The 72,089-nt window shown below is 42.6% G+C and overlaps 1 protein-coding gene across 1 annotated transcript; it reads right to left on the reverse strand.

Moving 5' to 3' along the window:
* Positions 1-19,333: 19,333 nt before the first annotated feature.
* Positions 19,334-52,548, reverse strand: LOC129506016 (pre-mRNA-splicing factor CWC22 homolog). The gene is made up of 2 exons (XM_055319431.1): positions 52,259-52,548; positions 19,334-20,222 (listed from the first exon to the last, which is right to left on the reverse strand). Exons 1-2 carry the CDS (start codon positions 52,536-52,538, stop codon positions 19,972-19,974), a joined length of 531 nt encoding a protein of 176 aa, XP_055175406.1. The 5' UTR covers positions 52,539-52,548; the 3' UTR covers positions 19,334-19,971.
* Positions 52,549-72,089: the final 19,541 nt, after the last annotated feature.

Below are 72,089 nucleotides of genomic sequence, written 5' to 3' on the forward strand. Positions count from 1 at the left end.
GTGAAGAGAAAGAATGATTTTTATTTTATTGCTATTTCAATTATTATATTCATGTTGTCTCATTCAGGAAAAGTTGGGTGGGGCAAATGTCATCAGGAGACCAAGGCTCAGATGTAGGACACGTGGGTAGCTCAGGTGGTTAAGCGTCTGCCTTTGGCTTGTGTCCTGGTCTCGGGTCCTAGGATGGAGCCTCATGTCAGACTCCCTGCTCTGTGGGGAGTCTGCTTCTCCTCCCTCTGCCTCTCACCCCACTCCCTACTTGTGTCCTCTGCTCTTTCTCTTGCTCTCTCTCTCTCAAATGAATAAATAAAATATTTTTTAAAGAAAAAAAAAAGCTCAGAGGTGAGTAGCCTGCTTCTGCTTACAGCGTGGGAGTGGGCCACTAAGGAATTTGATGCCAAGCCTGTCTGTCCGTGACAAAGCCCACACTCTCTTTTGCGCTGCACTTTCTTTAAAGGGCTAGTTTTCACCGAGTTTGAAATATTGAAGATCAGAACTCCATATGTAGGAACATTTAAGAAAATGCAAACATTGCTCGGGTGTGGGAAGAGAAGGCAGGAAGAAAGGATCCCTAACAGAATGAGAGAGATGGATAATCTATGGCTGCATAAGAAAGTCCCTGTTAACTTCTAGAGATCATTTTGGGTTTCTTACCTCTCTTGACTTCTGAATTTGAAAGCTCAATAGTGCATATGCCTACCTTTTTCCTAATCTGGCAAAAGGTGAAATGGGAGACCCAGCCAGCCCTTTCTGGATGTTATAATGATAATGGAGGGTTTGGCATTAGTTTTGATTTTTGAGAGAAATGAGGACTGATTCAAAGTAAAGACAGCAGAGCTCAAAATTGAATTAAAAACTTAGGGATGAGGCCTCACCTTAATATCAGCTATCTTCCCATTGGTCTAAGTAAAATGAGTAAATTGTTCTGTAATAGAAAGAGCGCCAGCACTGGAATCATAGATTGAGATTTTCCTGTCACTAGATGCTTTCAGGTTGTGTCACCTTGAACTCCTCTCTTAACTTCTATGAGCCTCAGTTTCCTAATGCATAAAATGGGAATAGTAATGCCTAATTTGCAAGATTGTTGAAGGACTGAATTACATTAACAAAGATGATATATGTTGGAGTGCTTGTCACATCTTGATTCAATCTGAAGTGGTTGATAATTCAAAAGGCAAAAGAGAATTTATTTTTCAAGCCAGTGGTTGCCTGTGTGTCAGAACAAAGATGGGCAAGTTCAGCACTCTCAGATACCACATAAAGTTACTGGTAAGGAAAGGAAGTGTTTAATAATAATACAATATTAAACCTTTCCATGCTTTGAGGTGAAAAGGTAACCTGAAGAATACCACACCAAATGGAGATTCAATGAACAAAACTAGGTGGTATCCTGCCATCATATTCACTTTAGGCTGGCTATTTTAAAAATCACCCCATCTAAAATCTTTGGGAAAATTAATGGATATTTATAAGAGATACTTTATAGCACAAATATTTTATTTATTAGCATTCCACATGCACAGTAAAAGGGATAGTTCACATGACTTGAGCCAATGAGTAGCTGGGCAGATTCAGAACACATCTGTTAAAAGTGAGATTAATAATTAAAATATAAAGCCACCACTTCTTTTTAAGATACAATCATTGGCTTCAGGGGAATGAAAATTCTCCAAGCAACTGGCTTTTTACAGTCTCTCATCAATTGCTTTTCAGTAAATGAGGGTGGTTTAAAAAAACTAGTTTTGAACTACTGGTCAGAGCTAGTCAGTCAGTGTCACTTGGCTGAAATGAGCCAGAGAATGGAAAAGTTGGTGCATTTTTTTTTCTGTTATAACATTCTATATCTGTATTCCTAATTTGTACATGAGCATTATGATAGGCAGAACCACAGAGTCCATCCAATGTGACAGCAATCTTCCACATCACTAATTACCCATTTTCCTGGGAATCATGGCTGGGGAGGAAAATCATAACACACTTGTAGAGAAATGGGAAAATGGTACTAGTTCCATAAATGCATAGCTGTTTGCATGCTTATAATCACGGAAATCATTAGCTGCTTACTGGCAATATGTCTTGCTTTATTGCCCTCTTGGAAGACAGCAATGTTACAGGGTATTGTCAAGTGTGGGGCAAAGCCAGCTTGCCAGCGTTTTTAAGAAAGAAGAAGGGTACTGTGTCCTGCTTATTCATATGACAATTCACATCAGATCTCTGGGTTAGAAAGCCCATTAACATTCCTAAAAGACAAAAGAGCAGAAGAATTTATTTTTTTCTCCTTTGTCAATGAACACTTAGCATTGGTGCCAATTATAGGGAATAAATACAGTGGTAGCAAATGTGCTTCTTTGAGGATTATGGTGAAATCATGATTTATTTGTTTATTGATAACAGCATTTGAGATCAACTGGAAATCTGGTAACATATCACTGGCTATTTTTAATGAAAATATCTTAGTCATTTTCAGTTTTGACATTTATACTTCCCAGGAGTTGCAGGGAGGGAAGTAAGCAAGCCAAAAATCAAAATTACGGACATTTTTTTCCCTGATGTCTAATTTTAATATGTCAAAATGTTCCTGTTAAAATCAGGTCCCTCTCTTTTCCCTCATTTTCTGCCTGCTTCATGCCCAGAGATGGGTGATTGCGGTTCAGGACCTGAGCTGAATATGACATCTTAATTTGATCACTGGAGTCATTTGGAATCTGCTGACTGCCAGTGATGATTTGGCATGTGTTAAAAAGCCGTTAAATAAGGAAATAATTTTATCTTAGTTTTTATCCTCCTTTTTTTTTTTTTTTCCTTATCCTTTGTTGCTAAACTGGCTACTTCACTGCTGGTTTGGTCATCTGTTCCATTTTAAGACCCATGAGCCACACCTTGACCCCACCTCTCTGGGATCTCATTCCTTTCTCTGGTTCATTTTACATCTAAATAGACTTCAATGAATCCTCTTCTACACCTCTGAAAGAATGTGTTTTTAACAAGATGCCAAATGATGAAACCTGATGTCACTAGCTTTTTTTTTCTACTGTTAACTGCTCATTCCTTATTGTAGTTTGATATTGTTATTCAACTATTGTAAATAAATGCTAATTAACAAAATGTCAATTGACTTTCAAAGCAGCTGCAGATGGCTTTTACTTTTCAAGAAACAGTTTCATCTTTATCAGCAACAGATGAAGAACCACCATATCTGACAACACAGTGATCCATTATGGCTCCAACATATGCATTTTAAATTAGACTCAATACAATGTCTACTGAATGATATATTTTAATTGATTTAACAATGCCTAATGGGATTGTAATAAATGGCCCTCATTGGATAGATTCTAAATATAGTTAAAAGATATTTTAAAGAAAGATCTTTAAAAGAAAGGGAGAGATAGCAATGGGCATGTGAACAGATTTACATATTTCTCATATTTTCTCCATTTTGAAAAAAGTATAGGGTCAAAAAGGAAAGGACCAAGAAATTATTGGAGCCAAATAAATATTTACAGAAAAAATAAGAAAATTCCATTTCTGAACAGCAGGAAGAACCTCACTAAATTAGAGAAATTTAGAAATGACCAGAGATTAACCTAAAACTTGAAAGCATAGATTAAGGAAATGTGTTTTCCCAGACATTGGATTGGAAGCCCACACCGCAGGTAACATGTGACAGCTACTTTCTCTTACTTGAAGGTCTGGGCATATTCCGAAGTATGATCTGGGTAAGCTTAGCCCTAAAGTAATGAAGCTATAAGACACATAAGTAATATTGGAAGAAGAGTCTCATATCTGAGATGGGATCAAGAGCCAAATTTTTCTTGTACCTGACAAAAGAAGAAAGACAAAAGCAGAGATATAAAAGATTTTGTGTTTCTATTAAGGAAACTTACCCTACTTCTCATTAGGATACACCAAGTCTTCTGTTGAAAAAATGTAGAAATCCATATAAAACACAAAAGACACATTTTGGTAAGACATCAAAAGGCGGCCCAAATAGTCTAGGACTTTGAAGGGTCAAGATCCAAGAAAGAGAGAAACTCATTAAGGTGAGTCCAAAATATTCCTTGTGCCACATTCAGGAAATTTGATAATTTTTGATATGGAAGGAAAGGCTAAGGATTGGGCAGAAGGTGAATGCTAAGGGGCAGAGATTCAGCAGAGCTTTCAGTGGCCTCACATAGCTAGAGGGACACAAATTGGAGTTCAGAGCTGATGAGGCAGACAGGGCCTGAGGAGCCAAGGTCTCTGAGAGGAGAGGTGGAGGGGCTTTTACCAGGAAGCATTTATTAAATTCTTAAGGTACACACGCAAGAGGCTAAAAAGTCAAGCAGAAAGTATGTGAAAAGCAAAAAAGAGTTTGAGGCAGTGTCAGGAGGGTGAGGAGATAAAAACTGGAGCCTAGGATTTACCAAGGAGGAGGAACTCTAGTAAATACCCCAGGCTTTTGGTTGCTCTGCCAGGGGTATACAAAACCTTACAAAGATTACAAATTGCTTGAATCATCCCACTTTCTGGGGTTTTTCTATAGCTGTCTGTCAGAGGAAAAGATAAATCCCCTCTGGAGAAACATGACACCATCCTGAACATTTACAGTTTTCCATAAACGGTGTTGTATATTCATAAAATAATACTAGACATACCAAGAAACACAATTAAAAACAAAACTGACAATAGAAGCAGATCCATAGTTAACCTAGGTATTAGGATTAGGAGATACGGAATTATAAAAAGCTGATTAATATGTTAAAAAAAAATAGATGTCAAGAGGGAGAATTCTACCAGAAAACTGAAGTCTGTAAAATCATCAAATGGAACTTCTACAGCTAAAGAATGTAATAACTGAAATGAGGATCTCAATAAAGAATTTATTTTTTTTAATTTTTTTTAATTTTTATTTATTTATGATAGTCACAGAGAGAGAGAGAGAAGCAGAGACAGAGGCAGAGGGAGAAGCAGACTCCATGCACTGGGAGCCCGATGTGGGATTCGATCCCGGGTCTCCAGGATTGCACCCTGCGCCAAAGGCAGGCACCAAACCGCTGTGCCACCCAGGGATCCCTCAATAAAGAATTTAACTGCATATTGGACATAACAAAAAGGAGGGTGTGTTTACTGGATTATAGGTCCGTTAAAATATTCAGATTGAAGTACAGAGAGAAAAAGGATGAAGAATGCAGAAAGTCATATAAACAATATATGGAACACGGAGGAAAGATCCAACATGCATATAATGGGAGTCAGAAATCATGGAAAGAGATAATAGTGCAGAAGCAATATTTCAAAAAGTGATAGGGGCACCCAGGTGGCTCAGTTGGTTTAGCATCTGTCTTCTGCTCAGATCCTGATCCTGGGGTCCTGGGATTAAGCCCTGCATCCAGCTCCCTGATCAGAGGGGCGTCTGCTTCTCTCTCTCTCTCTGTCCCTCTCCCTGCTCATGTTCTCTCTCTTGGTATCTCTCTGTCTCAAATGAATAATAAAATCTTAAAAAAAAAAAAAGAAAGAAAAAGAAAAAGAAGAAAATGATAGCTGAGATCTCTTCCAAAATTAATGAAATATATCAAAGAAATGTTACAAACTCCAAGCAAAATAAATATGAAGGAAACCACAATTATGAGCATAATTGTAAAATTTCTGCAACCCAAAGCCTTAAAAGCATCTAGAGAAACTAGACACATTCATTTTAAGGGACCATGAATCAGACTGGTAGCTCTTTTCTCAAAAGAAAAATAAAAGCCAGAAGACAATGCAGTGACATCTTCAAAGCGCTGAAAGAAAAAAAATAAAAAACAAAAATGTCATACCGGATTTGTTTATCCAGTGAAAATCCCCTTTGCATGTATAAGTGAAATAAACATTTTTCTAGACAAACTCAAGCAGAGAATTCATCGCCAGGAGACCTGCACTGAGAGAAACACTAAAGGGAATTCTTCAGATGGGAGGAAAGGTACTCCAGAAATCTGAGGAAGAATAAACAACAGAAAGGATAGATGGCAAATCTGATGTGTGTTGAGAATCTTGCAGGGCTTAAAATATATGGAAAATTGAAATTCATGAAAACCATCACAGAAAATGAGGACAGAGGTTTCAATTGGACTATAGTTTACCATAGGAAGCAAAAAAAAAAAAAAATCCTATTGAATTGGTTAAGTCCTCAGAGTCCATATGAAGGCATTTGGGCAGAGTTCAATCTCTGTGAATCTAGTTATGAAAGGGTTTGAGGGACTTTGAGAACTACAAAGAATATCAGGCTAAGGGCAGCATAGTGGGCCGTTTGAGGAACGTGATTGCACAGCTCTCTGAGCAGTGGGACTACCATTGGAACTAATATTCTTATGTAGAGACATTCTATTTATCTATTTATTTATATGATTGATTGATTGATTTTAGAGAGAGTGCCCCTCCCCCTAGCAGGGCAGGGGTAGGGCTGAGGGATAGGGAGAGAGAGAATCCCAAGCAGACTCCCTGCTGAGCACAGAACCAGAAGCAGGATTCAATCCCACAACCTGGAGATCATGACTTGAGCCGAAATCAGGAGTCAGATGCTCAACTGACTGAGCCACCCAGGTGCCTCATCATGTACAGACTCTTAAATAGTTTTATATAAACTAATAGATTTATTAGCACTTTTTTTATTGTCCCTCCCCCAACTTTGTTCATGTTTGGTTATTAAACACAAGGGCCCTTTGATCAGTAGCAGAGTGTTCCTCCTTCATTTCATTATCCAAAGCAAACTGAAACTCGTGGTAAGATCTTGAATGCCTCTGTGACAGATCAAGTGAATTTGGTCACAGGATCAAAATTCCTGGGTAGGACAAAGACATCAGTGTCCTGGTGGCCTGGTAAGGAATTTGTAGTTAGGCAGAATGTGGCACGAAAACTGGATTGAAAATTGTCACCTTGGTGTGGGGAAGAGAATACAAGCACCTGTGACCACAAAGTTGGACATCGATTGAAAAGTTTGTGGAACTTTGGGTTCTAAAGTGATACACAAAAGCTTATCATCTTTGTATACTTACCAATAGGGGGACACCAGGAGCCTCTTTTCCAAAAACGGGGTTGCTAATATCTAATTATCTCCTTCAGTATGTCTAGTCTGCTGTTAAAAACTTCTATTGAATTTTAAATTTTTGGTGATTTCATTTTCCCTTCTTAAAAGTTCACTGGTTTAAAGAAAAATTCACGTTGTCATTTTTCAAATGGTTTTCTGCTCTCCAGTCCATTCTTTTTTCTCCCTCCTTTAAGAGTGAACACCCTTGCTCTACAACTTGTATCTGATAATTCTACTAGCTAAATATTTGCAAATCTTTTTTTGTTGAATTGTGTTCCAAATTTTCTTGACTATAAGCTAGGTACTTGTGCTTGGAAAAATCATTTATAGGAGTAATCTGAGGCCCAGGATGAATTTTACAGACCTTCTTCCAGAAAGAGTTTGTGTTTGTGTCTGAAAGATGTCTGAAGGAACAACCACCTTAACCCAAAGTTTAAGGCTCAAGGGCCCTTGACCTCTCTGCTTATTTGCAATAAGGCCACTTTACTTCTGGCTCTCTTTTACCCCTGGGGTTATATCTTTGAGGTTCAACTTTATCACAGGGGTGATTTATTGGTGGACTTTGTAGCTCAGACAATCTCTAGACTTTGATTTCTGTCCACTTCCCCCCATGAAGTCACCAAAACCGAAAGTTCCATTTTGCTAGGATCAGCAAATAGTATCAGGGCAAAAGTTTGCTTCTGTGCTTCCTTAATACTTTCCCTCCATTTCAGTCTGCTAGTTCCTTTCTAACTTGTTAGTCTTGGGATGCTTTTAGGTAGATGCTTTTTGTATTAGATTTAGCATTTTTGGTTGTTTTAGTGGGATGGTTGGTCTGGATAACTTACCTGCTTATTCCCAGAAACTTAAAATCCAAGATAAAAAATTATGTGCAATATGATATTATCTCACAGAATTTGCAGTTCAAGTAGATAATATGCATTTTGTAAGCTGAAAATAGCTGTTAAATTGTCAGTTATTATATTGTGAGAAAGTGGAAGAAAGAGACCCAATGATTATGTGCTGGTTACCATCTCATGTGGGGATGTGTCATCCCCACAGAATGACTTTGGTTTTGCAAGCTCCCACTAACTATTTGGCCTGAGAAGAAAATTTATTAAACCTTTACTACACAGCAGAGATCACAAACCATGAGTCAAATCTGGTCAGTTGCCTATTTTTTTTAAACAGATTTTATTTATTTATTCATGAGAGACACACAGAGAGAGGCAGGCAGAGAGACATAGGCAGAGGGAGAAGCAGGCTCCATGCAGGGAGCCCGATGTGGGACTCTATCCTGGGACTGTGGGATCACGCCCTGAGCCGAAGGCAGATGCTCAATGGCTGAGCCACCCAGGTGTCCCTGTCGCCTATTTTTATTTACAGATAAAGTTTTATTAGAACATAGACACACTCATCCATTTGCACATCTGCTTTTGTGTCCCAAGGACAGAGCTGAATAGTTGAAGCAGACCCCGCATGGCCTACGAAACATGCAATATTTATTCTTTGACCCTCTGCAGGAAAAGTTTGCTGGAAGTATTAGCATTTGCTATGGGGTATTATTCCTCAGAGGTCTGCCCAACCAGTTCACATGCTGGGAGTGTCAACACTACTCACTTATTTTCTGCATTTTCTCCATGCAATTTTAATTCCTGGAAGCTTGGACTCCAAATGATAGAGTTTTCAGTCACACTGAGAAATGTATTTATTTAAAAGATTTTATTTATTTATTCATGAGTGACAGAGGGAGAGAGAGAGAGAGAGAGAGAGAGAGGCAGAGACAGCAGGGAGAGAAGCAGGCTCCATGCAGGGAGCCGGATGGGAGACTTGAGCCCAGGACCCCCGAGATCATGACCTGAGCTGAAGGCAGATGCTCAACCATTGAGTCACCCAGGTGCCCCCATACTGAGAAATTTAAATAGAAAAGTGCACTAAGGAGCAAAATAAGTCTATCTTCAAATATGTAACATGGAGATGAGATCATTCCTCTTAAGGAGTTCAGAGGAAGAATGATTTTTCCTTGTGCAGGTATTCACTTAGTTTCTACTTTTTTAGAGAATGCATTTTCCTCCTCATTATAAGACTAAATTCTTTGGGTTCTTTCTTTCTTTCTTTCTTTCTTTCTTTCTTTCTTTCTTTCTTTCTTTCTTTCTCTTTCTTTCTTTCTTTCCTTTTCTTTCCTTTTCCTTTTTTCCTTTTCCTTTTCCTTTCTTTCATTTTTTTCCTTTCCTTCCTCCTTTCCTTTCCTTTCTTTTCCCTTCCAGAAACCTGTACTTCTTGGGGCTGTGCTGAGCAGAGAAGGCTTAGAGGGAGTTCGCAAGCAGCAAGGGAAGACAAAGGCAGGCACAGAGCATTTGTGCGGGAGTGGCTTTTAGCAGGAGCGCAGCTCTCTGCGGGGGCAGGAGGAGCCAGCGGGGGGTTACACCAAAGAGCAGTATACTCTCTGAGGCAGTTCCTGCTTCTCAGGAGGGAGAGGAGAGACCTTAGCATCAAAAAAAAAAAAAAAAAAAAAAAAAAAAAAAAATCAAAGAAAAAGAAACTGGAAGGGGAAGTTATAGTCAAAGCCCAGCACCGCGTTTCTTTTTCCCTCAGCACCAGCTCAATGAGCAGGTCCCCTGGTCCTGTGTACGACGTCAGGGAAGCGGCTCCGGCTCCCGGTCGCGCGCAGCCTTTCTATACCTAGACAGCGGTGATGTCACCGCGCTGTCGGTGTTGAGACCGCAGCACTGTCTCGGTGCAGAATTTCGGTTTAACAGCGAACGCCACCGAGTCGAGAAGATGACCAGATTGAGATGCATCCCTGTGAGCCGCATCGGGAGTCTTGGAAAACGCACTACCCGGTGGTCAAAGTGTTTATGTTGCTAGATCAAAACCAGGAACGCAGGGGATCCCTGGGGGGCTCAGCGGTTCGGCGCCTGCCTTCGGCCCAGGACCTGATCCTGGAGACCCGGGATCGAGTCCCGCGTCGGGCTCCCTGCATGGGGCCTGCTTCTCCCTCTGCCTGTGTCTCTGCCTCTCTCTCTCTCTCCCTGTCTCTCATGAATAAATAAATAAAATCTTAAAAAACACACACACACAAACCAAACCAAAGCAAGGCAGGAACACTAATCCCCCAGCCCCAGCCCCACCCCAGGGTCCTGCAGGGCGGACGCCCTCCCGGCCCGGGGGGAGAGTGGGTGGAGGCAGTGGGTGCAGAAGTCAGGACTGAAGACATCATGCCATCGTCTTCCCCCTAGAGGATCAGCCGCCTTACACGCAGGCCACTCTGTTTATTAATCCATCTGAAATTCCCCGGGGGCCCGGAGCTGGCTCTCCGCCGGCCGAGGAGTCTGTGACTCTGTGACAATGAACTGTGATGGCTGGGCACAGGCCCCCAAGTCCCCCCCCCCCCCCCCCCCGCCGGCTGCACCTGGCTGGCGGGCTAACAGCACCCCCTTTCTGTTCCGTTTTCCGTGTGGAATCCACTGTCCTCTGCCTTCGGAGAGCCAAGGCGGCCCTAAATTCCCTTCTGTGATGTGCAGAGCAGGCGAGGAGAGGCTGCAGCCCCGGGGGGTGGGGGTGGGGGTGGGGGGGGATGTGGGAACGGCGGGGAGGCTGTCTTCTCGAGGACCAGGACACAAAAAGCGCCTCTGTTGGCGACCACCTGGGCTCAGCAGGCCCGGGACGTGGGAGCCCAGGGCGTCGGGCCGCCCGCGACTTTCGGGGCGCTCAGCGGGCTCCGCGGTGCCCCCCCCCACGGGCCGGGAGCCAGATGGGCTCTCTCCTAGGCAAAGGCCCAAAAGGGACCCCGGCGTGGGGGTTTGCTCAGCTCTCGGCCTCGCTGCTGGCCCTCGCTCTTCCCACACTGCATCCACCTTTCAGCGCTCCCCGCAGGGAGGGCACATCCCAGCAGGTCCCCTGGAAGCTGCAGATTTGCTGATTTGCACCCTTCTTGTGCATATTTTCATGTGGGCTGGGAAAACAGATGGCTCCCCATCCAAGTTGCTGAAAACCCAGCTGGTTATTACCGCACTAGAATGACCTGAGTTTGGGGATCTGAGTTTTTCCCTGCCAGAGCCCTGGGCGAGTGGGGAAACGTGTCTTTCTGAATTGTGCACAGACAGATGAGGCCTGAATCACTGCATCCCACCCTCTCCCGTGTGCTCTGGGGAAGCACGGGAATGGTGACATTAATCACGACGCATTACACCCAGCACCCCTGCTCCTTTACATCCTTTGTTTGAATTACGTGGGTTAGAAATTAATTTAAAAATGACAAACCAACAGCAGACTCATCTTCCTTTCTTTGCCGCTTTTGAAACCAAGCCTGCAACCCACCCCGCCACCCCCTGCCCATTTCTAGGTAAGGATGACATAGACTTTTCATAAAAGAAATTCAGAAATCATTTCAATCCAACCTTTATTGAGCACCTATTTTATTCCAGGCATTGTGGTAGGTGCTGGAAATACAAAATTGAATAATACATGGCCTCTATAATCGGAGAGCTCACAGTCTAGCTGGAAGAGATATGTGTGAAAAGAAGACAGCTATTTAAAAAAGGAGGTGTGGGCAGCCCAGGTGGCTCAGCAGTTTAGCCCTGCCTTCGGCCCAAGGCGTGATCCTGGAGTCCTGGGATCTAGTCCCAGGTCAGGCTCCCTGCATGGACCCCGCTTCTCCCTCTGCCTGTGTCTCTGCCTCTCTTTCTCATGAATAAATAAATAAAATCTTTAAAAAAAATAAATAAAAAGGAAATATAAGTGCTGTCATAGAAGTAGGTAGGGAGTCGCATGGACACATAAAGAGGGATGGATTTCTTTTCCTTGGGACTAGCAGGACCTGCCCTGTAGGGGTGACACGTGGAGACAAGTAGGACTTTGGGGCAGACCTAGGGACTATTGGAACTGTGAAATGTGGAGGCTGGCCTGGACCCCCCTGGCTGCTATGGCACTCATGCCTACCCCAGCCCCCGCTCATCTTATCTAACCTTATCTAACCTCCATCTATGCTGGTGGTGACATCAGCTCACATAATCCTGGGGAAGCTGACCCCGCGGGCGGATCCCAATCTAACATAATCATGACTGTCACATTCCAGCATAGGCATATGACCAAGCGGTGGCCAATGACACATGACATCTCCTGTGGGATATCTCAGAAAGCTTCCTCTCTCCTAAGAACACAGTACTTGAAGACAGAGCTCCCCCCTCTTCCCACAGAAGTTGCCTTGACTCTGCTAAGCAAAGGGAGGGTGTTCCCCCAGGGGAGAGATATGGTTTGATGGTGGAGTTCAAGTGCAGCCAGAGCAAGAAGCACCACCGTGAGGTGGCCAAGAATACCTCCTGGAGGCCTTGGAGGCATCAGGGGTTCTGCTTCCTGCAGAAGCAGGTAGGCGATGGGGTTATCCCCGAGGTCATGGCCATGGCACAACAGCAAGGAAGCATCTTGACTCAAGCTGACCTTGTGCCAGGATTTAAAAAAATATATGCTGCAGGCAAGTGAGATAATACAACTCTAAAAACAGAGGTGACTCACTGTTAGCAAAGACTGTGACCAAATGCTACCCTCTATGGAAATCCTGAAGTTGCACGTTGGCCTTTTCAGCCACTTTTGTTTTAATCATTCACCATTAAGGTGCTTGGTGTCATATCACATAGATGGCAAGTGCTCAGTATATGTTAGCTACCAGCCCAGATAGCAAAAGATCCTTTCTGGTTGCCAAGGCTAGCAGAATAATTTATAAAAAATAATCCTGGGGGCTCTCTTCCCCCTTCTCTGCCAGTTAGGAAGTCGGTTTGCCTTGTTGCGTTGTTACCTCACTTATGACTCTTGTCTTCTTTCTGTCCCTTCTTCCTCATACCTAGTACCGTTGGGCCAGCTAGAGTGGTGTCACCGCCTGTGGGTCCTCGGCTGCGGGCTGCATTTGGCCTTCCTGATCCAAATCCACGAAGCTAGGTTGCCCATCACACAAGCGCGAACCTTTTGGCCAAGCGTCTGGGCCTCTCTGCTTTCGGTTCGACAGGAAACCAGGGTTGGGCAGACCTCCAAGGTTTCAGATGGGCCTTCTGTTCAGATAAGCTTCCAAGGATGTTTCTGCTTGGGAACAGTAACAGCTCAAGTTCTTTCCTGGGTTTTAACTTGTGCCTCTGTGACATACCAACAGATTTAGAACTGACGTTATAATTGGAGTGCAAATGCCCACATGTGACTTGAATTAAACAGACCTCCGTGGATCAGAGATGCAAGGCTCACTAATCTCAGGGTGTTAAGCTGAAATTCTCAGAGAGGCACCAAACACTCTCCCCTGTCAGAGATAAGCCTTCAGCCTATGGTCTTATTTTTAATTGAGTTCAGTTTTGCTTTGGGATGCAGAGAGCAGTTTCCTTAGCGCCTTAGAGCAGGAGCGTAGTTGAGTGGGGAGATTTGCTTTGGGTCATTCTGCCCCGGGTTCAAATCCCTGCTGCATTCCTTACCAGGTGTGGTCAATATAAGAAATGCTCAGTAAGAGGTAGGTGTTGTGTCTAGGTCCCGAAGGAGAGGAGATGGCTATTGTACAAATTTATTTTATGAGTTTGGAAAAGAATAGTGCTAAAAAAATAATGAAATCTGGAATGGAGAACTAACTATGTGCTAGGCTTTCTTCTACACATTTACATGTTATGACTCAGTGCATTCTGATAACACTTTTTAAAAAAATTATTTAAATTCAGTTAGCCAACATAATTAGCCATCATTAGTTTCAGATGTAGTTTTCAATAATTCATCAGTTTTTTTAACTTTAAAAAATTTTTTTAAATAGATTTTATTTATTCATTTATGAGAAACAGAGAGAGAGAGAGAGAGAGAGTGAGGCAGAGACACAGGCAGAGGGAGAAGCAGGCTCCATGCAGGGAGCCCGACGACGTGGGATTCGATCCTGGGTCCCTGCTGAGCCACCGGGGCTAATTCATCAGTTTTGTATAACAACCATCATGTGCCTTCCTTTATGCCCATCAGCCAATTACCCCATCCCCCTACCTACCTCCCCCACATCTTTTATTTTTTTTTAAAGATTTTATATATTTGAGAGAGAGAGAGTACAAGCTAGGGGAGAGGGAGAAGGAGAAGCAGACTCCCTGCTGAGCAGGAAGCCCAATATGGGCCTGGATTCCAGGACCCAGGAATCAGGACCTGAGCCAAAGGCAGATGCTTCACCGACTGAGCCACCCAGGCATCCACTCATAACTTTATTGTCTTTATTGTCCCTGTTTTATAAATGAGGAAACTCAGGAGCTAAGAGTTATAAATGGTGCCTGTATAATGGTTATTCAAAATATGCCTAAGTTATTAAGTCCTCTAGAAGGGCCAGTTCGCTCAAGAGAACAGTTTTTTTTCAGACATTCTCATTATACTTGATTCTCTCTGGATCTTTCAAATTGGTTACCCAGTCTCAAGATTTCCCAGTGTCCCCCAGAAGCAGCATATTAGGGAGAAGTTCTTTCAAGCATTGCTAAGTCTAATAATAGAGTTGTTCAGTTCCGTTTGGAAGAATGAACATAGCCTTGGGGAAAGGAAGTTTCTATTTTACCTTTGCAGTATATTCAGTTTTATCAAAAGGCACAAGAAAACAAACTAACATTCAAAAAAACCAGATAACTATAAACAAATCAAAAAAGAGAGAATCTCTGTCACCATCCAGTGTTTGCTCCTTTTGGAAACAGGGCAGGTACCCGAGGCAGACATGGAGATCTCTTCATTTCATTTCTGAAATGTGTGAAGTTGTAGTATCTGTGAGGATTTGCTCAGTGGATGATCTTTGAGGACCTACTATGTGCATAACATTGAAGGGTTCAGTGATTGCAGAGAAAGAGTATGTGTATTTGGTCAGATTTGAACTTGAAGGATTCTAAAGTGAGGCATTTTCAGCCAAGAATCTGAAAGTCAGATACAGGAATGCCCCACTAGGGGTGCCAGGGTGGCTCAGTTGGTTAAGGATCTGCCTTCAGCTCAGGTCATGGTCTTGGGAACCTGGGGTTAAGCCCCATACCGGGCTCCCTGCTAAATGGGGGTCTGCTTCTCCCTCTCCCTCTGTGCCTACCCCCCAGCCTCACTCATGCTTACTCTCTCTAAAATAAATAAATACAATCTTAAAAAAAAAAAAAAGATGCCCAATTCCAAGAAGCATCATGCATCCAGACTCTCGGGCTGGCCCTCTCCAGAACATGAGCCAGAGTCATCTCTCACTCATTCTTCTACTTCTCTTTGTTCTATTAGAATCCTTTAGTTTTTTTTCATTTTATCAATTATCTGAGAAATGGCTCTCAAAATAAAATTCATGGGACTCCAATTGGTAAGACCAGTTCCTTAAAGTTTAAAGTGTTTATTTTTTATTTTATTTTTAAGTGTAAAGTGTTTATGCTTAAAATTGGACAATAACAATACATTTTTCCACATATAAATGCTTATTTTATCCCACACTTTCAAATCCCGTGCAAGCGGCTCCTTTTAGCGTTACTACTCTACTCCACCTTTTTCTTCATTCCCCAACATTCTGCGAGGTCTTACCTCTTCCTGTCAAAATTCTGTATCTTCTATCAAGGTCCTGATTCTAGGAGCACTTCCGTAAACCAAACCTGAAATAAATTAAACTTTTTTTTGCCATTCTAATATTACACTATTCTCCCCACCAATGTAGCCGAGGTGCTGAAATGCTTTCGAGCAGTTGCTTGGTAGCATCCTTTCCCTGTCAAATCTGCCTGAGGAAAGAAACCACTAAGAACAAGTGGTCCAATAACCCCCACCTGCCAGGACTGTCTTGGGTAACTGTAATCAAGTGGGCTTCTGTGAAATGCCACAGGAGAGCTGTGATGCATTTATCGCTAATCGGGTCATTCTAGTTGTTATCTGAGAATGGCTAGCACTGTTTATGGCTCAAATGAGCACATTTTAATGATCCAAAGACAATGAACACAAGTTGCCACTTCCAGTAAATATTAATTTTAGTAACTAAGTGCAAATGGAACCGTTGGTGAAAATGAATTCCTTTTTGGTTGCATCCTGCCCCATTTATTTTTGCTGTCGTGGGCATTCTTGCTAACAGTTGAAAGAACCATTCATGTTGGAGATGAGGGCCACCTTTCACCTCCAATCAACTCTGGAAGTTGTGAGTGTATCCTGGTTAGGGCTCTGGACATCCAACCTCCCAAATGAAAGTACATCCTGTGCAAGCCAGGAAACACCAGAGATCCGTATCCTCAAAAACATGCCAGTTGCTTCTATGACAACACTGAAAACATGCAAAGAGTATGCATTTAGCAAAACCCCACACGTTAAGAGAGCGAACTCCTGACTGTCTGAGATTCAGTTTTATTTGATATTTTTCTTTCAAGTCGAGCATTTTAAGAAAAAAGGAAATTGGTTGCCTTAGGTCAAGCTTTGACTCCTCCAACATCCTAAAGGGAATTATGTCACAAAATTCTGCAAGAATTTGCCACCAGGACTTTGTTCAAAAGCTCTCAATAGCTTCTTTTGTCTTTTTTTTTTTTTTCTATGAAAAGTCCAAACCCTGAGGCCTCATAACATTCCACAACCTGGTACGGGCGAACCTTTCTACCCTTCCCTATGTTCTGCTACTGCCTCCCTTTCTCCAGCTAAATGGCGTGTAACTGACTTTTCTCTAAAAGCCTCTGTACTTCCAAATCCCATGCAGTTAGCTCCTCTTAGCACTATTACTCTATTCCACCCTTCCCCTCATCCCTCTATACCTTCCCTGCAAGGCTCTACCCTCTCCTGTGAAAAATCCTGCATCCTGAATCAAGGCTCTGATTTTCTGAGTCCTTTCACAAGCCAAAATACATTTAGAAAATTGGCCGCTACTATAATAACAATCTGGTGTTGTTACTATCTGCTTACAGTTTGTTCACTTTTGAGATCCTCTCGCTCTTCTCCATCCCAAACTGGCATATAGTATATGCTTGTTAAATGCTCTAATGTGGGACTCCTGGGTGGCTGGCTTAGCGGTTGAGCATCTGTCTTCAGCTCAGGGCGAGATCCCGGAGTCCTGGGATCGAGTCCCACATCGATTGCGTTCCTTGCATGGAGCCTGCTTCTCCCTCTGCCTCTCTCTCTGTGTCTCTCATGAATAGATAAATAAAATCTTTTTTTTAAGTGCTCTAATGTGTGCTGGGTTGACTTATTTTGCTCAGCATAACACCCTCCGGTTCCATATCTTTATAGATTCTTGAGCAAGTGCAAGGCAAAAGCAAGCTCTTCCCTTTACGGAAATTAGTGTGGAAGCAGATTGCAAAATTGGTTGGAGGTGAGAGAGACTACCGAAGCGGAGGTAGAGAGAATGCCAATACTGCGTTGTAAGAGGGAGGTGAGGAGGTCAAGGCCTAGGATGGCAGGGGACCGTGTCCAGAGGTGAGAATGACCACAAGGCATTCCAAACGAAGGGAGGACTCACTATTGGAAAAGAGGGAGCCAAAGAGGACTCACCATTCTAGCTAGGGAACTTTTGTAGCAAAGAATAGTGACTTGCTTTTTAGTTTAGGGGACACTGAGACATATTCTTTCTCAGAACATAATGTTTTTGGATGATAGCTGGACAATTGTATATTAAGTACATATTGATCAAAGCTTATCAAGTGCCTATACCTTCCAAGTTCTGTGACTTCAGAAGTGAATAAGTACAATTTCTGTCCTCAAGGAGTCCAAACTTAGTGGAACTCAGTGTGGTCACAGGGAGAAACAGTAGATATTATCAGGACACTGAGGTTCTAAAGAAGGCTTTCGGAAGGAGGTGCCTTGAAGGATGATCAGGAGATGATGAGGTAAACAGGGTGGTTTCAATGAAGGCTCCAGGTGAGGTAGAGGCTTGAATGAAGATGAATGGAGCTGAGAAACAGGGGTTCTAAGTGGGTACTGATGATTGGCATAATAGGTTTTGTAATCTGTATGCCAGTACGATGCTTTGATAGATTGCACCTCCTGCCCCATCCATCATCCAGTACCTACAGGAGAACAGCAAAGGAATGCCGAGCAACAACAACGAAAACTCAGGTGTAAGTAGAAGCAAAGGATCCAGCTCTGAAATTTGCCATAAATAGCGAAAGAGATTGCTGTTTATCCCTTCTCCAATTGATCTTGAACTATTTAATGATGCAGATACAGACAAAGTGAAAACATCCTACAGTGAGAATACAAATGTGAGCCCTTTGGTTGTCTGACAGATGAGGGAGGGCAGGAAAACTGTAGTTGGAAATGAAATTCTGTAAATCTCTACTACAGCCGGTAGCTCCTATGGATATGAAAATTGATTTGATGTTACTACTTTTTCCAGGTTCTGAATAAATGACCCTGAAACCATCTAAGCAACTAGTGGGCTAAAATATTCAGGGGGCAAGATCAAGAAGGATTGCCCATCGTCATCAAAGACATAGTGAGCTCCCTGTAAGTACCAGGCTCTGTGACAAAATCACATGGGTTGGGGCAATGGTAATAGAGTTAGTGAACGTCAGGACTGATTGCAACCAATTTTTTTGCAGACGACTCTTTGAGGACAGATGTTCCTTAGTTACATCAGATAATCAAAGCTAATGAAAGGACATCACATGAAAGCATGCTTCTTGTAGGCATGAACAAACCTAACATCTTGACAACAGAGGGTTTTGCAAAGAGAGTTATCTATGTTAGGGACATGGCATTGTAAGCTGGAGCTTTTCTATTCCTTTATGATCCTTCTGATGTTTTGTGTGTTTATTTTTTTTAATGATTTTATTTATTTATTCATGAGAGACACACACACAGAGAAAGGCAGAGACACAGGCAGAGGGTGAAGCAGGGTCCACGCAGGGAACCTGATGTGGGACTTGATCCTGGGACTCCTGGATCATGCCCTGAGCCCAAGGCAGGCGCTAAACTGCTGAGCCACACAGGGATCCCCTGTTTTGTGTGTTTTAAGTTGATTTGCTACTGGAAGCATATAGTGGTTCATGGTATAATCTATATTGTAAGGAGATTCCTCCTGAAATCTCAGAGATCCTGACTTGATTCATCTCAGATGAGGTCAGGACATCAGTATTTTTTAAAAAGTTCCCCAGCCAGGGTTGAGAACCGGTTCTCACCGAGAGTGCCGTCAGAAGGTGGATATTTGGGACCTAGGGTGTTAGCCCTACAGGTGAAAAACACGTGGCCATTTCTGGATTCCCCACACTCCATGCAACCCAACCTGTGCCCCTGAACCAGGCTGAGTCACTCACACCCTTGGTAGTGATGAATGGGAGCCATAGGCTCTAGAGTTTTGTTTCCCAACTATTTTTTTAAAAAAATATTTTATTTATTTATTCATGAGAGACACATAGAGAGACAGAGAATGAGAAAGAGAGAGGCACAGACACAGGAAGAAATAGGCTACATGCAGAGAGCCTGATCCGGGACTCGATCCCGGGCCTCCAGGATCACACCCTCGGCTTGAAAGCAGCACTAAACCACTGAGCCACCTGGGGTGCCCTCGTTTCCCAACTGCTATCTTGGATTCTTTCACGTGTCTCCTACTCTTGCTCCCAATCTATGGTTCTTCCAGAGAAAAGGTGCAGGGTGGAGAGACAGGGGGTGGGACACTGAGGCTAGTACCCTCAGGTACAAATCACCCTTTGAGGCTTTTTTGGAGACAGGCTGACTGCAGCTGGCAGGCAGCCTCTAAGGAAGCATCATCACTGGAAGGGGGGGCTTTTCCACAGGTATCTCTCTCCTCCCATTTTTACATGGATCTCATGCCCTAAGGTCACTAGAAGCCAGCTTGTGCAGGTACAGGTCACAGGCATCCCTTGGGGAGCAGACACATTTTCATTCCCATTTTACCTGCTCTGAGTGGAAGAAACAAGTTTTCATGAGAGCACGGACAGGGCAAGGGGAAAGGGCTCCGGGTGGGAGAGTTGGCTTATCACTTCTGAGGATAGAGACCTGCAATATCACTTTAAATACCAACTTTAAAGGTTTGCTTCATTTATTTTTCTGACTTCTGCTCTGTTTGGGAGAAGCTTTCTCCTGCATTGCATTTGCTTCAGGAAAATATCCTGAGTCTCAGCCTTTCTTTTCTTCTTCTTCTTCCTCTTCCTCTTCCTCTTCCTCTTCCTCTTCCTCTTCCTCTTCTTCTTCTTCTTCTTCTTCTTTCTTCTTTCTTCACCTTCTCCTTCTCTTTCTCCTTCTCTTCCTCCTCCTTCTTCTTCTTCTGTCTCACCTAGGGAAGACAGAGATTCTTAGCAGTCAGGCATATAATTAAAATGAATGACAAAGTTACTGCCTAGCTTCCTTTCCTCCTGGATTATAAAAATACTGTGAGGCTCCTGGAGGACCCGAGGGCTCAACCGAGCCTCCGTCCTCACTTTCCAGACCAGGGGATGGAGCTCCTCAGAGCTGCAGTGACTCATCTAAAGCCCCACAGCCACTTGGGGCCAGACCTGTCTCCTTTAACCTCCCCTCGTGGGTTTAATTTTCCAGCCCTCCAATCATCTTGACAACCTGCCTCTGAAGCCTGTCCCAAATCTGCCCTTCTCAGCTGAAGCTCCTGGAATGAGACACATGACCCCAGAGGGGCTGATGTTATCTGAGCATAAAGAGAAGACTGCTCTGGTGTTCTCACATTCTAGGTAGGCATTCCAGTACCTCACTTGCCCTGGCTGTTCTTTCTGACGATGACCCTCTGGTCTATTTCTGACGTGCATGAACACACTCTCCCCTCACATGTCTCGGGTCTGGTTCTCTGCCCAGGGTGTAACGAGGCCCTTACGGAGTCACATTGGAAAAGGTAAAAGCTCAGATGTTCAAAACAGCTTTCTTTTGGAAACACAAAGCACCTTTCTGAGACTAGCAACCTCCTTGATGCTTCTGTGAGGGAGGGTAGGCTGCCAAATTCCAGCTTTGTGCACAGACAGGTTGAAGCTTCAAGTTTAATGGATGTAGCCTGAATCTCCGATGGAGATGGATGAGGATTATTCTGGAAAGCAGCGAGATGACTTTCTCATTAGCACTGAGCCAATTAATCCACACTTAGGGCAACCCTCCTCCCTTCCCCTGCCCACAGCTGCAGCAAATGCCTCTTTTTTCTTTTCCTTCTCTTCCTTTTGTTTTCCTTTCTTTTCTTTTCTTTTTTTCAGATTTCCTTATTTGAGAGTTTGCAAGATGCCGGGCTCGATCTCATGACCCTGAGATCACAACCTGAGCCGAAACCAAGAGTCAGCCGCTCAACCAACTGAGCCACCCAGGCGCCCTACCTCTTTCTTTATTATTACAGCACTTCCACTGTATTCAGTGGCACATGCTTTCAACTCCATGGTGGATATGATACAAAGCAAATCAATGATGTTTAAACCTTGCCCTCGTAGGAGTTGACAACTCAGCAATTTTTAAATAATTGGGGGGATCCGTTTATTTTCTAGATCCCACCAACCTACATTCTTATAGGATAACGTGCCACCTCCACTGTGCTCCCTGAGCACTTTGTACGGTATTTCCTGCCCCTGCATGTATCGCATTGTCTTGTACCTGCCTACCGGGCTCTCCTGCTGCACACTTGCTCCCCACCCCCAGCACCCGTTTGTGGAATGGATGTGCGCCCCAGGAAGGCTCCTCTGCACGCCTCTGCCCCCACCTCTGGTTGCTGCAACTCTGCACTCCTGCAGGTTTTCCAGGATAACCGAAGAGCGTTCCCTGTGTGGGGCTTGTGGGTTCTGCTGAGGAGTTTGGATTCGGCTTCATCCACAAGCCCACGAATCAGTGGCTGACTCTTCCAGAGAGCAGCCGTCTCTGACATCTACAACTGATGCCTGTCCCGGTTGTCTGGTGTCAAAGGGTCACAGGATGGATATTAAGCAACTGTGACCACAGATTGGAGCAGGGAGTACATGGATGGGGCAAAGCTGACTCCAAGAATTGTATGAGTTCGGCACCCAGCAAAACTGCCTGGGAGAAGGGACGTGTCCAAGCAGTGCTTCTTGACGGTTGGGACTACAACCTCTTCATTGCCTCCCTAGAAACACTCCGAGGAAGCCTTCTGTCTGCTGCAGTTTCTCTTGCTTCATAAAGTCGAAAGCAGACTGCTGAGGACACAGCATTCTAAACACTGAGCTCTCTTGGGATGGTGCCCAGAGCAAGGTTCTGGGAACACAAAATATTTCTATAATCCCTGGGGTGAAGCTACTGATAGAAGCAGCTGAGGTGAAGTCTCAGCATGAGGCTGTGATTCCCCAGCCTTCTGTCCTCTCCCTTCCAGCAGGGTTTTCAGTAAAGCCAGTGGCCAGCCCTCTGGAGCTCCTCCTCAAAGGCCATTACCACTGGCCAAAGCCATGACCCAATGCTCAGAACTGCTGCAAATTTACAGCAGTAAATTTGAGAAGACAGTGTCACTAAAATAAGCTCCCACTAGTTGACATTCATTGAACAATTGTTATGAGCTGGGCTTATCACGTGGATTATCTGGTTTAATGCAACCCTATGAAGTGGGTAGATTTATGTCTGAGTCACAGAGGAGGAGGGTACATGAATTTTCCGGTGTCACAGAGCTGAATAAACTGCAGAATTGGGAATTCTATCCAGAAGAGACCAGGTGTCCATGGGTCACCCTGTTTCCATGTCATGGCACTGCCACCCCCCCCCCATGGTTGCCAAGGTAGCCTGGGGAGGATCAGGTCCAAAGGAATTACCAAGGTGGCAGGATGGAAAAGTAGCAGAGTCCAGCTCACTTGGGGAAAACTGGAAGGGGAACACGAATACATTATCCAACAGACGAAGCTCCCATGTGGTGACACCATACTCACAAAGCTTCTTACACAAGAAAGCTTCCTTGGGGAGGCCCTGGGTTGGGGAGCACAGCCCTGGCAGGCTTTCCCGGAATCTGAGATGCAGGTGTGTGCACATACACACACACACACTCAACATGAAACAGAGTTCACCGACATCAAAGGCACAGACGGCCTTCTGTTCCCTTCTGTTTTCTGGATTGCCAGCAATCTGCCATGTATCTAGACCAAATTCCACAGACGGAAATTGCCAAAGGATAATCAGTGGCAAGACTCAGAGAGGAATCTTCAAATGAGAAGCTCTTTGCCTTTTACCTAGAAGGTACCTCAAGAGAAAGACAAAATCTTTTCTTTCAAGCCATTGGAACCAAACTGAGAGCCAGTGAACAACTAGGCAATGGGAAACACTGGGTCTGAGAAAGGGTTTGCTGGCTGCAGAGTCATTCCACCACTCACTCCCTCTGCCTCAGAGCTGAGGCGTCTTCCTTGGCCTATAGGTTCCTTGTAAGCGATTCCTGCAACATTTTATTTTTTATTTTATTTTTATTTTTTTTCCTGCAACATTTTATTGTTTGATCTCCACTGCTAAATCACAGGCTACCTAAGGGGTGAGTTTTTACCTCTGATCCTATATCTGGTGGCTACAAACATGGCAGCTCGGTGGCCTTGGGAGACCTTGTTGATTTTTGCTTTGTTTTGTTGGCCTTTTTATCGACTAAGCCCAGAAAGAACATTCTGCTTCTTCCTATACCTGGAATCTGTATTTCAGTCATCACGAACCTGAACAGTTGTGAACCGAGAAGGTCTTTCACAGTGGTCAGAAAATGCCCAGGTTTGGAAGTCAGACCTTGCTTGGTTTGGGTTCAGTTCCTGGCTCTGCCGCACACTTAGAGCTTACTTGGTTTTTCCACCCTTCAGCTTCTTGTTTGTAAGATGGGAATTCCAGGAACCTCAGAGAGCTAGTGCAAGGTTGAGTATTATTATGAGCACAACATAGTGATTCTTTATTTTTTTTAAAGATTTTATTTATTTATTCATTCATGAGAGACACACGGGGTGGGGGTGGGGGAGGCAGGGCAGAGACACAGGCGGAGGGAGAAGCAGGCTCCATGCAGGGAGCCTGACTCAGAACTCGATCCCGGGTCTCCAGGATTACGCCCTGGGCCAAAGGCGGCGCTAAACCACTGAGCCAGCCGGGCTGCCCAACATAGTGATTCTTTAAAAAACATATATTAGACCGTGTCACCTGTGTGCTCAAATCTGTGGGGGTGATTTATTATTTCACTCAGAATAAAAGTTAAACTCTTTCCATCCACCTGCAAGGCTGAGTGGGATCTGGCCCCCATTACTGCTCACCTCTGCCCTGCTGTGCTGGCCTCCTTTGTCGACTGAACAATCCAAGCACCCATTTTCTTAGGCCCTTTCCATATGCTCTTCCTTCTGCCTGGGGCCATCTCCTCCAAGAAACCCATGCAGCCAATATCTTCAGTTGTTTCAAGTGTCACCTCCTAAGTGAGGCCTACCACCATCACCACCTGATCTAAAATTGACACCTGACCCTCATGCCCATGATCCTGATCCACTGTGCTTTGATCTCTTATTTTTCCAAAGCACATATCCCCTGCTAACATACTCTCTACTTCCCTATGTGTATGTGCGTATTGTCTGGGAGTCTCTAGTGCCATTCTCGTCCCCAAATATGGCTTTACAGGGGTCAGGATTTGTGTGTGTTTGGTGCACTGACATGTCCCAAGTGCCTAGAACAGTACCTGGCACACAGTGTGGGCACCCAACAAGTGATTTTTGAATGAATAATGGTTGAGTGAAGATTATATATGCCTGGCACACAGAAAATCTCGATCATGGAAGCCATCATTACCACCATGACTATGGTCATTGTCGTGATCATCCTCATCATCACTAAAAGAGAGAAGGTCTATAATGCATGCAGCACAGAGCTGATATGCATATAAGTACTAGGTAAATGTTATTTCCTTTTCTCTTCCTTTTGTGGCTTTTTATGTTGTTCCTTTCTTATGGAGGACCCTCGGGACATAGTTATAAAGCAAAACCAACCCCTAGTCCATGTAGAAGTGTCACGCAGGGCCATTTATAGAGTACTATGGAACTGTTGATTATTACTATTACCAGCTGAGCATCAAAACTGAATTTCTGTGACTTTGCATTTTCTTCATCCTGATTCTCTATATTAAGCACACTTTCTGCTCCTTTTCTTAGAAGTGATGAAGAAAGAGGAGGAGGAGAGGGAGATGTAAAAAATACATCTTTGTTTTCATAGTGTCTGGGTTTATACATATATATCAGGGGAAATATATCTGTAGAAGAAGAAAATTAAATTATCAGTTTAAAGTTAAGCATTCTTGGGGTGTCTGGATGGCTCAGTCAGTTAAGTGTCTGCCTTCTGCACAGGTCATGATCTCAGAGTCTTGGGATCAATCTGCCTTCTGCTCAGGTCATGATCTAAGAGTTCTGGGATCCAAGCAGGCTTCCTGCTTAGCTGAGAGTCTGCTTCTCCCTTTCCCCTTGCTCCTCCCCCACTCTTGCTCTCTCTTGCTCACTCATTCAAATAAACAAATAGAATCTTTAAAAACAAATAAAGTTAAGCATTCTCTAGAAAGTCTTATAAGCATAAAAATTTTACTGAGGAATACAAAAGTAGATCTTTTACATGCTTGTGTCTAGAAATATCAAGCTATAGATGTTTTTAAGCCAGCAAAATAGTCACTCTTTGTTTTACATTGTTATTTCTTTCTTATGTCAGTGTAAAGGGAATTATTTCCAATGTGAGGCATGTGCTGGTGTGCAATTTCTGCCTGTTGATAGGTAACATAAAATATAGTAATGATACCTTGTTTTCCTGCCTCTTGGAAATTGCAGAGAATGCACAGAATGTAGAGATTTGGGGAGGGCAAGCATCATTAGGATGAGTTCTCTCTGGTTGTCAAGTCCAATGTTCACTTTAGGTTGGAGATGCACCCACAATGCCCTTCTTTCCTTAAAATTCTGGACATTAGTGTATGGCTTGCTCAACCTTACACTTTCATATAGCTTATTCCTTATCTTTTTTTAATTTTTTTTCAAATCAAGCAATTCTTGAGTGCTGCATGGAACATCTCCAGTTGTTAGTTGTTGACAGAATTGTCTTTACTGTCAGCCTGGTGTTGTGTCATTCTGTTTTTCCGTAAAATGCTTTTACAAGAAGCCATGTTTGTCATGTCACATTAGAGAATCAAGTGGCTCTTTTATAAATTCTCTACTTCTTTGGTTGGAAACCATACCCAGATGTCGACTCTTTCGTCGTACCAATAAATATATCTTCTGCACAAAATGTGAATTATCCTAACTTCCTACTTGCCAACCTTTTCCCAATTAAGGAGACCTCCACAATTGATACCCAAACCATAGCCAAGTATATTTTGTTAGGGATGGTTTCCTGGGCACAAAGCTAGGGTGGGATTTATACAGTGTTTAAGTACAACCAAAGTTTGAATGGTAAACAAATGCAAATGTTAGTCCTAAAGGTCAGAGGCAAGGCTGAAGTTAGGATCCTACAGCCAGGAGTAGGATTTACCTGGAAGCACAGTGAACCAAGGACAAAGGTGTGGCCTGAGTGGATGATTATCTCAGAAGCTCGAGAATGCAAAAAAGCTAGTGAGTGAGTGGGTAGGTTAGGCTATCCCAAAGGACCAGAAGCAAGGCAGAGGTGAAGGCAAATCCCATCAAGCAGTGCCTAAGACTAAGAATGGACAGTTTTTAGTTTTCTTCAAATAGAACTCATTGAACAGCCCACAAAATGCATTAAAGATTTAAATGTAAGACCTGAAAGGAACTCCTCGGAGAAAACATAAGGGAAGAACTTCTTGGCAATGATCTTTCTGATATGATGCCAAAAGCACAGACAACAACAGCAAAGATAAACAAGTGGGACTAAGTCAGACTGAAAAGTTTCTGCACAGCAAACAATATAACAGAGTAAAAAGGCAACCTGTGGAATAGGAGAAAATATTTGCAAGCCTTGTATCTGAAATGTGTCAATATCCTAAATATATGAGGAACTCCTTTGATTCAAAAGTGTAAAGAAAATAACCTAATTTAAAAATGAGCAAAGGACTTGACTAGACATTTTTTTTTTCCAGAGAAGACATAAATGGCCAACCAGTAAATGAAAAGATGGTTAACATCACGAATCGTCAGAGAAATGCAAACCAATACCTCAATGAGATACCATCTCGTACCTGTCCGGATGGCTATTATCAAAAACGCAAAAGATAACAAGTTTATGAGGCTGTGGAAGAAAGGCAACCTTTGTACATTGTTGGTGGGAATGTGAGATGGTACAGCCACTGTGGAAAACATGGATGTCTCTAAAAAAATAAAATAAAATAGAGGGGGGCCTGGGTGGCTCAGTCAGTTAAGTGTCTGCCTTCTGCTCAGGTTATGATCCCCGGGTCCTAGGATCCAGCCCTATGCTGGGCTCTCTGCTTCTCCCTCTCCCTCTGCGTACCATTCCTGCCTGCTTGTGTTCTCTCTTTCTGCCAAATAAATAAATAAAATCTTTTAAAAAAATTAAAATAGAAATAGTGCATGATCCAGCAATCCCATTTCTGAGTATTTATGCAAAAGAATTGAAATCAGGGACATCTGGGAGGCTCAGCAGTTGAGTGTCTGCTTTCCACTCAGGGCGTGATCCTGGAGACCCGGGATTGAGTCCCACATCAGGCTCCCTGCATGGAGTGTCTCTGCCTCTCTCTCTCTTTCTCTCTGTCTGTCTCTCTCTCTCTGTGTCTCTCATGAGTAAATAAATAAAATCTTTTTTTTTTTTAAAAAAGGTCTGACTCCCACCTCTGTCCCCATCTGCCCCATGCCCCCACTGTCCATAGGTAACCACTTTTATCAGTTTTTGGAATACCCTTTGTTTCTTGTAAATACAACCAAATACAAATATATTCTTTATTTTGTTTGTTTGTTTGTTTGCTTTGCTTTTAAAATGGATTTTATTTTATTTTATTTATTTTATTTATTTTAATTTTATTTTTTAAAAAAGATTTTATTTATTTATTCATGAAAGACACAGAGAGAAATAGACACAGGCAGAGAGAGAAGCAGGCTCCTCGGGGAACTTGATGTGGAACTCGATCTTGGGACCCCAGGATCACGCCCTGAGCCAAAGGCAGATAGTCAACCACTGAGTCAGGCATCCCTAGATTTTATTTCTTAGAGCAGTTTCTCTTCTCAGAGATTTGTCTCCCCTAAGTGATAATGCTTCCCTTTCTTGCTCATTCTCATAGCTCCCCAGACCTTGCCTTTGACCCACAGTAATCCTAATTCATGTATGTTTAGATGAAGATCCATGCGCCATCGGTCCATGATGGCAGTGACCTTATTAGGGATGTCTGTCTTATTCCACCATATACCTGGCATTCAGCCCAGGGGTTTAAAGCAGTAAGTAATTGCTAAATATTTGCAGAATGAAAGAACTTCAGATCACTAGGCAACTGTCTCCTTGTCCTTACAGATCAATTGTATCTCTCAAAAAAAAAATATTTTCAATTTTTAAAGTCTTGCTTGCATTAAGTCAGTTTTGAGAAAAAGCAAACATGTCAGTTGGCTCTGAATCAGGGGACATAACGCTTTCAAACAGACAAGCAAAGCAATAGCAACGGAGTCAAGAGTATCAGCTTGAATGTTTCCCATAGACCCTAAGATTGGCCATCAGCCGAAACAGTACCCAAGCACTAGCCAGCCTTAGTTTCTAAACATCTTTTGCATGCCAGTCCCTTGTCCATGTCACAGCTCAGTTTAAAGACTGGGATTGCCACTTTATATTCTGGTGTTAGGATTGCCATTCTCTGGTGACTTCTGAAGGAATGAGTTGAGGGAAGTGAATACACGTTATGGTAGTATGGATATGTGACGGAAAAGTTTAGGAGGAAAAACAAATGGAATTTCGCCTCCGCATAACTGTATTCTTCCCAGAGTAGGAAGAGGAATCACATAGTCAATTCTCAGGCAAATTCTAACCTTCTAATAAGCAGCTGAATGCAAAACTGTAACTGTCATGACAAGCAATCCCTGGTGAATTCTGTGCAATACACAAAGGACTTTTAAGAACAAAAGGTATGGCATTTGTTATTATAAAAGTTCATGTTTCTGGGGATCCCTGGGTGGCTCAGTGTTTTCGCGCCTGCCTTTGGCCCAGGGCGTGATCCTGGAGTCCGGGGATTGAGTCCCGCGTTGGGCTCCCGGTGCATGGAGCCTGCTTCTCCCTCTGCCTGTGTCTCTGCCTCTCTCTCTCTCTCTCTATGTCTATCATAAAAAAAAAAAATAAAAATAAATCTTAAAAAAAAGTTCATGTTTCTGAATATTAGGAAAAAAATTACCACAAAGACACTGCCAAATCTCCTGTGCCTGTTTTCTGTATGAACTTTTTATTCTAGTTCTAGACCAACGGCATTTTCTTTGTCCAAACACTTTTTCTTTCACATAACAAAAAATGACTCATGAGTTACTCCAGAAGAGGTCAATGATTTGGTTTAATTAGTTCTTCAGGGGCATGAAGAGAGGTTCAGCTAAATAAAGAGATGGTTTTCTATAAGAGAGCAAGCATACACATTACCTCCCCTCCCACAGAGGCCCTGAATGATAGAAGAGGAGAAATTAAAAAAAAAAAAAAAAACAAAAAAACTTGTTCCACTCTGTCTCCTAATCAGCATCTGTATTTCAACGATTAAAAAGCTGCTTCTTAGTAGAGCTCCAGGGTCAGGGAACTTCAAATGAAAGATGATTCAATGTTGACAGGGTGCTTCTTCCCAGGAAGATCATTTCAAATGTATAAGACTTAGTTGGCTCTGCACATTCCCTCCCCATCACAAGTCTATAGAATACATATTACATGACATCCAATGAGGTTTTTATTACCTGTTTGTATATGTAACTTAAGCTATTGAGGGTCTTGTGTGTGTTAGACACAGGCAAAGGCAGTATGCGGGTGTGACTGAGAACATAGATCCTGGGGGCTGGCACACGTATGTCTCCTTCAAACTCTGGGAACACGGGCAACTTCCATAGTCTTTTGGAGGTTTAGTGTTCCCATGTGTAGAACTGGATTGTTTGCTGGTGACTGGGTGGCTCAGTCGGTTAAGTGTCTGCCTTCAGCTCAGGTCATGATCTCAGGCTCCTGGGATCAAGCCCCACATCGGGCTCCCTGTTCAGCAGGGAATCTGCTTGCCCTCCTCCTTTGTTCTTTCTCTGCTCGTGCTTTCTCTCTCTCACAAATAAATAAATAACTTAAAAACCCCCCACAAAAACCCAATACTGGATTCTTTGCATGGATTAAATAAAACAATGGATATAAAGTGTTTACCAGTTTACTTGGTGTATGGTTAGCATACAATAATCAGCAGCTATTCTTACTGTTAGTACTATGAGGCACTGAAGAGAAGACGTGGCCCCTGCTCTCCACAATCCAAAAATCCAGTGTCAAGACAAGACTGGGCAAGTATGAGGATAACTAGAAGTACAAGGTCCGGCATGCTCCCTGCCACTGATAATTTGAATGAGGTAGCAGCATGTCTTGCCACAAATCTGAAATTTTTATGCAGTAGCAGATGGAACAGGATCAAAATTTCACATCCTATTGCTATTTTATTTCAACTCTTAGAATTATTAAAAATTTTACCTCCTCTTGAAACTTGGGGGATGGTGCACCTAGCCTCTGTCTTAATCTTTTTTTATGTATTGATGGCATCTTTTTTTCTAATTAATTTTGGTTCCCTGCAATGTGATTTGAACCTACTGGGTCACTCTATTTGGTAAAATGCATTTAAAAAAATGTATTGAGTGTTATAAGAATAAGCAAAATATATTAGGAGGAGTATGAGAAGATAGTATATTCATAAAGAAAAGATGGGACGCTATGTCAGTTCTAGTCCTCTGGGAAGCAAAAGTCAAGATAAAGTAACAAGTATAAGAGGCGTATTGGGAATTCATGCCTATGAAAGATAAAAGGGAGAAGGAACAGGAGTAGATGGAGAGCCTTTAGTCTGTGATGTAGGTCTAACAGTTCTTTCTTCTCCCATTGTTCCATTTTGTAGACCCCAGGGGGGCAACTAGGGGGGTGTGCCTCTCTGTTCTCCTTTGGAGCAGAGCCTGCTGGAAGTAGTGCTATTGGAGCCTCTGCAAGTGCCGTAGCTTTGGAATCCATCTCAGCATCCGCTCCAAGCCCTCACTCACTGGAAGCTCCCAGGCAATGACTGAACAAGGTGGGGATCCTAGAGTCTGGTCAATTCTGTCAACTGGAACTATCCCAGGGGGCTGGCTGAGACTTCCTCAGATTGCCCTGTAGTCTGAGAAGCTCTTCCCTTCATCCTCATAAAATCACCGACTCTGAAAAGAAAATATCTCCCAAAGCTTTCAGAGAGATACAATAGCTCACATGTGAGGGGACGGGAATCAGACTGCCATCAGATTTCTAAAGAGCATGGCTGGATGCTTGGAAGATGTTAAAGAAAATTATTTTCATCCTAAAATTCTGGCCAATAATGAGAAAAGATTGCAGTGTGATAGCACTCAGGAAATGCAATTTGCAAACAATTTGTGTTAGGTACTGGAGGATGTACTCCCTCCAGCATAATATAATAAAAAAATAAAAGGAAGACGTAGGTCGATCCAACTAAGTCAGACAATGATGGGAATTTTCAGGGTGACATTTGCAGGAGATCGAGAGCCTCAGGCCCAAGTGGAGAAAGAGGCCAGACGGGACCAGGAGGGAAGTCTCAGTGGAATAAAATATGTGATGAAACGTGGCAATGATTGAGAATATTTTTTTTAAAGTATATTCTTTTGCTTTTTTTTTTAATTTTTATTTATTTATGATAGTCACAGAGAGAGAGAGAGGCAGAGACACAGGCAGAGGGAGAAGCAGGCTCCATGCACCGGAAGCCGTATGTGGGATTCGATCCCGGGTCTCCAGGATCGCGCCCTGGGCCAAAGGCAGGCGCCAAACCGCTGCGCCACCCAGGGATCCCAATGATTGAGAATATTAATAAAAGGCTGAGATGTCAGCCTCTCATCCAATAAGAGAGGTCAAAAAAGACAGAAAAACAAAGACTCTAAGAAAAGTGTGGTTCAATAAGAGGCAATCCAAAATGTGGTGTCTATTTAAGCAAAGGACGTGGTGGAAAAAGGGAAATCTATTTGGCTTTGATGCTAGGAAGAGCCTCTTTAAAGTGGCTCCACCCTGACACTGTAAAGCCTAAAGAAAATGAAAAGTAATCCTAATATGCTACTTTGCCAAGCAGTAGACAATGTTTACGTTGTTATACTAATGTAAGCACTACTTATTCATTTTTAAATTTCAGAGTCAACCTGTAAACAAAGCAGGAATATTGGTGGAATTTCAGGACAAAATGTAATTATTAATAAATACTTGACAATGTAGAATAATAGAGAGCTGATAGATGGAAGCAGGGTGGAAGCATATGCAGAGGAAGGGCAAGGCTATTTTCCAGATTGGAATGGCACAGTAGAAAATCAATGGAAACAAATACTTTAATCATATTATATCACCTTACAAAGTACCTAATGGAAGAATTAAAAAAATAATCTGAATACTAAAGATTGGAAAGACAAAGGGAAAGAAGAGGTTAATATGAGGTAAATTTTCATTTCTTATGTGTTAATTCATCATGATTATAAATGATAATAAGAATAGAGACTTATATTTACAGTAACTACCCTCGTGGAAATAACTAGCTAAAGAATTAAATACAGAAACAATTAAAAGAGATGAAAATATATCAAGAGGTGGCTGGAGAAATATCGAGTTTTGTGAATTCTTTATTATTTGATTTTTACTGCATAGAATCATTATTTTGAGAAAAACTAAAATTAAATACTTAAAAGAGATGAAAATATATCAAGAGGTGGCTGGAGAAATATCGAGTTTTGTGAATTCTTTATTATTTGATTTTTACTGCTAGAATCATTATTTTGAGAAAAACTAAATTAAATACAAAAGAAAACCCTCCAATCTCATATTATTTAAGACAATAGTGGTTCCTTTGGCAATATATTATGTCATGTAGATGTCAAACCCTCTAAGTTCTCTGTCCCTTCAGTGGGGCAGCAGATGATGTAACTCATGTGTTCACTTCTTCCTCTGCCACACCCTCCTCTCTTCCCTGCTCTGTCCTTCTGCCCTCCCCATCCGCCTCCCCGCCTCACAATATTCCAGAATGGGTAAGAGAATTGGTACATTTCTTCAGGAGACAAAAATGTAGTAGTCACTATTTTGAACTGCCTGTCATAATTCAATTATTATTTCATGTCCTAAATAAAAATGTGCAGACACTGGCATATTGTGAGCATTAAGTCTGTAGCGACAAAACAATTAGAAGAGTATTCCATAGTCATTGACCTGGACATCATCCAGGTCTCAAGCCTGTTTCATATTTAGTCCTCCCTTCAGGCTTTCCAGGGCTCAGGGGGAAGAAATGTCTAGTTTTTAATCTCATTTTTGGGTCAGTCGTCAACTTGGTTAGGGAAATGGCTGTCATTGCTAACATCATCATCACAGTCCATAAGAACAGCTTCTCTGTCATTCAGAAGAAGGTCACCTTGCTCCCAACTTCCCTCTACAGCATAAAATGGTTGGATCCCAGAAAATCTAGAGTATGAACTTCCCTCTGGGGCCATTGGGCCACTTGAAGCATGATTAGTGCAATGACAGATATCCTTTCCATAGAGCCTGACTTTTACACCCAGACTTTTACACTAGGACCCAGAAAGAAAATCCTTTGCCACATTTGTCATTTAGTCTACGGGAAAGACACTGGCCATTTTCTTTTGGTCTTCCGTTGAGGGATGTGTCTATGTGCCATAGACCATGTAAGGCAATCATTCATTATTAATGAATTATTGTATTCATTATAATATTATCTCATTTAATTTTCACAATAATCTTGAAAGTCGAGGAGCATCATAGAGCTGTTTTTCAAACATGTGACTGAGACTTAGGGGAATCAAATAGGCATTAAGCAATGAAATCAGGATTTAAAGCCTATGTGCCAGTTCCAAATTCTAGGCTGAAAAAGACCATCTTGTCTCCTGTAAGCTTGTGGTTAAAGTTTATCTTCATTCTTCTGCTATGTATTTCTTAATATAAAACCTCTTTATCTCAGCAGTAATTTATCAAATATACTGTTCTTCTCTGTTTATATCATCTTATTTCACTCCTATAGGCTCATACTTTAAAACATTTTTTATTAGAACTCACCAAAATAACTCCACAGGCTTGCTTTCTACCACTGTTTTATGCACTGAGATGATCTCCCTTCTGCCTTCTTCTAGCATTTTGCTAATCATTAATTTTACATCACAAAACCTCAACCAGAATCTGCCTTCATCTACAGCTAACCCATTTCTTTGGAAGGGAAGAGCTAATTCCAAACCATAACTCTTTAAGTAATTTAAAGCATTCAACTCCCATACAAATTACCTAAAAATCTGTCAGTATTGGATAAAATTCTCAGAATACTTATAAAACATAAGTTGAAATCTGCATCACTTCCAAAATATTGAAGTTTTAATTTTTTAAATAATTAAGCAAGAAACAAAATGGCAAATCATAAACACAACATGTTGGTTTTACAGCACTTTCATATTCATCGATAATGTTATGAATATTTAAAAAGTGGAATTTTATATAATCTGCATTTTAACATATAGTAACAGTAATGTGTAATATCCAATGAGTAGATGCAGAAATGGTGCCATTCCATTAAGAGATTAAATATCGAGTGACAGGAGATGTGTAGTTGAGTGTATTTTGTATAAAATGAACTTCACTAGGCTGAGATCTGCTATAAAAGAGGGGGAAAGGCAAATCACATGTCAGTTATGTGTCTAAAGTTTTCATTTGTGGTCCAGTTTGTTCTTTTGCAGGAAGGAACAAAAATTGGATTTCTATGAATAAAAATACAAAGACTAAAGGCATGAAAATAAGACAGAAAATGAATTAGGATGTTTGAAGTGTTATCTTGACTAAGTATTACCTCTTGTTTTATAAGTCAACCTTATTTAGAAATAATTTGCATACAATAAGATGTACACATTTTAAGTATGCAGCGTGATGAGTTTTGACAATGATTAAAGCCATCAGCCACCCTCACAGTCAATGCATAGAACATCATTCCCAAAGTTCTCTTGTGATTCTTTCCAATCAACCTTCTCTCTCCCCTCCCAGACCCAGAGAAGCACTCGTCTGTTTTCCAACACTATTCATTAGATTTGTCTTTTCACGCATCATGTCCAGTAGTTATTATTATGTGTCTACACATCCCATGTGTCTACATGTGGTTTTCTTTATATGCTTAGTAATTAATATCCTGCTTGGAACTGACTATGCTTCTGGGATCAGTAAGCCAATGTTAATCATCAAATCTAGGAAAATTTGAACCACTACTTTTACAAAATGTTTTTATGTATCTTCTTCACTTTCTTTTCTTTCTGGCATTTCAATTACATATGTCAGAATGTTTTACATTATCCTACATATCCCTGAGACTCGATTTTTCTTTACGATTTTTACTTAATGTTCTTAATATTTGGTAATTTCTATTAATCTGTCTTCAAGCTCACTGATTATTTTTTCTGTTATTTCCATTCAGCTGTGAATCCTTTCTAGGGAACTTTTCATTTAAGCTGTTATACATTTTAGTTTTAGAATTTTTTATGTTTTTTACCATAGTTTTCACTCCTCTTTTAGGTTTCCCTATCTGATAGCTCATTAAGATCATACTATATTTTATATCTTTGAAAATATTTATGATTTTTGCATTAAATCTATGTCTGCAAATCAAATATTTGGACTTGTAATCAATTTTTCTTTTCCTTTCCTTTCTCTTCTTTTCTTTAGGGGAGAGGTGGGGGACAGAAGGAGAGAGGAAGAGAGAATCTTAAGCAGGCTCCACACCCAATGTGGAGCCCAAGGAAAGGCTCAGTCTTGCAACACTGAAATCACAACGTGAGCGAAAATGAAGAGTCAGACACTTAGCCAACTGAGCCACCCAGGCATTCCTCAATTTTTATTTTCCATAATCTTCCTCTGAAGAGTGTTGATTTTTCTTCCAGGAAGTAATTTACTTGCTAGCTGAACACCTTGAATCTATGAAGACTTATTTCATGCTCTGTTATGGCAGATATACGGAAAGTGCTGGTGTTTTCTAAGACTCCATAATCTGGGTAGAATAAACTTCCAGACTATGATGGCTCTCCGGATCTTGTCTTGTTTTTAGGTGTTGTTAGGGTGGGCCTATTGTAGGCCTTGCTAGGTCACAGTCCTTATTCTTAAAGCATGGTGTTTTCATATCTCAGGTGGGTAGTCAGGGTGTTAATGAGGTCTCTACTCTCTGGCTGGACTGGCACACTAACATTTCCCAGTTTCATCTCTAACATCCCTTTCTCCTACTCTCTGATAAGCCCTGTGTGCTCTTACCCAGAACATGCATAGTCCAGTCCTTAGCCAAGGTCTCATGAAGAACCCTCACCCAGACTTTTGAGTCTCATTTCTGTGTAGCTCCTCCCTTCCTAGAAGCTTGTTTCATTCTAAATATCCTAACCAGTGCAGCAGTTCCAAACTCTGAAGTTGTCCCCAGGCAGAGAAAGATGACAATTGTGGGGACCACCTTGTGAATTTTCCTGCTTCTCAAGGATCACAGACTTGTGCTGCCAACGCTTCAAAATGCCAACGCTTCTGTATTTTGTAGTTTTGTAGTTGTTTATAGAAGGAAGGCTAATCCCATACCAGTTGTTCTATTGTGGCTCAAGTCTTTTTTTTTTTTTTTTTAGATTTTATGTATTTATTGATGACAGACACAGAGAGAGTGGCAGAGACACAGGTAGAGGGAGAAGCAGTCTCCTCCCAGGGAGCCTGATGTGGGACTTGATCCCAGGACCCCAGGAAAATGACCTGAGCCAAAGGCAGAGGCTCAACTACTGAGCCATCCAGGTGCCCCATCAAGGCTCAAGTCTTATCTATAGTTTTAAAGAGCTACCTAATGAAATTTGAGATCCATTAATAAAAGCATCTGAAGTTTTATGGTGATATTCAGGTAACTGAAAAAGGAAAGTGTAATAACCTAATTTAAAAAAAGAAATGAGGGCAGCCCAGGTGGCTCAGCAGTTTAGCGCCACCTTCAGCCTATGGCATGATCTTGGAGATCTGGAATTGAGTACCACATAGGGCTTTCTACTTGGAGCCTGCTTCTCCCTCTGCCCGTGTCTCTGCCTCATTCTCTCTCTCATGAATAAGTAAATAAAATCTTAAAAAAAAAAGAGGTCTCATGATTATCTGATCCATAATTTGATTCTCATTTCTTTTTTTTTAAGATTTTATTTTATTTATTTATTCATGAGAGACAGAGAGAGAGAGAGAGACAGAGAGAGAGAGAGAGAGAAGCAGGCTCCATGCAGGGAGCCAGACATGGGACTCGATCCTGGGACCCCAGGATCATGCCCTAGGCTGGAGGCAGTGCTAAACCACTGAGCCACTGAGGCTGCCCCATGAGACCTCTTAAAATGTGCATTATGTTTCTGTCTTCTTGTGTATCATCCTTGGAACAACCATCCTCTCTCCACTTCCTGGGTTATGAATGGTTTTATTCTATTTTTAAAAAGATTTTATTTATTTATTTGACACACTGAGAGAGTGTGTGCAAACCAAGGGTAGTGGAAGAGGGAGAGGGAGAAGCAGATTCCCCACTTAGCTGGGAGCCAGATACAGGGCTCCATTCCAGGTCCCTGGGATCATGACCTGAGCTGAAGGCAGAGACTTAACGAACTGAGTCACCTAGGTGCCCCAGTGGTTTTCAGTTATGGTGCCTGCCTAACCACTCCCTGTCATGAATGTGGGCATGTTTGTCCAGACTGAGCCAATCAAAATACCCCATGCTAGTGATCTCAGTGATTGGTGCAGGGATGAGCACCCAAATGGTGTCAGAATATCTCCTGAGCTTAACACATGGATATTGTTAGAGAGATGTTGTCTTTCTCTTGGGGTTGCTACCTGGGAAGCTTTGAGCTGGATCTGTTGACAGACAACTTGTCCACTCAAAGAACAGAATCTGTGTAATAGGCATTTATCTGTCTTGGACAGCTCAGTATCCAAACCCTGTTCCAATCTGAGATCTCTATTGTGTGACCCTTGGCAGCAGCATCCTGTCACCCACCCTAGTAAACAAACATTCTCTCTCCTTACCCTCTGGAAGCTATGATTCAGCCAATCAGACAGAGTCTGTCAATCCAACTCTTCTACCCAAGACCACAGATATGAAGGTTGTAATATAAAGATGCAGAGGAGGTAGGGACCATTTGTACAATGGTAGAGGAGTAGAAAATGTGAGGAGAAATTATACTTACTATACTATACTATACTTACTATACTATAGTAAGTGTCCCATGATGGCACGTTCAGATGTATTTGTAACAGGTATCCAAGTGTGGCACTGGCAGTAGTGTCAGCTTCATGGGCCATTTCAAGGACATGAACTTGATGGTGCTCAGAGCTATCTGGGAACTCTTAGGTGTTTGACTGCTTTTCTCTTCCTGGTTCTCAAGACCTCCTGATAATCCTATAAGCTACCCAATAGTCTTCTGTAAATTCCTTCTTTGTTAAAGTGTGTTTGGCAGATGACTAGTTGTCCCTCAGAATGTATGTGTAAGTGGCTAGAGAATATATATATACATATATATGGAAGAAAAGGAGAGAAGGAGGAAAGGAAAGAGAAAAAAAGAGGAAAATTTTTGCTTTTCACTTTGGATTCTTCCTACTGCTTAAATGTTTCAGAATAATAAGCAGGTATTGTTCTTAACCTTTTTTTTTTTTTGAAAAAAATCAAGTGAAGATTATCTTGACCTTAATTATCCAGACTTCAGTCACTGTGTATCTAAAAATGCCCTCACTATTTCTTTACCAGTGAAATGATTCCACAGGCAAATGCAATGCAGACCCTTGGAAGTGCTGTTCTTTCCAAACTTCACTTTGAAAAAAAGAGCAACTGCTCTCTGTGAGGTCCTTCCCTCCAGACATTGCAGAGGTAGGAATGTATAGACCTCTGTGTTCTGAGGAAGGAGAAAGAATTTCTTCTGCATTGAGTTTTCCTTGGAAGACTTTCCCATTTGCTAAAATGCTCTTTCCTCTATGACTGTGTCTTTATCTCTCACTAGAAATTTCTCCACTGTGCAGAAGACTGTTTTTCCGGAGCCAGTATTTAGCCAAGCTGGTGGTTTTGTTGGGTTGGTTGGTAATTTTTTCGTGCACATGGCATGTGAGTGACTGACACAAACATATTGGTTTCTTTGCTTTCCCTACTTTTTGGACCGTAGTTATTGGAAAAATGATGTGATGTGTCTGGGTAACCACTGGCAAGATGAAAAGCAATATATAACCTACATACACTGCCAGACTAACATTTCATCCAGGGTGTGATGATGACCACCACTATGTTTATTCATAAAGTCCTATTGAAATGATGGGAAAGTTATGATTCCTTAGCAGCTAAACCCTTCGCATCAGAGCTGTCATCACTGTGACTAAATGAAATTCTCTCTGGTCCATATATTTCTGTGTATATATGGTACCTCTTTATTTTTATTAGTTGTAGATGCATCCATTCTATAGTGTAATTTCATGGCTAGGACTTCTTTTAGGCCTTGCAGCTCAAAAATAATCCCCATAAATTCTACCTGTAGATTAATTTGTGCTTAACTGGCTATTTGAAAATACACATGCCCTGCTGGGTGGTAAGCTCCATTTCTCCTTCAGTAAGAATTATTTAAATAATATGTGTGTATAGTCTGCCCATGCACACAGGCTGTTTACCTTTCTCCAACTGCTTCATGTCCTGAGATGCTGATTTTTTATTGTCCACATAAACCCTGCTCCCTTGCCTTCTGGAATGAGTAGGTTTAGCCAATAGGCAATGCTGGGAGGGGATCAAAGAGTGGAAGGAAAGGTTAGGGTATTTATTTTTCTGGCTCCTTCCTGGGCCATGATTTGGCTTTGGCTGTGTTTATCTAAGGCCACAGCCCTCACCCAATTAGCTGTTTCCTCCAATCCTTGCTCCTTTCTGATATTATTGTCTTTAGGGTGCTTTATGATCCCTAGTTGATTTCCTTTAACCCTGCCCACATCTTTGTAAATTGCCTCTTCACTTAGTGTTTAACAATCGTTCCTTTTGAATGTGCCATTTGTTTTCTGGCAGGACCCAGACTGATGTAGTAATCTCACTATGAGTGGCCTCAAGAAACAGATCTCCAAAATTGTACATTGGGATTATATTGTGTGGTAGACAGAATAATGTCCTCCCCCAAACGTCCACATCTTAATCTCTGGGATCCATGAATATGTTGTGTGGTGAAAGAGAATTAAGAATGCAGGTAAAGGGATCCCTGGGTTCCTCAGTGGTTTGGCGCCTGCCTTTGGCCTGGGATGTGATCCTGGAGACCCGGGATCGAGTCCCACGACAGGCTCCCTGCATGGAGCCTGCTTCTCCCTCTGCCTCTGCCTCTCTCTCTCTCTCTCTCTCTCTCTCTCTCTGTCTCATAAATAAATAAATAAATAAAATCTTAAAAAAAAAAAGAATGCAGGTAGAATTAAGGTTGCTAATCAGCTGACCTCAGGATAGGAAGATTATCCTGGATTATTCAGGTAGACCCAGTGTAATCACAAGGGTCCTTAAAGTGGAAGAGAAAGGCAGAAAATCAGTGTCGGAGTGGTATAAGGTATAAAAGACCAACCAGCCATTTCTGACTTTAAACATGGAAGGGGGTTATGAGCCATGAAATGCAGGCAGCCTCTAGAAATGGAAAAGTCAAGGAAACAGATCCTCCTCTAGAGTCTTCAGCAAGAGTACAGCCCTGTTGATGCCTTGATTTTAGCCCAGTGAGTCCTATGTGATTTTTGACCTACAGGGCAGTCAGATTATAAATACGTATCTTTTTTAGTGGTCAGTTCATGGTAATTTGCTATGGTAGCAATTGGAAACTGACACACATTGCTAACGTAGAACTTTCTTGGTGAAGGAAAATGGAATATGCATAATCCATAGCACGTTATTCAACTTATTCCTAGTAACAGAGATTGGGAAGCAGTGCAGGTGGAGGGCAAGGTATTGAGAAAATCAATTGGCCATGGTCCTTAGGTACTACAACGACAGTGGAAGCTTTCAAGACAGTGGCATGAGTTAGCTTTTTCTGTTAGTCCAAAATAACATACACAGATCAAAGTGTCGATTTGAAGATCCAGTCAGGGCACGAGTAGAAAATTAGAAAACCTCTCTGGCAGCTTTAACAATGGAGCTTACCCCCTTCGGTACATGTTTGATCTGAGTAAGGATCAATCTTGAGTCTGAGAGCTGCAACATCAGTGTCTGATTTATTAAGGGTCAGAGGAGGGAATGTGACCTTCAGACACGGGATGGGAACATTTGGGTGAACACTGACAAGACTAAGAACCTTGAACCCCCAAATTGTCTTAAAACTTTCTTGCCTATAAGCACCCTGATCCAGCTGAGGGGCTGGAGAGCCTAGAATTGGTGGTAGTTGAATGAAACTATGTTTCTCAGCTTAGTCTGCACATTAGCTCAGAAACAGGACTGTGCAGTTATGTTTTATGTTAGTCATTTTTTATGACTTTATTCTCTGCAACCTTATACAAAAGGTGCTAGTAGTGGCTAACATCTTAGGTTTAGGTGAAAGTTTGAATGAATTCGTATCATCTGTAATGAATGGTAGCTGTGTCCTCTGTATTGAGGACACAAGTTTTTTGTTTTTTGTTTTTCTTAAGATTACTATATTCATTTTAGAGAGAGAGAGAGAGAGAGAGAGAGAGCAGGGAAAGGAGCCCGAGGGAGAGAGGCAGAGAAGAAGGCTCCCTGCTGAGCATGGAGCCTGAAGCAGGGCTTGTTCCCACGACCCTTAGATCATGACCTGAGCCAAAATAAAGAGTTGGCCACTTAACCAACCGAGCCACCCAGGTGTCCCACAAGTTTTTTTCCCCCCATATAAAAGGATGCTGAGGTGAAATGTGTCTCAAGGTAAAAGTGTGTCTCCGCTCTTCTCCAGCCTGCCTTGTGTCCTTTATGGACAGCAGCAACCAGACTTCCTTGTCCTCTGACTTCTGGCTCAGTTTGGCCAATTCAAGGCACTGACAGGAGATTGGGAGGTAAACTGAGAGGGAAAGGGCAGGGTATTTACTTTCCTGGCTCCCTCCATGCAAGGCTACAGTTGACAGTGTCAGGCACAGCCCCAATTTTAGAAGCATAGCTAGGGACCCCAGCCCATGCTGGGCAGGCATTCTCTACAGCTTGCTGTTATTTCTAGTCCTGGGGTCCTTCACCTAACCCTTTCTGTGTTTCCTTAAACTTGTCCTTACTTTTCTAATCAGTTCCTTCATCCATCTCTTCAAATACCCTCTTTTTCCTGCTGGAACCCTCACTGAGACCATCATCATCATCATCATCATTGCCAGCATCATCAGAGCAACTAACATTTATCAAACATTTCTTATGTCGCAGGCTCTGTGCCCAAACATCTCACATGAATTAGCTTATATTATTCTACAGCAATTCTATGATATACATGACTATTGTTACTCCATTTTAGAGATCAGGAAATTGACATTTAGAAATTGGTACACAGCCTTCCCAAACTTACCTACCCAGGCCAGATTTGAATCCAGTCTGCAGCACTTGAGAAAGCATGGTAGAGTAAGTAAAGGAGACAGGTTTTGGAGTTAGAGAGTCTTGGTGACAAATATCAAATGGCAACCTGAGCCAAAACATTTGATCTCTCTGATGCTTAGGTCTCCTTCTTTCTTTCTTTCTTTTAAAGATTTTATTTATTTATTTATTCATGAGAGACACAGAGACCCAGGCAGAGGGAGAAGCAGGCTCCCTGTGGGAAGCCTGATGCGGGACTCGATCCCAGGACCCCAGTATCACACTCTGAGCCAAAGGCAGATGCTCAACCACTGAGCCACCCAGGTGTCCTGGGTTTCCATATTTCTGAAATGGGAACTACATTGCTTCTGCTAGCTAGAGTTCTTTGTTCGCAAACAACAGAAACAACACTAGCCAATCAAAATGACAGGATTTCAGAGAGTTCGATAGGTAGTAACAATTAATGAACACATTCTTCAAGGCTTCCATGTTGTTAGTTCCAACCATTCTCCATCCATGACTGCTCAAGACTCAAATTTCCTGAAGATCCAAATTTACTGATCTCCCCTTGCTCATGTTACTTTCCACACCTTTAATTCAGCAGGATATGCCATCAGCTCTGCATTCAGTGATGGAGGGTTAGTCTCCCTAGGAAAACTGTTGTGTTTTTATCTGAAAATGGGGTAAGGATCCTGTGAAGGCAAAAAGGAAATGAGCACTATAAAACGTGGTTTCATGCATGCTACAAGAAGTAAAGGCGATATTTTCGGCAAAGCACTTGACACAGGAGTCTGGGCTTTCTCTTCCCTCCCTCCAGAGCGTTCAGAAAAGGGGCATTTAATAGTAGTGAGAGAAATGATACTGAATAGAACTTATCTTCCACTGGCTGTGTCTATTGTCTACCCTCTGAGAGTCTCTCACAGGAACTATCAGATGTTAACTTCTCTCGGATCTTGCCCAGTGACTGCCAACCTTACCCCATAATGCCTGTGTTTATACAGATTCCTCTCCATTGCTTATGGGCATCTTCCAACAGTCTGTCCATGTACCAACTTGCTAATCTGATTCATATCATTGTTGAACATCCTGCTTTTTCTCCAATGTTATATTTTGAAGAATTTCAAACATATACAAAAATTGAAAGAATCAGTCAGCGAGCACCGATAAACACACCACCTAGATTCCTACCATTAATATTTTAGGTTATTTGCTTTATGGCATATCTATCCCCCACTATCTGTTCACTCATACATCCCTTGAAGCCCCTATTTGACAATATTGTATTTTAATGGATTAATAAATATTTTTTTATGACGAACTAAAATCATTTATATCAATGTTAGCAAAGAACCAACTGACAGGGGTCTCAGCAACATCTAGGGGTTGGGCCAGTTTCTTTTGGTTAATGCTTTGAATAGAAGAGGTTTTAAAAGCATTTGTTTCTCACAGAATGTAACCATCTGTGCTTTTTGACAGGTTCTTTGACTTCTATCATTTCTAACTATGCCTCTAAAATAGATTTTTCAGAGAACTGCTTTTGGAATGATTGGGGAAGTGTTCTTAGGAGGAATTCACTGACTGAAGTGAGCCAAAACCAGAAGAATATGTGGATGGAGCATTTCCTAGATAATAATGATAATAGGTTTTGAAAAATGTCTGAAATCTGTTTCACACTTAACCACAGAGATTTTCACATCTGATCACCAAATCCTGGAGAAATAAAAGATCCTAAGAGGGATACTCCCAATCTTGAGAATCAGATAAACATCCCAACTCCTGAGGGCTATTGAAATATCAAGATAATCTATATACCACACATTGCTTTCTATTCTTTTTCTTTTAAGAGATTATATTTATTTATTTGAGGGAGAGAGAGAGAGAGAGAAAGAGAGCACCAGCAGGGGGAGGAGCAGAGGGAGAGGGACAAGCAGACTCCTCACTGAGCAGGGAGCCTGATGAGACCCTAGGCTCCATCCCAGGACCCTGGGATCATGACCCGAGTTGAAGTCAGATGCTTAACCAATTGAGCCACGCAGGGACCCTTGCATTCTATTCTTATTGACTAGATTTCACTGTGAGATTTGTGTTTTTCATTCAAGCTCCTGAATTCACAATTCAAACATCTGGGTTCTTGTTAATTTGCTTACTTATTGAAAGATGTTGAGCCGGTGCTGGTCAAATTTTCAGTGCAAAGGTAATACAGCAGAGGAAACCTAACATAGCCATCTTTGAAGTGTAAACACAAGTCAGTTCAAATTTTTTTTTATTTAATCAGTTCACATTTAAGTCTAAAATATGGAATGTCTACTATTGGTGTCTTTTGTCTGTGTTCTGGCATGAGATTTTATATCTTTTTAAAAAAATTTATTTATTTTTCATGAGATATACACACACACACACACAGAGGGAGAGACATAGGAAGAGAGAGGAGAAGCAGGCTCTATGCAGAGAGCCTGACACGGGACCTGATCCCAGGACTCCGTGGGATCATACCCTGAGCCAAAGGCAGATGCTCAACCTCTGAGCCACCCAGGTGTCCCTAGAGATTTTATATCTTGATGGGTGAGTAGAGGTTTGGAAGAGTGTATTTGGGGAGTACTAAGGTGGAATTAGCAGGTGGCTGGGGAGAACTTGCTGAGAAGTGAAAATTGAGGAATAATCATGCCAACAGAGGAGAGAGGGTCTAAACTGTACTGCAAAGAATATTGGAACATAAATAGAATCTTGGGATGTGTCAAACAGGAGGAAATAAAGATGAAAAGGTGGTGACATAGGAAAGAAGAACAAGCAACACTTAAATAAGTGATTGTAGACTGAATGGGGAGGAGACATCTCTTTGAGTTTAGCTGAGATATTCTTGGTAACCAGGCATGACCTGATGAGGCCTGGCCTGAGGTGATAGGATATACTAAAAAAGAAATGAGTACAATGGGCAAGTAAAATAGCTCTGGAGAAGCTGATCCAACCCAGAGCCCTAGGGATGAGTTCTTACATTCTTAACCCAATCAAAAAAGCCCAGCAGCCTGACCCCAGTCAGCTCAGACATGGTCACATAGCCTTCATTAAAATGCTTGGAAAGAAAAGTATTCTTTCCTGGTTGGTGTGCTGTGTGGACATAAAGCTTGAGATTGCTGGGGCCATGTTGACACCGTGAGGGAGGACAGCCTTATGATGATGCTTATGATGAGGGAAGGCAGAAAAATCGGGTCATTGAGGACAACATTGAGCCACTAAATCAACCTCCTCTGAAATTCAAATAATCCCGGGATTTAACAAATTCAACCTCATCATTGAATGGTTTCAAACTGATAATGGTGTTGGTGTAACCCAGGAGGCATCACTAACAAAGTTAATAGGGTAAATTTTATATCCTTGTTGGAAAATAATCTCCTACCACATCCTCTGACGCATAGACAATGTTCAGTTAAAATATATGTAGGGCAAAAATCTCATTTCACCCAACATATAGTGTTGCTAAAAACTAAGGTTAGAAGTGGACACAGGATATCATGATTGTGGTAGCAAAGTGGTGTTGGGCAGGGGGGCCATGCCAAGGCAAGGAGGAATTAAAGTGAAATATTCTATAGGATATAGTTTTTCCATTTACCCTCTGTGACAGAGATAAAGCACCTGAGGAGGTAGGAACAGTGATCAGTAAACAGGTTTTCTCACATTTTTTTTCAGCTGCTATTTGAAATTCTTTCTATTCTTTATGGCCAAGAGCTCACAAGATGGGGAAGATAGTATACTTCTCTCCTAATTTTTCAGGACAGAGGGAACTACCTAAAAAGGAAATTAGTATACAATAGTGGAGTATGGGAGTTCTTTTTTATATATATAGATTTTTTTTTAAAAAATATTTTATTTATTTGACAGGGGGGAGAGAACATAAGCAGGGGGATTGGCAGGCAGAGAGAGAGAAGCAGATTCCTGCAGAGCAGGGAACCTGATTCAGAGCTCGATCCCAGGACCCAGAGATCATGACCTGAGTCAAAGGCAGACCCTTAACTGACTGAGCCACCCAGGAGCCCTGACAGCTCAGCTCTGATGGTGACTCTTCTAAGGAACCAAGGTATCTCCAAATAGTCTTTCTCTACCATTGGTAATTGCCTTCTCCAAAGCAGGGATGATAAATTAATACAATCTTGCTGAGATGCTTGGAAGACCTGCAAATGCAAACTATTTGAGAAATATTCAGGCACTAACTGGGTAGAAAGAAGAAATCTCACCCTGGAGGAAATAAAAACAGCATTTTCCTTAGTCTTTATTTCCAAGATTTGTGTGTAAGGCCAGTATTTGTCAGTGAGTGACACCCCAGAGCCCTTTCCTAATGATCCTAAACAAATTTCAGAGATCAAACAAGTTATCATTTTGGCTAATAAACAAGGTCATAAAGTGAATACACCGACTTCCAAGCTACATTGTGTGGGGGAAGATATTTTCATTATGAACTAAACACAGTAACTTTTATGGCAGCTGATTTCCTTCTGAGAGCAGTCATGTATCCCATTTATCAAGGTTGTGTGCAGCCTTGAGATGTGTGTGTTGTATTGCTGGGAGACAGAGAGTTAGTAAATATGGTGCAAATTAAAAGGAGAGGCTCACCTATGGGGAGGAATAAATGAGATGAACAGAGTGATTAAAGAAAGAAAGCAGCTTAAGCTGAGTACTGAGGCAAGATTCTCTAAGAGCTACAAGGAGGCATGAGTATAAATAGCAAAGGGGACAGATTAGCTATGAAGTAAATATCTGGTGACTTCTAGGGCTGAGCCTGAAAGAACAGAGAAGCTGAGGCTAGCATTGAATGTATGCATCAAGTACATAAAGTGGTAAATGAGAGAATCTCTGTCTCCTTGAGATTTATACTCTAGAAAGATTTATACTCTTAGGAAGGCAGATTATGCACATAGAAGTGTGCTACAGCTTGCCCAATATTGACACATAAAGACTAAAGGCATTACAGTGTGGATGTTGTGAGAGCTCAGAGGACTGCTGTGGGCTTGGGCAGTTGGGGGAGAAAGAGGTGGTTTTGAGCTCAGCTTTTCAGAGAGAGTAGTCCCGAATGGTTGAGTGGTTGAACATGTGTGTGAAGGGAAATCAGAAAGGTAGAAGGGAAAGACAGATGAGATGGCTTCCTTCATAGTCTGGGACATCTATAGACTCCTTGCATTTCCTCATCCCTCCCTATCAAGTGATAATACTCTATTTAAAGGAAGAAGATTTGAACGAATAAAAGGAAGATCAATGAAAGGAACAATTCTATTGTAGTGCCGGGGTCCTTTTATTTCTATGTATATATTTGCTATATCAATGTAGAAGTTATGAAGAAAAGAAAAATGTAGATTCTAATCATAATCATGATGGTAACTAAAACGCAAGTGCAGTTTAAGAGTAGCAGGTACATCATCGATTCGAATTCACTTCAGGCACAAAGTCAAATATTATAAAAAGAATTTTCTGGACATGTGCTCAAGTCAGAAATTACATTAAGGAATTAGTTATTAAGCACCAGGACAAATCTATTCACATGTCAATCTTTGCGGTCATCTGTCATATTGCCAACAAAGACCTCCACATCATCACGTGGACAGAAGGGAAAAAATTTAATACGGGAAATGATGAGTACATCTTCTGTAAGATATCAAAGACCTCAGAGATCTTTCCTGGAATCACTGAATGATTTCCATCTTCTTTGTGAGCAGTACCTCTCTAGGAAGGTACTAGTTGATGTCATCTGGACTGTAGAGTATTATTAAAGAAGAGTTCAACTCTTTTTAACAATAATATTTTTATCACTTGAAATATTCAAGCCAGGTGTACAAAACTTACATCATGCTATCTCTTTAATTTCTTACATACCCATAGCAAAATTTCCCTAAATTCTCATCTTGGAAAATGACACCATCAGCTATCCAGTGACCTAGACCAATAATTCAGATTCCTATATTTTTTTCCTCACTGCAATTCCTCTTCTTTCATTTTCACTCCCTTAGCATTTTTCCTGTCTGTGTCTTCCACCCTATCCCTACCACCACCATTAATCAGGTTCCCCATTGTACAACTGGAATATTACACTCTCTTAACTGGCCTCCTTTGCTCTCCTCTAACCTATTTTCCATAATGAATCAGGAGTTGTCATTCAAAAGTACAATTCTGTTCATGGTATTCCCAGTATAATCAATCAACTGGTCAATCAATCTTTCACTACTGCTAGGACAGGGTTCAAATAATTCCACTGTCATAGAAAAATCATGATCTGACGCCTGCTTACTTCATGAACCTTATCTCTTATCATTTCTCCCATTTCTTATCTCACAGTCCAGCCAGGCTGAATTGTCTTTATGATCTCTGAATGCATCCCATTCCTTTGTCCAGGCTGCTGTTGTGTAGAATGTGTAGAATGTTCTCTTTAGGAACCATGTGTCCCTAGTCAACAAAGTCCACTTTCTTTTTCAGATTTATTTATTGGGGCACCTGGGTTGCTCAGGTCAGGATTCAGGGGCCTGGGATTGAGCCCCATGTGGGGCTCCCTGCTCAGTAGGGAGTCTGCTTCTCCCTCTCCCTCTGCCCCTCATTCCACTCATGCATGCATGCTCTTTCTCTCAAAGAGAGAGAGAAAGAGAAAGAGAGACAGAAAGCATGAGCAGGAGAGGAGCAGAAGCAGAGGGAAGAGAGAATCCATAAGTGCAGAGCCCAATGCTGGGGCTCCATCCCAGGACCCTGAGATCATGGTCTGAGCCGAAACCAAGAGTCAGTCGCTTAACCAACTGAGCCAATCAGCATCCCAACAAAGCCCACCTTTGAAAGTTCAGCTGAAGGGACGCCTGGGTGGCTCAGTGGTTGAGCATCTGCCTTTGGCTCTGGGCATGACCCTGGGATCCGGGATCAAGTCCCACATTGGGCTCCTGCATGGAGCCTATTTCTCCTTCTGCCTATGTCTCTGCCTCTCTCTCTGTGTCTCTCATAAATAAATAAAAAACCTAAAAAAAAAAAAAAACCAAACAAGAAAGTTTAGAGTTCAGCTGAAGAATTATTTAGGAATGCCTTTAAGAGGAATCATTTCTAAACAGTGCTCCCCTAAACCTGTACAGTCTTCTGGCATCACCTATACCCATTGTGCTTTCTGGTTTCCATGTCTGTCTTCCCTTCTAGACTGAAGATGAGGGATGATGATGCCATATTTATTCTTGTGCTATATTCATATTTGTATTGTCAGTTGGTTCCATATTAGGCTCTGCCAAAGAGAGCACTAGAAAGAAGTTACTAGACTGGAGGAAGAAAGGACTTGCTCCTTCCTGCCTGCTACATTCTGGCTTCCTGTCTGCTTCTTGTTCCTGTGAGCAGCCTCTAGCAATACTTCCTAGCCTTCCTGAAGTAGAAGCTGAAACCCATTTGCAATTTCTCCACCCCTTGCAGAACCAGCATTGTTGTGTCCTTTAAAGGGACACCAGTTTGAGCCAGCATCCCCTCCTTGGAGGTCTGAGTCCCAGTCCCCAGCGAATTCTTCTCCAAGCCTTCAAGTTTGAATAATTCCAATTTCTTTCTCTTTTCTTTTCCTACTTCCTGCAGTTGGCTCCCTCCATGGTCCTGCAGAGTTCTCTTTTTCACTTTTAGTGATCTAGTTAACAGTCATATCTGGTTAACTATTCCCTATATTAGGTTTTTGATGTGGTTTCCATTTTTGACTATACCATGACTGATACAGTTGCTGAACCAAAGAATTCCTTTAGTGTGAGGATGTCTGATTCAGACTTCTTCCCATAACAATACTGATGGATTATAAATGTTTTATAAAACATTGAGCCATCACAAAGAATTTACTTCCAGGGACGCCTGGCAAGCTCAGTCGGTAGAGCACACAACTCTTGAACTTTGAGTCGTGAGTTTGACCCCTACATGGGGGGTAGAGATTACTTATAAAAATAAAATCTTAAAAGAAAATTTTACCTCTAAAACATTCACTGAATTAGCAATGTCTTTGCAGGTAGCTTTATTCAATACACCTTCACTCTCTAGGTTTTTGTTTTTTGGGTTTCTTATTTAAGATTTTATTTATTTATTCATGAGAGACACAGAGAGAGAGGCAGAGACATAGGCAGAGGGAGAAGCAGGCTCCCTACGGGGAGCCCGATGCAGGACTTGTTCCCAGGACTCCAAGATCATGCCCTCAGCCGAAGGCTGATGCTCAACCACTGAACCACCCAGGTGCCCCTCACTCTCCAGGTCTTAAACTTGGCATTGTTGTTCAGAGAACACCTGGCTAATTCATGTTGGTCACTTGCCCAGGGACCTAGACCAAACTCTGTGTGACTAGTCCCACCCTGGACCAACCATACTCTTTCTTCTCATTTCAGCCCCATTACGACTGAACCTATCATCTTGAGCATCTGAATAGATTCTCTGCTGGTTTGTCATTTGTATATGTTTTCTGCTCTTTCCTCTCCCAGCCTGAGAGCAGGATTATTTCAGCTGCTTCTGTGAATCCCCCAAAGCTCAGTAAATGTTATATAAACAAAAACATGAAGGAATGAAGTGGATTAGCAGGGAAAGGGAAAATTCATTGCATTCAGTTATCACTTTTTATTGATTGGAAGACCTTGGGCAAATTAGCACTTGATAAAGATTGTTGATTAATCACTCACCAGTAGAATGTATAACCCCAGTTTCTTGAGAGTGCTCCTGACTGCTTTAATATTATTATTTGGATCTAGATTTCTTATAGGAAACATTATTTTAATTTCTATTAATAGTGACAGAGGAGCTCATAGTAGGAAAAGCACGAGCTTGGAGTCAGAAAAAACTAGGTATAGATTCTGAATCCACCACCTGTATGAACTTGGGGGTAAATTACTTAAGCTCTTGGAAGCTCAATATCCTCTCTGTAAATTAGAATAATAATCATTATCATTATCACGTATTCGTTGCTTTATGCCAGATATGTTCCAAGTGTCATACATATATTAACTAATTTAATCCTTACAATGACCCAGTGAGCTATTTGCTATCATTACCTGTATTTTATAGACAAGAAGACCAGTCTCAGACAGGTGAAATAGCTTGTCTCGGATCATCCGGCTAGGAATTCTTGGGGCCCAGAGGTGGAACCAGGCAGTCTAGCTCCGGAGCACATCTTCCTACCCATCTGCTCTCTTGTCTCTTTCCTTTCATGATTACCAGGAATCTCATTCAATAAACTAATATATGTTGAGGGCATGACCCATATAAGTGCTGCATAAATAGTGCTATTCTGACACCCTGGAAGGGGATTTGAAAAGAACTTGGATTCAGTAGCATAAGTTCAGGTTAGATTTACCATTGAAATGACCTAGCTGGTATGAACTGTTATTTTTATTACGAACAATTTGGCAATAGCCTCAGTCTCAAATAGTAGTGGAACATTTTCCTACCACCCGTAGTGGTCAACGTGATGAAAGGTATCTAGTTATGTAATGTTTATTCTGTGTTCTGTTGCTAAGGAAAAGGCCATATAGTCAGATCAGGACAGTTGAGCCACGTGAAGGTGGCGTCCTGAGCAGCCTTCTCTAAACTAGCACTCACTGCCTTTACCCAACGCTGCCTCTTCCCAGCACCTATCAGTGCCTGACATAATAAACTTGTTTGCGTGTTGTCTGTCCTCCCACCAAAATGTAGGCTCCGTAGAGTCCAAACTCATCTGTTTGGTTCCCTGCTCCATGCTCTTTGCCCAAACCAGGGTCCTGCCAAGGGTGGGGCCCCAGTACCTGTTGCACAAACCATGGAGAGTGTCTTCGGTACCAATTTTTCAGCAAACACAGGACGATTCTTCATGTGCAGACCCATTTCTGACAGGTCTTGAGGATGTAAAATGCAACTCAGAGCAGGCAGGTCCAGAAACAGTACAGAATCAGAGATTTCCTTTGGTGCTCCAGTCAGGCTGGGTTCCAGAAGGGGCTGCCAGACAGCAGCTCTCGGAGGACAGGCGAGTGAAACATGGGAGGTAGTGCTGATGTTAGCACCTCGAGTAAGTCCAATTGGAGACATTCCTCGCAGAATCTTGTGCCGGGAGAAATGGCTCTCTCAAAAAACAACGAGGACTGCAAAACTCTGCAATGCGCTATTTTAAGCTTTGGCTGCTTGGAAGCTGAGGAGCTGAGGACCAACCTTAATGCTCAGTAGTAGCGATAATGGCTTGGCCACAGTTTTAATATCTTTCTCTGTCTTCTGATATAAATATTATATTTATCATATTTAAAATAATAAACAATAAATATTTGCCATGTATATTTATTATGCTTAACATAATAAATAGATTTGATACATATGATCTATGCAATCTGTTTTTATTTTAATACATTTATTATATATATTTCTCTTATAGGAAACCATCTCAAAATTTAAAAGTAGGATATAAATGTAGATACTACATAAAAAAGAAGTCAGAGAAGTCCTGAAGAAATCCAGGCACAGCAGGTCAGGATGATGGCCCTGAAAGAACCCTTCCATTCCTAGTGCCCTGCAAGGCAGGGACTTCTACTCCTCTCTTCATCATCACCCTGCCTGCCCAAATCTTGTCCCAAACTCTGGATTGGTAAGGAACGTTCCCATTTAGCACATTTATCTTCTATCTCTTTTTCTACATCACCAGTACCAGCCACACGTACTGCAAATCTGATCCTGTGCTCTTCCATTTTACCTTCTTCGGGACCCTCATTGGTCAGCAGAGAAAAATGCACTGGGGCAAATAAACTCTCCAGCCACACTCCACGTCATGTCCCTCTCTAAGTTTATGTTTAGTCAATGTGATTCTGTTTATAAAAATGTATCAGATATCTATTATATGCCTGGCACCATGTCCTGGGGTCACAGAACAGTGAGGCTTAGCTCTCTCTGGGAAGTCCACTTGACACCCTTGCCTTAATTACTTCTCATGTATCCTACCTTGTGTATCCCATGTATTCTTTGATTATTTTGCTCCAATTCACACTGTTGGACAGAGACTTGCTAAGGTTTATGGCTTCTTTCCTCTGCTTGATTCTGAGTTCATGGAAAGCAGGAGACATCATTCATTCATCTCCATGACTTCCGAGTATAGGGGCTGGCACACAGTGAGTGCTGATACACATATATGTGTGTATCTAATGATTTTTTAACTGAGGAAGTGAAAGACATGAGAAAGAACCCCCAGGACAGTACCTTTTACACAGCATGTACTCACCAAATGTTTGTTTATTGGAAGAGAATGAGGGCCTGAGATACCCAGTAATGAGTAAGGGAAGGGTGGTGAGTGGGATGCATGAGGAACAAATGTCATGTGTATCAGAATCATGTGTTTTGGAGGAAGAACAGAGACTGAGCTTTTGAATGTGTGTATTTATTCAGATTCAATAAGTCTGTCTTTCTTTCTTTCTTTCTTTCTTTCTTTCTTTCTTTCTTTCTTTCTTTCTTATCACCCAGGTGCCCCTCAATAAGTATTTCTTAAACATCAACTATGAATAGGAAAGATGACTGGGCAGCTAGGGTTGGAGCAACAGTAAGCATGATGAGAACTTGTGAAGCACTATTGCATTAAAAGCATGGACCCTGGAACCAGATGAACCCTGGGCCAGTCTTGGCTCTACCAATTTGCTAACCATGTAACTTTGGGCAAGTTACTTAATCTTCCCAAACCTCAGTTCCCTGTATGAAATAAGAATAAAAATGACCTAATCCACAGATTTTATAAGTTTGCAATGAGACAATTCATCTGGTACATAAGGTACATAGAAAGGATGCCACAAATAAGCATTAGCGGTCAGCATCAATAACCAAATAAGAGATAAAAACTATGTCCCAGATTTAGCTTCTAATTCACAGAAAGAACCAGAGTAATTTTTCATGTGAGCATAAAAATATTTACGAAACACCATGATGCTTAAGTTGAGCCATGTGAAATGATCAATATCCAATTGTTTTTTGACTTATTAAAACGGTAATATCTTTTTATGACCCAACATTTCCTATAGGGTCCAGTTGGTCATGGGCTGTTCGCAGGCACATTACTTAATTTCCTCTGTCGACTCTGACCTCTTTCCTCTCAGCCAACTTGTTCATTTATGCTTGTTTACAAGGCATGCCCTGCTCCCTTCCAGAAAGGACCCGAGGAGGCTCCACTTCCGTAGCCACGAGGCTGTCTGTGTAGTTCATTTGGCAATTAATCATGGGCCACCCTGTGACAAATCCTCTGTTGCCTTGAACTGTTATGTAAATCTTGTACTGGTTTTAGCTTTGCTGGTCAAAAGCTGTTAATAGGGAGAGAGAACTCAGCCACCTCCGAAGCAGACCAGAGAAAGTATCCAGTGTGTGGCAGGGCACTGACTTAAGGAGCTGGGAATGGGAGTCTGGTGAGGAGGACATGCAAGAGCTGTCACCAGCATCCAGACAATGGCCCAGGGGAGGAAAAGGACTTCTTCTCTTGGACTTCAAGATGTAAAGAGGTGGGATTCACCAGGATAGTCTTGAGCAGGGGGGTGGGAGGTCCCTCGTCTCTTTTAAGGAGAAAAGAGAGCCTTTGTTAAAGAGTGATATGCAGAAGACAGCATAGCAGATCGGTAGAAAATGGACTTTTTAGACATCAAGCTGCTCAAGGGGATCCGGCACTTTGTGAAAGGTGGAAAATGAGTGGACCAGAAGATGCTGTGTATCCAACTCTTGCCTTGTTTTCTAGTTTTTAGACTGTTGATTCTGGGCTGCCCTGTGTGTACATCCTTGTTCTCTGGGTGGTGGGTGCACCTCTTCCCTCACCCCACCCCCAGTCTCAAGGGCTATGGAACAGGGGACCTCTGGCCCAGAAAACTGCACAGGACAGCACCAAGGAGCAGGGTGGGGCCAGGAAGGCTGGATGGAGACAGGTCAGATGATCCTACTGATTCATTTTCAGTGTCTGAGTTTAGATCTTTCTTTCTTTCTTTCTTTCTTTCTTTCTTTCTTTCTTTCTTTCTTTCTTTCTTTCTTTCTTCTTTCTCTTTCTCTCTTTTCTGATTTTATTTATTCATGAGACTCCCAGAGCCAGAGACACAGGCAGAGGGAGAAACAGGCTGTCTGCGGGGAGCCCAATGTGGGACTCGATCCCAGGACTCTGGGATCATGACCTGAGCCAAAGGCAGACCCTCAACCACTGAGCCACCCAGGCGCCCCTAGAACCTGCCTCTTAAACCTTGCCCAAACCTCCTTTTAGCTACTGATTTCACGCCCTCCTGCATGGCTGCCACAGCCACACACGGCCATGGCTTAGAAATGCTACATATGCTCCTCCTAATTAATATGTGATGCAGCGTCTCACACTTTCAGGGCTGTCTCCCTGTAGAGTGAAAAGCAGATGACAAGGGAGCTTTTTGTCTTTCATATGCCATCTAGACTGTGACATGCCCCAGTGGACAATCCAGGCAGCAGTGGGTCTCTCCCTTTGGTGAGAGATGTGACATGTGTCAGAAAAGTGAGCTGGCTCCCTCTTCAAAAGCCTGCTTCTTGCCGAGTGTCTGGGAGAGCTACCAGGTGGCTCACTTTGTCTGATGGGCGAACAAAGGTGAGGGAAGTCTGCCCCAGCTGACCCCAGAGCAGCAGCCCTTCTCAGCAAGGGAGCTGGATATTAAAGATCCATGCCTCCTGGTCTCAGCCTGACACCCAATTTAAACTGTGGCCTTAAGCCAGTTGCCAAACCACCCTCTCTACCTCTCCTTCCCCAGTTGTAAAATAGCAGTCCTGAAGTTTGTTAATAGTCCTGGGTAAGAGTTAATAACATGAATGGTGACATACATCAGTCAATATTACTCGAAGCTGATACCAATGACGGTTTTGCAAACATAAAAGTGCCCTAGGAAGCAAAGATTGTCTGATTCTTCTGAGTGATTTCCATAACGTTGGGCTGGCTCCCAGATAATATTATGGAACTGTTACACAAAGGGGCTGATATTTGCACTTTATCCTCTTAGCTCATCCTACTTTATTTGTATTTAGAAGGCTGTGTAAGGGGACACCATCAATATCCCATTAGTCACAACCAGGCAAAAGGTTTCTCTATGTCAGGGTATGTCTGTCTGTCAGCGTCATGGCAACATCAGCATGGCATCCCAACCAGGATGTCAGGGGATTGGGCTTCATCCCATCGCAGACTACAGTGGATCATTAACAGACCGGGAGGCTCCCAGTCCAAGATTCTAGCAAACTCCAGAAGTTGAATGCAGATTTTGACAATCTAAAGCAGAGATATGCTCCTTGAGGAGAGAAACATATGCAAGAAGTTCAAAGGCTTTTGTCCCTAGTTTTTTTAAAGTTCAAGAAAGTCTGCTGCTGAATTTAAATTAGACAATTCTTTTTTTTTTAAGATTTTATTTACTTATTCATGAGAGACACACACACACACAGAGGCAGAGACATAGGCAGAGGGGGAAGCATCTCCCTTGGGGGAACCCGATGTGGGACTCGATCCTAGGACCCTGGGCCAATCACCCCGTGAGCCAAAGGCAGAAGCTCAACCACTGAGCCACCCAGCAGCCCCAAATTAAAGAATTCTTTCCAAGGCTCGAGTTATTTATGTACTCAATAATCTCTTACTGAGAATGTCCTATAGACTGTGAGCACTTCTGAGATGCTAAGGATGAGCAAACTGCGATGCCTGAATGCAAAGAGCTTACAGTCCAGTGAAGAGGACTGACAAAGATAGACAATCTTAGAACAGGGTGGCATGGGCCTTGTGCGGGAAGCATCCAGATGCAGTGGGAGGAATGACTCCTCGCCAGAGATCACCAGGCAGCTCCACCTGGTTAACTTCTTTCTCTCTCTCCTGAGACTAAGAGAGAGAGAATTGATGACAACCAATGCTTATCATGAAATGAGGTTGTAAGTATAAACTCACAATGATCTAGAAAAGGGAAATGCCTTCAGACAAGAGATTCAACAAATCAATGGAAGAAAGAAAGTGGATAGGGGATCCCTGGGTGGCTCAGCGGTTTAGTGCCTGCCTTTGGCCCAGGGTACGATCCTGGAGTCCCGGGATCGAATCCCACGTCGGGCTCCTGGCATGGAGCCTGCTTCTCCCTCCTCCTGTGTCTCTGCCTCTCTCTCTCTATGTCTATCATAAATAAATAAACAAATCTTAAAAAAAAAAGAAAGAAAGTGGATATAGAAGGAATGGGATGGAGGACCCAGGTGCCCTGAACACTGAAGGGGGGTGGTGAGAGAGGTGAGCATGTGGGAGGACATGACTCAGTAGAGAGGCTTAGAAAGGCTCAGAAGTAAGGACTTAGGCCTGACAGAGTAGAGCTGCAAGGAACAGGAGGATTCACCAGAAGTCTTTACAAGAGAGGCTTTTTGTGAGACCACCTCACTCCCCTTCAGCATATTCGGTAGCTGAATATCAACCTCTGAAATAAATTAATGTGTCCCTCAAAGCCCTGGGTGGCCCCAGAGTGGATAAGTCTGTCTGAGGAAAGTGGCCTTTCTGCCTCAACACCTCATGGCAGTGAGTATTTTGCCCCCAGGGGACATTTGGTAGTGCCCAGAGAAGACATTTTTGGTTGTCCCTTGAGGGGAGGTGCTATACTGGCATCTGGAGGCTGGAGGCACAGGAGACAGCCACACCCCTGAGCCAAAATGTCACTAGTGCTGAGTCTGGGAACCCTTGCTCTGGTATAAAGCCCTCCAGCTTATAAACCCCACACCCACAAGCCCACACCGTGCTCCACAACCATTTCTGCAATGTCCCATTTCCAACAGCAAAGATCAACTTAACCAGGTCCCTGACCAGTGCTGGCTGCCGTGAGAGATGCATTATGGTGGATCCATGAGCCCATCATTGGGCACATGGGGATGAGGGGTGTCTCAATGTTACTTGTCAAACTCTGAGACTCTACAACCAAATGTTTTAAAAAGAAGGAAGGGACAGCATGAGAATCAGGGAAGAGCAAAGGAACAGCTCCTGCTGCACGCTCTGCAAGACAACATGTGCCCATAGATGGCCAGCAGGGGCAGCTGGGGCCACAGAGCAGGAGGAGGCGATGTTACTGAGGAGAATTCAGTATCAGAAGTCAAGAGTTCAACTGGAGCTACAAGCAAGAGATGGGGAAGGTAGTTGCTCCCTGACTCCAGGACAACACAGAGTTCACATGGTTGAGAGACGGGACATAGAAGAACCGGGAACTTGGGGATGACTGGCCTGGGCAGGGGTAGGCTTGGAGTGGGAGAGCCCGATGCATTGCCAGGTACTGGGCTCAAAGCAGAGCAAATGCCTTCAGGTAGCGACTGGGCGCTGGTACTGCTCACCTCCTCCTCTTCCTGACTTCCGTTTCTTCTTACAGGTCCACTGCCTGGTACGGCAATCGGAGGACAACAGACAGGAGTGACCTGCAGGCTGCATAGTGACATGAGTGCATCTGGAAGAGGTAAATTCAGAGCTGGTGGGAAAGTGGAATCCTGGCTTTGGGTGGAAGAAGGCTATTCCATGTACTTGTGCCAACCGGTCCCAGGATGGCTCTGCCAACCCAGCACTGCACTGCACTGCAGTGTCATTTTCTTTTCTTTCTTTCTTTTTTTATTCTTTAAAGATTTGTATTTATTTATTTGGGAGAGAGAGAGAGAGAGAGCACAAGCAGGGGGAGAAGCAGATGGGGAGGGAGAAGCAGGCTCCCTGCTGAGTAGGGAGCCCCATGAGGGGCTTGATCCCATGACCCTTGGGATCATGACCCGAGCCGAAGGCAGATGGTTAACTGACCCATCCACCCAGGCACCTGAACAACGTGTTTTGACTGCACAAACCTTCTTTACAAGTCACCCTATAGGTGCTTTTGGTTCTATAGAAATAAAGCAAGAAAGAAGAGTGAAGATACCTCTAGGGGAGTTTTCAGGGAAGGCTCGGAGGTATTCTGGAACAACAAAGGTGAGATTCCGGTGATCAACAAAATCATGGGGCCACCTTCCACTCTTCATTTTTATCATTACTGATGAGTTACTTAGCCATTCTCCAAGTTTATTTCATGGATGTCTGAAATAGAATCAAGTGTGAACATCTCAGAAAATCTCCCTTATTCATGGCGTGCATCTAGCTAAGAGGGTGATAAGAAGGTTGAATGCCCAAGGATTTGGGCTGGAGCTGGTCTAACCTCCATTGTGCTTATAGGGTACAAAATGTTGACCTATTCTGGAAACATAATTAAATGGCAACATTATTTGTTATTAAAAAAAAAACAGTTTGGCCTGCTCTTTATCAGAACCACAAAGAAAAACCCTCCCATATCACAAGTGGGAGAAAGAACTATATGCTATTTAAGAGCTAGGCACTTAATAGTCCTCACGACTTTATTTGTTCTGGCATTTAATCCTGAGGACAGCTGTTTGAGGTAATATTACTCTGCTACTTTACAGATCAAGAAACCAAGGTTCTAAGATATCTCTCTAATAACCTAACATGTTTTTCTTAATTATTAAGCTTCTACGACAGGAACTGAGCTATTCTCTGGGGGAAATAGACAAAACGAGGCAATGTCTCCCCTGTCTGTAGGATACGGATATGTACGCTGTCAATTCCATACTAGAAATATTATAATAGAAATGAGAGCTCCTGGGATCTGCCCAAACGAGTAGGGGACAATGTCATAGTAAGGTGACACCAACTGACTCTTGGAGGATTAGGGATTTTCTAGTCCTTCTGCCTACCCGATGCCTTACTCCTGTACTATTGAAAAGTGTCGTCTTCAATTTTCATAGGAACTCCCTGTAAGTTAATTAGAGTCCAGCTTTAAATTTAAAATATGTAGAGCTTGATATTCTCTCTGATGCATGCCGGTGTCTACTACTTGCTGGTAGAGTTCCATGGCCTACTGAGAACCTCTTGCACATCCTCCAGAAAGACTGATGAAATAAGCTTACCAGCTAGTTGTCTCCACTCTTTCTTTTTATGCACCAGCTGAAGTCAACTAAAATACCGCATGGGACAACTGAGCTACCGATCTCTTCCACTTGGCCTTACTGCTGCCATTTTGGGGCTAAAGTGCCCTCTGCCCTTGGCTGGTGTTCTCAGACCAGCCTTGGCCAGCCTGCCGTGGCCTTGTCTGAGCCTCCTCATTTGGAGTCCATTTCAGGAAGAGAGGCTAATGTCAGTGGAGACCTGCGAAGTTCATGATAGAAGAACCTCTGAACCAGAAATGCTATGATTTCTCCAGTAATCAGCATTTCTTTTAAAACATCAGTGGAAGCTGGAAGGAAACATCAGGGCTGGACATGAGAAAGCAGATTTTTGTCCTAGATGTTGCATGGTGGTGACTGCTTCCATCACAGAGCCAGCTCACTGTGGGTTATTCGCTAGAAGAATATTTATTGTCATGACACATGTCAAAGCATCCTCATTCCATTGGATTACTTTGAATAAAATGTTAGTTCAGGGGCATCTGGGTGGCTCAGTCGGTTAAGCCACTGACTCCTGGTTTCGGCTCAGGTCAAGGTCATCATCTCATGGGTTGTGGGACCGGGCCCCAAGTTGGGCTCTGAGCTCAGCAGGGAATCTGCTTGAAAGGTTCTCTTCTTTCTGTCCTCCCAACATGCGCATGCATGTGTGTGCTCTCTCTCTAAAATGTATAGACACATCTTTTTTTAAAAAGTAAAATAAAATCTCAGTTCATAGTATGTGCTCTAACTTCTTTTCAAGACTTAAGCCAAGCATTATTGGTGAGGAAATCAGTATATGGGCACCAGCTGAACGGTCAAGGTGGCTCATGGACTTTAGCTCTACAGAAATAAGAAAAAGCTGAAACCCCTGTGGCTTGCCTAGAGACCTTACAGAATATTAATGTCATGGGTTCATAATAGGCAATACAGTTCATTTTAATTAGGATCCCACAATCCTAGAAATTAAGTTGATAAAGAACTATTAGGTCATCTGGCCTATCACCTTCCCTATTCCCTCCTCAATGCAGGATTGTTCCCTGGGGTCTGCTTGGAAATGCATGATTTGGTCTAAATTTAAATGACTACAAAACTATGAGGTTTATGTCATTCCCCTTGGGAAACTATTATACAGTCTAATGGATTTCACCGTGAATTTTTTTTCCCCAGAGATTCCGCCCAAATTTCTCTTTGCTTTGTCACATTTTTTTCCTCATTATTCCCCTGGATTCAGAAAAATCACAAAAATGACAGTAAGAATGACCAAATCTATTTTCTACTCTTTTGCAATAAAGATGGGAATCTCAGTCCAGACCACTTTCTCAGTTTCACATTTGTGGGTGAGCTGGGACATTACTAACCCTTTTTAATCATGTAAGATATTCTCCTTTCCTCAGAGAAGGAATCCACAGACTCACCAGGGTGGGGACAATTTGGAGTTCCAATAGTAGTGGTGCTTTTGACATGATTCCGCCGCCTGCCTTGTCCAATCTGCCATATAAACGAGGATACACTCGCCAAGATTTGAGATGCCTTCTGAATCTTGTTACACAAAGAAAATCATTCTGGCTTTTGGAGAAAGGAACTTAAGACTTTTTTACCTTTATTAGCACCATTACCAGCCAATTAAGCTACCATATTACATTTCCTTGGATGACACCCAGGGAATCTCAGAACCGCAAGCTGGCTAGGTGAATAAAGAGGTATAAATCGTCACGTCATGTGTTTTACATATATTGATATGCGTGTACAGAGAGAAGCTGTAGCACCAAGAGAGAGAAACGAAGGAGAAACAGCAGGAGGCTAAAAGGAAACATCTCTGTGTTCACAATCCTTTATTTATAAAGGAGAATCAAGTCACCTGCGTGGGGGGACTGTGACTCATTAGAATTCCTCAATTAAAGAGAAAGGGCTCCCTGATGATTTTACTTCCTTGGGTTTTTCTGGGTTATTATCATCACTGTAATATGAGAAAGACAGCAATGCCCTAATCTGAGAGAGGATCAGTCTTCTGAGTACCACAGGATGCTGGAAAAACACTAATGAATTCCGACCACAACCAGGACTGATTTGCAAGCAGTTGGCCCTTAAAGGTAATCCCCCCAAATTACTATACTAGCTGGCAACTCAGGCTGAGTGAGAAAGATGGGAAGAAAATGACTCTCCCAGTGTGATTTAATGACAGAAAAGGCAGAGTGAACGTATGACCAGGCCTCTGTTTCACAATTTATCCTTTCTTGATGATCCCTTAGGTAGTTTCCCCTTTGCCCCTCATACTAACAGTGTCACAACCAACATTCTTCTATAAATCTCCCATGCAGATGTAACAGAGCTTCATTGGATTATATGTCTAGAAGCGTGACCTGGCTCAAATGTGTTATAGCTAGGTGCAAAGTAGTACGGGAGGATTTTCATCTGTCTCTTATCCTTACTTATACTTATTATCATCAGACTTACGATTTTGGTCAACAGGATGAGTGAGTAATGGTATGTCATGGTTGTCTCAATTTGTAGTTTATTAGTTACTGGGGACCTTGAGCATCTTTTCATGGTTATTGGTAATTAATGACGATTGTTTTATGTTTTGCTTATTGTCTATTTTTTTCTTCTTTATTGAGCTGTAGTACTTTTAAAATACTGGATATTGGGCCTTTATCAATGATCAGCTTCCAATCTTCTCTCCTAATATCTCTCTTAATCTTTGTTTATGGAGGCATTCTTTAAAAAATAAGTTTACAATTTAATGTTAGTGTAGTCAAATAGTGTTGTCACTATTTCCCTTATGGTTTTTCTTTTTTAGATATTGTCATTCCCCAGCCCTTAAATCAGACATGCCTTCCTATACTTCCTTATAAAGGTATTATATTTTTCTTTTTCTTTCTTTCTTTCTTTCTTTCTTTCTTTCTTTCTTTCTTTCTTTCTTTCTTTTGAGAGGGAGAGAGAGTAGGGTGGGGGGATAGAGGCAGAGGGAGAAAGAGAATATTAAGAAGGCTCCATGTCCAGCTTGGAGCCTGATGAAGTGTTCAATTTCATGATGCTGAGATCATGACCTGAGCCAAAATCAAGAGTTGGACACTTAAATGACTGAGCCACCCAGGCACCCCAATTTTTGCTTTCATGTACTTTTAATGCACTTAGAATGGATTTTTTGTGTGATGTATTTTTATACTTCTCTGTATGGATAACCAATTGTCCATCCTTATTTTGCTTCCTCATATCAAATTTTCACTTAAGTATAGGGTGTTTTAGTTGTTGTTCTCTAGTCTATTGGTCTATTTTTTTCTTTCTCTTTTAGAAGATTTTATTTATTTATTCATGAGAGACACAGAGAGAGAGGAAGAGACATAGGCAGAGGGAGAAGCAGGCTCCCTACAGGGAATCTGCTGTGGGACTTGATCCCAGCACGACCCTGGGATTACGACCTGAGCCGAAGGCAGATGCTCAACCACTGAGCCACCTAGGTGTCCCTATTGGTCTATTTTTCTATTCTTGCACCAGAACCATCTCTCCTCATCGCTATAGCACAATGAGGAGACTTGATATTTGGCAAGGCAAGTTTCCTACTATTTTCCCCCCAAACTACCTCTCTTTATCCTTTGTCCTTTGCTCTTCCATATAAATTTTAAAGACCAGTCTGTCAGATGCCATCAGGCAATGAATAGAGTAGACCCATAACTCCATTATTCATCTAAGCTAGTTTATTTTTGCTCTGACTACTATTACTGTACTAAGCAATAAAGAAATGCCAGACATAAGTCTAAGTGCTATATATTGACTCATTTAAACCCTATGAGATAGGTACTCTAGTCATTATTTCCTTGTTTGAGTTGAAGGGCCTGGGATTGATGATATTAGGTAATTTGGCCACGGTCCCTGGGTTATTATAAGGCATAGCCAGAGCACACCTGCTTAAACTCATTCTGATCATATGCCAGACCTTACCTGGACATTCAAAAACTTAAAAAATATTTTGCACTTACTGACAATACAAGCAAATTAAAATCAGTATTCTCTTTATTTAACCACAGAAGAAACTAAGCAAAGACCAGGTATATGATTTGTCTGATATCCTATATAATGTCCATTGCAGAATGGACCTATGTCCTTCGACTTTCCCTGTGTAAAAATCCCTTTCACTTCTACATTCTTATTTATTTATTTAGTCAGTTAATTAGTTAGCTAGTTATGAAAGAGAGAGAGAGAGAGAGAGAGAGCGTGCGCATGAGCAAGAGGGGCAGAGGAAGAGGGAGAGAGAATCTCAAAGAGATTCCACGCTGAGCATGGAGCCCACTGTAGGGCTCTATCTCACGACCCTGAGATCAGAACTTGAGCCGAAGAGTTGAATGCTCAACCAACTGAGCTCCAAGGTATCCCTACCATTCCTACCTTCTATTTCTGCCCACCAGCTCTTGCCACTGTGCCTTCTAGGCCAGATACCTGGAATGCACAAGCAAGAGGCTACTATGAAATCCTAGTCCCCAGTGAATGCTCCTTAGCCCTCAGTGGGCCATGGCACTAAGCATGTGGAAATCAAGTCCAGAGATGAAATGGCTCATTAATCTGTGCTTTCTTGGACTTAGGGACACTTGCACCTCATTTTGAAAAACTAGTTGTGATGTGGGAGTGGAGACTGACATGTCATGTCTCCTACCTATGACGGCGCTTTGCCAAATGACAGGGCATGCACATTTTTATTTATTCATGAGAGACACAGAGAGGGAGAGAGGCAGAGACACAGGCAGAGGGAGAAGCAGGCTCCACGCAGGGAGCCCGATGTGGGACTCGATCCCAGGACTCCAGGATCAAGCCCAGGGCTGAAGGTGGCGCTAAACCGCTGAGCCACCCGAGCTGCCCTGGGCATGCACATTTGTAAGGAAATGCATGGAGGCAGTAAATGCTGGCAATAGCAAGGGCAAGTCTGTAGGAACAGATTATATGAGAAGTGGTTAAATAAGACAAGCTATGAAGGGAACTACGAGGGGAGCCAAAGAGAAAAATATGTTATGAAGAGAGATACTCATCGGCCAGGCTGCCGGGTGGAGGACAGACTCTCTTTTCAACTTTCAGTATAAACTTGCCTTGGCCACCATATGCTCATGACTTTGAGCAAGTCACCAGACAGCCTGGACATCTCTGTTCCCTCTTCTGTGAGAGGAGGCCCGTGGGGGGCGGGGTAGAGGCTTTCACAAAAGTAAGGAAGTCAGTGTAGTCTGGAAGAAAGAGCGTGAGCCTCTCCATGGGCTCTTGCCCTGCTAGGACTATGGGGGGACACCTCACCTTTTGAAGGCTGGAAGAGAGGAGGCCAGGGGAGAGTCACAGGAGAAACCAAGAGTACTTTGTGTTCATCCAAGGACAGCTTGTACACCTGGGAGCTTGATCTCCTCCCATGTTTTCTTTCACTGTCTTATTCTGCAAACACATTTTGTCAAATCACATCATTTCTGCACTTGTCAATCCTTCATCACTATGCTAGAATGATGGTACCACTGGCCCTAACGTGGGGCGGCACATGTGCAGGCTGACGTAGGCTACTAGGAAGTCCACGCCTACGGCATTAGAGGAAAGTGAGAACCAGAAGTGGAATCAGATGGGGCTCTCTGGTGGTCTCGGCTCCTCTTCCACAGCTGCAGGGATGGGAGAAAGATTGCAAGCCAGCCCCATACCTCAGAGGAATTACAACGCTGGCCGCAGGCTCCTAGAAGGAGACTGGCCCAGCCCTGCTCTCTGGAATGAGTCTGTTTCCTCCTGGTTTTGATATTAATGAGGTAATTATTGTGCATGTTTATGCACCTGTGCCTTTTTCTCAGCCTGTCTGTGTTTCTCTGCCAGGCAATGTGCTTCCCTCTGCCCTTCATATCTTCTAGCAGGAGGGGGATTAAAAGGAAGGTGGAAGAAAAGAAGGTTTTCTTTTCTTTAGTTTTAGCTTTAACTTCTGACTTTATCTGTGCTCATAGTATTTATAGTCTCAGCCACCATAATAGTAGCCACTATTATATGTGCTGCTGAAGTGAGCTATTCACTGTACTGAGTACTCAGATCTCAGAGAATCAAATGAAGTTTTAAACCGTTCTCCTGTGCACCTTGCTCTTCCTGATAATCTTTTTAATTTTTTTTAAATTTTATTTATTTATTCATGAGAGACATAGAGACTGAGAGAGAGGCAGAGACACAGGCAGAGGGAGAAGCAGGCTCCATGCAGGAAGCCTGACATGGGACTCGATCCTGGGTCTCCAGGATCATGCCCTGGGCTGAAGGCGGCGCTAAACCGCTGAGCCACCCGAGCTGCCCTCTTCCTGATAATCTATGAGCAAATGAGACCACCTAAGCCTATGGATTCTATAACCAGCACTATACCTAGTAGGCAAGTGAGGAATGGGCATTGAGCTGGTGTTCTTTGAGCTCTGTACATAGTAGGAGCTGTGGCCATATGACAGGTTGTCAATGAAGCAACGTATGGATTCTTTAACCAGCACTATACCTAGTAGGCAAAATGGCAGTGGACACTGGGTTGGTGTTATTTGAGCTCTGCGCACAGTAGGAGCCGTGGCCACATGACAAGCTGCCAATGAAGCAACAGCCAGAGCCAAGGTCATGAATAGTGATTTACTCGCTTACTGAACCAGGAATTATTCAGCGTTAGCTGTGTGCAAGGAGCACTGTAAAGCCAGAAATGAAGATGTACTACATGGGATCCCTTCCTTCAAGGACTTTCCTCACTGGCAGTGGAGATAACTCATGCCGGGTCATACCACACATAAAACAGTAACCAGACATCCTATAACGTGATGCCTTACAAATGACACAAAGTGCTCTGGGCCGAAGAGGACAGAGAAGTCAGGGGCAGCACCCTGTAGGAGTGAGGACCTTTAGGCCCTAGGAGGAAGGATTCAGAGTTAAAAATAAGGGACACGAATCAAAGGAAGATGACTAGAATACAGGATTCATAAGGAAGGGGGGTAAGAATAGAAATAGGTTAGGAGAAATGGCTTGTATGCTGGGTTAGACCATGTCTATCAGGTAGGTAATAAGAAGTCATTGAAAAATCTCAAGGAAGAGAAGTCCCACAATATCGGGCCTCTGTTGAGGGCTTGGAGAAGGGAGAAAGGTATCCATCAGAGGAGACTGTAAAAGAAACACGTTTAAAAAGGTATACTATGTAAGAGTCCAGGGGAAGAGGGAGTACAGCTCTGGTAGAAGGATCCTTGGTGTGTCTGAGGTTAAACTGAGGTGGAAGGGCTACTGTGGGAACCGGTGGGGAGGGGGGCGCGAAGAGGGGAATGGGAACTGGGGGCAAGCAGAACTGATTTTCCCTGTAGCACAGCAGGAGCCTGCATTTCAGGGGCCCAGGAGGCTGACTCCTGTAGAAGACAGGACTTGGGGGGGGGGAAGGTCTAACTCTGCTGCCTCTGTGGGTTCCTGACAGTGTGGCCTCGTCAAGCATGGATATCCATTGTTCCTCACACCCGAGATGACGGTCATCACGCCCGCCTCAGAAGCGGCTGAGGTAACAGAAGCGGTCAGGTGTGTCAAATCACCCTGCACACTCCAGGGTGTCTGTGAAACATGAGGAGTGGTGTTGTAGTCCTTTCCCTCCTGTGGGCCTGGGTGTGTGTGGGGGTGTGGTGAGGTGCCACATGGTGGCTGTGGGCTGAGGGGGCATCAGGCCACATGACTCTGGTTTGTGCCAACGCTTCCTGGGAAGTGGTGACCAGAAACTCTGAGTGGAGGTTGTGTGGGCAGGAACCTGTTCAATGGGAGCACTTCTGTTCCCTTTGGGTAGGAAATGGGCCATGTCACGGAGCAGGGAGGAGGCAGGAAGTCTGATGATACTTGATTGCTGGGTAGGGGGCTAGCCTAGTGAATGTGGTGCTTTGAGGAGCCCCTTGTCCTCAGGCCTGACTCTGAGAAAAACTTACCAGAGGCCTTGGGGCTTTAAGAAACGCTCACATTAGGGAGGTTGTGTAAAATGCAAGGCAGGGCTGGGGCTGGGTTGGGGAGAGGCAATCCTAAGGATCTGGGGCCTCCAGGCGAAGGTTCCTCTTCAGACCAGGATAACCTCACTTCTTCCGCCCCCAAATAGATCTTCTGAGCACTCTCTGACCCCGGGAACTATCTCTACCACCTGGGGGTTGCTGAACTGCCAGTACAAACTCTTCTTTAAAAAAAGAAATTTCCAGTCAATGGAAAGGATATCTTTTACCTAATGGGGCCACATCATAAACCCACTTTCTGTGAAGCAGTTAGTAGTCAGCGAGGAGCACCTTTCATAAGAGGTGTAAAGTCTTATCCTAAATGTACAGTCGTTCCAAAGCAAGAACCATGCCCCGTGATGTGCCTGCCCTCCAATCCTGAGTAACTGACGGCATTCCCAAATCCCTGAGGATTCTGGAGGTTATGTGTCCCACAGGATCCTGGCAGCAGAGGAAATCTAACTAGTGACCCAGCTTCTGCCCCAAACCAGCATCTCCTGAAAGGGGGATAGGCCAGCTAGCACCAGGAGCTCACTTTAGGTCCCTGTCCTTCAGAGTCTTCTGGTCACCCATGGGACATAATATAGAGATGCCTTCCAGAGAGGTAAAAATGCCCTTAATGTCCAAAAGGATGGCCTAGAGTCATAGCCAACAACATAGTCCCAAATTACTGAATTATACCAGACTGTTCAAAATATAACTCTTAGAATTTAACTCTACATGCCATGGATGTTTCTAACTAATACGATACATGTGCAAATTCTTAAATAAGAATAACGACCATGCCTACCACCAGATGGTTCGGAGAATGACCAGGTTAATCCAGGATTGAAAGGGGCTGGTGAACATTGACATTATAAACTGAAAATGTAAATTAGAAGCACTGTCATGGGCCAAAGAAGGCAGAAGGTAGATATATATGGAAGTAGATAATTAGGTTTTGGCTACTTCTAAGAAATCAGCACAGGCCAGATCTCATTAAAACTGACACCATTAGACTAGAAATCTGTGTATTAGCAAAATTATTCAAAAGTCCATGGTTGGCCCCTTTTTGTGTAAGGCAGTGGACAGATTGCTGGTGGCTAGAGGGATGAGAAACTGACTCTCCCTCAGTCTTCTCCTTAGCTAGCTGACAAATCCCTGCCTACTGACTCAGTCTGCACGTCTGTCAAATGGGCACAGTAATGCTTGACCTGCTTCCTAATACAGGAGAAGATGAGAAAATGGTGTCACATCACTACAAACCTCATAAAAACTGGCATTCATGCTCATGTCATATTGACACAGCATTTTTATATAGTTCCAACCATTCGATCCTCACAATAAAGCAGTGGGTAAGACTCTTTCAGATACTAGACACCCTTTATGTAACAAGTATTTCAAAATTTCCTCTTTAATATTACAAAGTGAAATCAACTGAAAATACAACTTCAAGACATATGATAATTTTCTAATAAAAGGAGAATTATTCATTAAATGTGCACTCAGGAACTCAATCCAGTTCTTCTGAGGGCACTGCCATTATATTTGCAGAATCTTCTGAAGCTAGTTTTTAAATTAAAGACAATTAAAATTAATGTTTAAGAATTCTCTCCGGCCATCATTTTCTCTTCTCAGAAAATAGGAAAATATTGCTTTTTCATCGCAGTCCCTTTTTCTAGCAAGTCTGGTCTTGCTGTATCAGTCAGTTCTTCCATAGTGAAGAATAATCCCCCAATTCTCAGCTGCTTACAGCTGACTTACTCATGTTACCGAAGGTTGTGGGTTGGCTGCTATTCTTTCCAGTGTGTGGCTCAGCTCCAACCTGTAAGTCGGGTGTTGGCCTGCACCATGTGTCTTTGTCCTACTGGGATCTAGGCTGAAGGATCATGGGTATGTTATTCCCATGGCAGAGGGAAAGAGCCAGACAACTGGTGATAACCTACAATGCCTCTTAAAGCATCTGTTTCCATGATCAGCATGTAGTCAGATGGCTATGGTTAGAGATGTCTAATCCTCTTCCAGGGGAGGGGAGGTGAATAATTACAAACTGCAATGCAATCTTTCATAACTGAGCAGATCCACTGTGGCACTCCAAGCAGTCCTCCTAACAGACTTGAGTTGGCACATGGAAACACTTGTGTGCCATCTTTCTTGAGGCCAAGCGTCACAGATTCAACCATCAATGGGAAGTGATAGAAACTGTGGCAAAGAGGCCTTTCCTCATTGAAAAGAGCAGCCACTGTCAGCCCCAGTAAGTGGTATGAATGTAAGCCCAAGTCCTCTGATTTCTCAAGGAAAGTCAGAAAATCTGCTGTTTATGTAAAAGCTCCAATTTTTAAAGATTTTGGCGATTATTTTCGTTTTTAAAAAACAAACTCTGCAGGCCAAACAAAGCACCCTGAATCCAAATTTGGAACCACAACTTAGAAGTTTTCATACTCTGCTGTAGGGAAGTTTTAGGGATGTGACAAACTGGGCAAGGTCATTGCCAACCCAGTAAGGAGGTGAATGGATTTTTTTTTTTTAATGTGTTTCAGTGACTCAGAGGGAATCAGTGCTCACCCAGCCCAGAATCACTCAGACTCCATTAATAGACTCAGGACTCGGATCATGATCCTACTCATGGTCTTCAGTTTTCCTGTCCCGGGCTTGGCTCTGAGCTCTGCTGTCTCCCAAGAGACACCTTTCAGGCTGATTGACTTAAAAATTAGAGCTCAGATGGCAAAAGAAGAGGGGAATAATAAGGCGAGAGATTGCACTCATTTGCCTCTTTAAATTTTAATATGGAGTGCGATTTGTTAACAAGGGGGAGGTCCCGAGGTAGTGAGGGGCATCAATAATTCAGCAGAGGCTGTCAAGCTGCAAATAGCCCCATGGTGCCCAGCTGATGCTTCTGCTTGTGACACTGGTTACCCTTTCATGCAATAAGAGAAAGGGTCAGGTTTCCATCATCCAGCCCATTCCAGTCCTGTCTTTCCCCAGTTCCCAATTCCTAATGGAACTGGAGACCACGATACTAGAGCCTGTGACCATGTACAGACCTGAGGCTAGCAATCCATAATGCGAAACTGATCACAGGTTAAACACAAAATCCTGTGAGGACGATGGTGGGTGCAGGAGCTCCCCTTTGGTAGGGCTGTAGTGCTCATGCTACCTCTGAATCACATGCATTTAGTGCCCAGGATTTAATAGATCCCTATCCCCCAACCCCAAAATGAACATATCTCATTCCCATTTCCCCAATCTCTTTTCTCTCCTTCTTCAAAACCAAACTCAAAACTCACCTGGACCTGGTCACTGACTTTCCTGGATGAAAGCACCCTTTGGTCAGGGTAGAGGGACATAATGGGTCCCAGCCTAAGATACTGGAACATTTAAGCATAGAATCACAGAAATCTGCATGCCCTCTCCCACAAGATGTTTGACTTTAGGCAAATTTCTAAAGCCTCTGAGCTTCAGTTTTTTCATTTTTTTCCATCTTTAAATCGAGGATAAAAATATCTGTTTCTTATAGGATCAGATAAGATAGCACATGTAAATTAATTGTGATTATCATTATAACTTTCTGAATGTATTTCATTCTACTTGTCTCCTTCCTTACCCTCTACATGTTGTCATTTAAGGCCTGATATCCCATGAGTGAGACTGGACATCTTTATGCCAAAACACCAATGACTCAGCTTCTGCTTTTGATCATGAGGAGTAGAGATAGATGAAGTTAATGCCAGCC

This window comes from Nyctereutes procyonoides, unplaced genomic scaffold (assembly GCF_905146905.1).
Source record: "Nyctereutes procyonoides isolate TBG_1078 unplaced genomic scaffold, NYPRO_anot_genome, whole genome shotgun sequence".
NCBI classification, from domain to species: Eukaryota; Metazoa; Chordata; class Mammalia; order Carnivora; family Canidae; genus Nyctereutes; species Nyctereutes procyonoides.

What these genes read in the sequence shown, in the direction of transcription:
- LOC129506016 (XM_055319431.1), bottom strand. Translation starts at nt 52,538, where the DNA reads ATGTCTCCAATTGGACTTACTCGAGGTGCTAACATCAGCACTACCTCC. An exon ending in CTCCATGGTTTGTGCAACAG is followed by an intron (nt 20,223 to 52,258) that starts GTACTGGGGCCC and finishes TGTCTTCCCTAG; the next exon opens with GTGAGACAGAAGAAGAAGAA.